Source organism: Schistocerca gregaria, chromosome 4 (genome assembly GCF_023897955.1).
Source record: "Schistocerca gregaria isolate iqSchGreg1 chromosome 4, iqSchGreg1.2, whole genome shotgun sequence".
Lineage (NCBI taxonomy): Eukaryota > Metazoa > Arthropoda > Insecta > Orthoptera > Acrididae > Schistocerca > Schistocerca gregaria.
Genome location: NC_064923.1, coordinates 3,856,874 through 3,928,962, shown reverse-complemented (window position 1 = coordinate 3,928,962; position 72,089 = coordinate 3,856,874).

Sequence of the window (72,089 nt, the reverse complement as noted above, 5' to 3'; positions counted from 1 at the left end):
TAGTCCATAGATTGCAGAATGCCACCAGATGTGTATCGGAAACTACTACTGGTCTTCCAGGGAATGATCAAAGCGTAGACTGTTAGAGACAATACTCCCATGGAGGAAAGTGCGCATGATGACTGTTGTATTTAATCCCGATGCAATTTATATGATTCACCAACACTCTGATAGTACACAGATTACAGAATGCCTCGAGATGTGCATCGGTAACTACTACTGGTCTTCCAGGGAACGATCAAAGCGTACACTGTTACAGAAATTACTGCCATGGAGGAAAGTGCGCATGATGACTGTTGAATTTTATCCCGATGCAATTTCTGTGTTTCATCAATAATCTGATAGTCCACAGATTACAGAATGCCTCCAGATGTGCATCGGAAAATACTACTGGTATTCCAGGGAACGATCAAAGCGTAGACTGTTAGAGACATTTCTCCCATGGTGGAAAGTGCGTGTGGTGACTGTTGTATTCAATCCCGATGCAATTTCTGTGTTTCATCAGCACTATGATAGTCCACAGATTACAGAATGCCTCCAGATGTGCATCTGAAACTACTACTGGTCTTCCAGGGAACGATCAAAGCGTAGACTGTTAGAGACATTTCTCCCATGGTGGAAAGTGCGCGTGGGGATTGTTGTATTCAATCCCGATACAATTTCTGTGTTTCATCAACACTCTGATAGTCCACAGATTACAGATTGTCTCCAGATGTGCATCGGAAACTACTAATGGTCTTCCTGGGAGCGATCAAAGCGTAGACTGTTAGAGACATTACTTCCATGGAGGAAAGTGCGCATGGTGACGGCTGTATTCAATCCCGATGCAATTTCTGTGTTTCATCAATACTCTGATAGTCCACAGATTACAGAATGCCTCCAGATGTGCATCGGAAACTACTACTGGTCTTGCAGGGAACGATCAAAGCGTAGACTGTTAGAGACATTTCTCCCATGGTGGAAAGTGCGCGTGGTGACTGTTGTATTCAATCCCGATGCAATTTCTGTATTTCATCAGCACTATGATAGTCCACAGATTACAGAATGCCTCCAGATGTGCATCTGAAACTACTACTGGTCTTCCAGGGAACGATCAAAGCGTAGACTGTTAGAGACATTTCTCCCATGGTGGAAAGTGCGCGTGGGGACTGTTGTATTCAATCCTGATGCAATTTCTGTGTTTCATCAGAACTCTGATACTCCACAGATTACAGAATGCCTCCAGATGTGCATCGGAAACTACTACTGGTCTTCCAGGGAACGATCAAAAAATAGACTGTTTGAGACAATACTCCCACGGAGGAAGGTGCGCATGGTGACAGTTGTATTCAATCCCGATGCAATTTCTGTGTATCATAAACACTCTGATACTCCACAGATTGCAGAATGCCACCAGATGGGTATCGGAAACTACTACTGGTCTTCCAGGGAATGATCAAAGCGTAGACTGTTACAGACATTACTGCCATGGAGGAAAGTGCGCATGATGACTGTTGAATTTAATCCCGATGCAATTTCTGTGTTTCATCAATACTCTGATAGTCCACAGATTACAGAATGCCTCCTGATGTGCATCGGAAAATACTACTGGTCTTCCAGGGAACGATCAAAGCGTAGACTGTTAGAGACATTTCTCCCATGGTGGAAAGTGCGTGTGGTGACTGTTGTATTCAATCCCGATGCAATTTCTGTGTTTCATCAGCACTATGATAGTCCACAGATTACAGAATGCCTCCAGATGTGCATCTGAAACTACTACTGGTCTTCCAGGGAACGATCAAAGCGTAGACTGTTAGAGACATTTCTCCCATGGTGGAAAGTGCGCGTGGGGATTGTTGTATTCAATCCCGATACAATTTCTGTGTTTCATCAACACTCTGATAGTCCACAGATTACAGATTGTCTCCAGATGTGCATCGGAAACTACTACTGGTCTTCCTGGGAGCGATCAAAGCGTAGACTGTTTCAGACATTACTCTCATGGAGGAAAGTGCGCGTGGTGATTCTTGTATTCAATCCCGATGCAATATCTGTGATTCATCAACACTTTAAAGGTCCACAGATTACAGAATACCACCAGATGTGCATCGGAAACTACTACTGGTCTTCCAAGGAACGATCAAAGCGTAGCCTCTTTGAGAATTACTCCCATGGAGGAGAGTGCGGATTTTGACGGTTGTATTCAATCCCGATGCAATTTCTCAGTTTCATCAACATTCTGATAGTCCACAGATAGCAGAATGCCTCCAGATGTGCATCGGAAACTACTACTGGTCTTCCTGGGAACGATCAAAGCGTACTGTCTGAGACAATACTCCCTAGGAAGAAAGTGCGCATGGTGACTGTTGTATTCAATCCCGATGCAATTTCTGTGTTTCATCAACACTCTGATAGTCCACAGATTACGGAATGCCTCCAGATGTGCATCGGAAACTACCTCTCGTCTTCCAGGGTACGATCAAAGAATAGACTGCTTGAGACATTACTCCCATGGAAGAATATGAGCATGGTGCTGTTGTATTCAATCCCGATGTAATTTCTGTGTTTCATCAACAGTCTGATAGTCCACAGATTACAGAATGCCGCCAGATGTGCATCGTAAACTACTACTGCTCTTCCAGGGAACGATCAAAACGTAGACTGTATGAGACATTTCTCCCATGGAGGAAAGTGCGCATGGTGACTGTTGTATTCAATCCCGATGAAATTTCTGTGTTTCATCGACACTCTGATAGTCCACAGATTACAGACTGTCTCCAGATGTGGATCGGAAACTACTACTCGTCTTCCAGGGAACGATCAAAACATAGACTGTTTGAGTCATTACCCCCATAAAGGAAAGTGCGAATGGTGACTGTTGTATTCAGTCCCGATGCAATTTCTGTGTTTCATCAGCACTCTGATAGTCCACAGGTTACAGAATGCCTGCAAATGTGCATAGGAAACTACTACTGGTCTTCCAGGGAACGATCAAATCGTAGACTGTTAGAGACATTACTTCCATGGAGGAAAGTGCGCATGGTGACTGTTGTATTCAATCCCGATGCAATTTCTGTGTTTCATCAACGGTCTGATAGACCACAGATTACAGAATGCCTCCAGATGTGCATCGGAAACTACTGCTAGTCTTTCAGGGAACGATCAAAGCGTACACTGTTTGAGACATTACTCCCATGGAGGAAAGTGCGCATGGTGACCGTTGTATTCAATCCCGATGCAATTTCTGTGTTTCATCAACACTCTGATAGTCCACAGATTGCAGAATGCCACCAGATGGGCATCGGAAACTACTACTGGTCTTCGAGGGAACGATCAAGGCGTAGACTGTTTGAGACATTACTTCCATGGAGGAAAGTGCGCATGGTGACTGTTGTATTAAATCCCGACGCAATTTCTGTGTTTCATCAACACTCAGATAGTCCACAGATTACAGAATGCCTCCAGATTTGCATCGGAAACTACTACTGGTCTTCCAGGGAACGATCAAAGCGTAGAAAGTTTGAGACATTACTCCCATGAGAGGAAAGTGCGCATGGTGACTGTTGTATTCAATCCCGTTGCCATTTCTGTGTTTCATCAACAATCTGATAGTCCACAGATTACAGAATGCCACGAGACGTGCATCGGAACTACTACTGGTCTCCCAGGGAACGATCAAAGCGTAGACTGTTTGAGACATTACTCCCGTGGAGGAAAGTGCGCATGGTGACTGGGTATTCAATCCAGATGCAATTATTGTGTTTCATCAACACTTTGAAGGTCCACAGATTACAGAATGCCTCCATATGTGCATCGGAAACTACTACTGGTCTTCCAGGGAACGATCAAAGCGTAGACTGTTTGAGACACTGCTCCCTTGGAGGAAAGTGCGCATGGTGACTGTTATATTCAATTCCGATGCAATTTCTGTGGTTCATCAACACTCAGATAGACCACAGATTACAGAATGCTTCCAGATGTGCATCGGAAAGTACTACTGGTCTTCCAGCGGAATAATCAAATCGTAGACTGTTAGAGACATTACTACAATGGGGGAAAGTGCGAATGCTGACTGCTATATTCAATCCCGATGCAATTTCTGTGTTTCGTCAACAGTCTGATAGACCACAGATTACAGAATGCCTCCAGATGTGCATCGGAAACTACTGCTGGTCTTCCAGGGAACGATCAAAACGTAGACTGTTTGAGACATTACTCCCGTGGAGGAAAGTACGCATGGTGACTGTTGTATTCAATCCCGGTGCAATATCTGTGTTTCATCAACACTCTGATAGTCCACAGATTACAGAATGCCACCAGATGTGCATCGGAAACTACTACTGGTCTTCCAGGGAACGCTCAAAGCGTAGACTGTTTTAGACATTACTTTTATGGAGGAAAGTGTGCATGTTGACATTAATATTCAATCCCGATGCAATTTCTGTGTTTCACCAACACTCTGATAGTCCACAGATCACAGAATGCCTCCAGATGAGCATCGGAAACTACTACTGGTCTTCCAGGGAACGATCAAAGCGTAGACTGTTTGAGACATTACTTCCATGGAGGAAACTGCTCATGGAGACTGTTGTATTCAATCCCGATGCAATTTCTGTGTTTCATCAACACTCTGATAGTCCACAGATTACAGAGAGCATACAGATGTGCATCAGAAACTGCTACTGGTCTTCCAGGGAACGATCAAATCGTAGGCTGTCAGAGACATTACTCCCATGGAGGAAAGTGCTCATGGTGACTGTTGTATTCAATCCCGATGCAATTTCTGTGTTTCATCAACACTCTGATAGTCCACATATGACAGAATGCCACCAGATATGCATCGGGAACTACTACTGGTCTTCCAGGGAACGATCAATGAGTAGACTGTTTGAGACCTTACTCCCATGGAGGAAAGTGCGCATGGTGACTGTTGTATTCAATCCCGATGCTATTTCTGTGTTTCATCAACACTCTGATAGTCCACAGATTACAGAATGCCTCCAGATGTGCATCAGAAACTTCTACTGGTCTTCCAGGGAACGATCAAAGCGTAAACTCTTTGAGACATGACACCCATGGAGGTAAGTGCGCATTGTGACTGTTGTATTCAATCCCGAGGCAATTTCTGTGTTTCATCAACACTCTGATAGTCCACAGATTACAGAATGCCACCAGATGTGCATCGGAAACTACTACTGGTCTTCCAGGGAACGATCAAATCGTAGACTGTTTGAGACATTACTCCCTTGGAGGAAAGTGCGCATGGTGACTGTTGTATTCAATTCCCATTCAATTTCTGTGTTTCATCAACACTCTGATTGTCCACAGATTACAGAATGCCACCAGATGTGCATCGGAAACTACTACTGGTCTTCCCGGGACCGATCAAAGCGTAGACTATTTGAGACATTACTCCCGTGGAGGAAAGTGCGCATGGTGACTGTTGTATTCAATCCCGATGCAATTTTGTGTTTCATCAACACTCTGATAGTCCACAGATTACCGAATGCCTCCAGATGCTCATGGGAAACTACTACTGGTCTTCCAGGGAACGATCAAAGCGTAGATTGTGTGAGACATTACTCCCGTGGAGGAAAGTGCGCATGGTGACTGTTATATTCAATCCCGATGCAATTTCTCTGTTTCATCAACACTCTGATAGTCCACAGACAACAGAATGCCTCCAGATGTTCATCAGAAACTACTACTGGTCTTCCAGGGAACGATCAAAGCATAGACTGTTTGAGACATTACTCCCATGAAGGAAAGTGCGCATGGTGACTGTTGTATTCAATCCCGATGCAATTTCTGTGTTTCATCAACACTCTGATAGTCCACAGATTACAGAATGCCTCCAGATGTGGATCGGAAACCACTACTGGTCTTACAGGGAACGATCAAAGCGTATACTGTTTGAGACATTACTCCTATGGAGGAAAGTGCGCATGGTGACTGTTGTATTCAATCCCGATGCAATTTCTGTGTTTCATCAACACTCTGATAGTCCACAGATTACAGAATGCCACCAGATGTGCAACGAAAACTACTACTGGTCTTCCGGTGAACGATCAAAGCGTAGACTGTTTGAGACATTAGTCCCGTGGAGGAAAGTGCGCATGGTGACTCTTGTATTCAATCCCGATGCAATTTCTGTGTTTCATCAACACTCTGATAGTCCACAGATTACAGAATGCCTCCAGATGTGCATCAGAAACTTCTACTGGTCTTCCAGGGAACGATCAAAGCGTAAACTCTTTGAGACATGACACCCATGGAGGTAAATGCGCATTGTGACTGTTGTATTCAATCCCGAGGCAATATCTGTGTTTCATCAACACTCTGATAGTCCACAGATTACAGAATGCCACCAGATTTGCATCGGAAACTACTACTGGTCTTCCAGGGAACGATCAAAGCGTAGATTGTGTGAGACATTACTCCCGTGGAGGAAAGTGCCCATGGTGACTGTTGTATTCAATCCCGATTCAATTTCTCTGTTTCATCAACACTCTGATAGCCCACAGACAACAGAATCCCTCCAGATGTTCATCAGAAACTACTACTTGTCTTCCAGGGAAGGACCAAAGCGTAGACAGTTTGAGACATTACTCCCATGAAGGAAAGTGCGCATGGTGACTGTTGTATTCAATCCCGATGCAATTTCTGTGTTTCATTAACACTCTGATAGTCCACAGATTACAGAATGACTCCAGATGTGCATCGGAAACTACTACTGGTCTTCCAGGGAACGATCAAATCGTAGACTGTTTGAGACATTACTCCCTTGGAGGAAAGTGCGCATGGTGACTGTTGTATTCAATTCCCATTCAATTTCTGTGTTTCATCAACACTCTGATTGTCCACAGATTACAGAATGCCACCAGATGTGCATCGGAAACTACTACAGGTCTTCCCGGGACCGATCAAAGCGTAGACTATTTGAGACATTACTCCCAAGGAGGAAAGTGCGCATGGTGACTGTTGTATTCAATCCCGATGCAATTTTGTGTTTCATCAACACTCTGATAGTCCACAGATTACCGAATGCCTCCAGATGCTCATGGGAAACTACTACTGGTCTTCCAGGGAACGATCAAAGCGTAGACTGTGTGAGACATTACTCCCGTGGAGGAAAGTGCGCATGGTGACTGTTATATTCAATCCCGATGCAATTTCTCTGTTTCATCAACACTCTGATAGTCCACAGACAACAGAATGCCTCCAGATGTTCATCAGAAACTACTACTGGTCTTCCAGAGAACGATCAAAGCATAGACTGTTTGAGACATTACTCCCATGAAGGAAAGTGCGCATGGTGACTGTTGTATTCAATCCCGATGCAATTTCTGTGTTTCATCAACACTCTGATAGTCCGCAGATTACAGAATGCCTCCAGATGTGGATCGGAAACCACTACTGGTCTTACAGGGAACGATCAAAGCGTATACTGTTTGAGACATTACTCCTATGGAGGAAAGTGCGCATGGTGACTGTTGTATTCAATCCCGATGCAATTTCTGTGTTTCATCAACACTCTGATAGTCCACAGATTACAGAATGCCACCAGATGTGCAACGAAAACTACTACTGGTCTTCCGGTGAACGATCAAAGCGTAGACTGTTTGAGACATTAGTCCCATGGAGGAAAGTGCGCATGGTGACTCTTGTATTCAATCCCGATGCAATTTCTGTGTTTCATCAACACTCTGATAGTCCACAGATTACAGAATGCCTCCAGATGTGCATCAGAAACTTCTACTGGTCTTCCAGGGAACGATCAAAGCGTAAACTCTTTGAGACATGACACCCATGGAGGTAAGTGCGCATTGTGACAGTTGTATTCAATCCCGAGGCAATTTCTGTGTTTCATCAACACTCTGATAGTCCACAGATTACAGAATGCCACCAGATGTGCATCGGAAACTACTACTGGTCTTCCAGGGAACGATCAAATCGTAGACTGTTTGAGACCTTACTCCCATGGAGGAAAGTGCGCATGGTGACTGTTGTATTCTATCCCCATGCAATTTCTGTGCTTCATCAACATTCTGATAGTCCACAGTTTACGGAAAGCCTCCAGAGGAGCATCGGAAAGTGCTACTGGTCTTCCAGGGAACGATCAAAGCGTAAACTGTTAGAGACATTACTCCCATGGAGGAAAGTGCGCATGATGACTGTTGTATTCAATCCCGATGCTATTTCTGTGTTTCATCAACACTCTGATAGTCCACAGATTACAGAATGAATCCAGATGTGCATCAGAAACTTCTACTGGTCTTCCAGGGAACGATCAAAGCGTAAACTCTTTGAGACATGACACCCATGGAGGTAAATGCGCATTGTGACTGTTGTATTCAATCCCGAGGCAATTTCTGTGTTTCATCAACACTCTGATAGTCCACAGATTACAGAATGCCACCAGATTTGCATCGGAAACTACTACTGGTCTTCCAGGGAACGATCAAAGCGTAGATTGTGTGAGACATTACTCCCGTGGAGGAAAGTGCCCATGGTGACTGTTGTATTCAATCCCGATTCAATTTCTCTGTTTCATCAACACTCTGATAGCCCACAGACAACAGAATCCCTCCAGATGTTCATCAGAAACTACTACTTGTCTTCCAGGGAAGGACCAAAGCGTAGACAGTTTGAGACATTACTCCCATGAAGGAAAGTGCGCATGGTGACTGTTGTATTCAATCCCGATGCAATTTCTGTGTTTCATTAACACTCTGATAGTCCACAGATTACAGAATGACTCCAGATGTGCATAGGAAACCACTACTGGTCTTCCAGGGAACGATCAAAGCGTAAACTCTTTGCGACATGACTCCCATGGAGGGAAGTGCGCATGGTGACTGTTGTATTCAATCCCGATGCAATTTCTGTGATTCATCAACACTCTGATAGTCCACAGATTACAGAATGCCTCCAGATGTTCATCAGAAACTACCACTGGTCTTCCTGGGAACGATCAAAGCGTAGACTGTTTGAGGCATTATTCCCTTGAAGGAATGTGCGCATTGTGACTGTTGTATTCAATCCCGATGCAATTTCTGTGTTTCATCAACACTCTGATAGTCCACACATTACAGAATGCCACGAGATGTGCATCGGAAACTACTACTGGTCTTCCAGGGAACGATCAAAGCGTAGACTGTTTCAGACATCACTCCCATGGAGAAAAGTGCGCATGGTGACTGTTGTATTCAATCCCGATGCAATATCTGTGTTTCATCTACACACTGATAGTCCACAGATTACAGAATGCCACCAGACGTGCATCGGAAACTACTACTGGTCTACCAGGGAACGATCAAAGAGTAGACTGTTTCAGACATTACTCCCATGGAGGAAAGTGCGGATAGTGACTGTTGTATTCAATCCCGATGCAATTTCTGTATTTCATCAACACTCTGATAGTCCACAGATTACAGAATGCCACCAGATGTGTATCAGAAACTACTACTGGTCTTCCAGGGAACGATCAAAGCGTAGACTGTTTGAGTCATTAGTCCCATGGAGGAAAGTGCGCATTGTGACTGTTGTATTCAATCCCGATGCAATTTCTGTGTTTCATCAACACTCAGATAGTCCACAGATTACAGAAAGCCTCCAGATGTGCATCGGAAACTACTACTGGTCTTCAAGGGAACGATCAAAGAGTAGACTGTTTGAGACATTACTTCCATGGAGAAAAGGGCGCATGGTGACTGTTGTATTCAATCCCGACGCAATTTCTGTGTTTCATCAACACTCAGATAGTTCACAGATTACAGAATGCCTCCAGATGTGCATCGGCAACTACTACTGGTCTTCCATCGAACGATCAAAGCATAGACTGTTTGCGACATTACTCCCGTGGAGGAAAGTGCGCATGGTGACTGGGTATTCAATCCAGATGCAATTATTGTGATTCATCAACACTTTGGAAGTCCACAGATTACTGAATGTCTCCATATGTGCATCGGAAACTACTACTGGTCTTCCAGGGAACGATTAAAGCGTAGACTGTTTGAGACACTGCTCCCTTGGAGGAAAGTGCGCATGGTGACTGTTATATTCAATTCCGATGCAATTTCTGTGGTTCATCAACACTCAGATAGTCCACAGATTACAGAATGCCTCCAGATGTGCATCGGAAACTACTACTGGTCTTCCAGGGAATAATCAAATCGTAGACTGTTAGAGACATTACTACAATGGAGGAAAGTGCGAATGCTGACCGTTATATTAAATCCCGATGCAATTTCTGTGTTTCATCAACAGTCTGATAGACCACAGATTACAGAATGCCTCCAGATGTGCATCGGAAACTACTGCTGGTCTTCCAGGGAACGATCAAAGCGTAGACTGTTTGAGACAATACTCCCATGGAGGAAAGTGCGCATGGTGACCGTTGTATTCAATCCCGATGCAATTTCTGTGTTTCATCAACACTCTGACAGTCCACACATTGCAGAATGCCACCAGATGGTCATCGGAAGCTACTACTGGTCTTCGAAGGAACGATCAAAGCGTAGACTGTTTGAGGCATTACTTCCATGGAGGAAAGTGCGCATGGTGACTGTTCTATTAAATCCCGACGCAATTTCTGTGTTTCATCAACACTCAGATAGTCCACAGATTACAGAAAGCCTCCAGATGTGCATCGGAAACTACTACTGGCCTTCCAGGGAACGATCAAAGCGTAGACTGTTTGAGTATTATCCCCATGGAGGAAAGTGCGCATGGTGACTGTTGTATTCAATCCCGATGCAATTTCTCTGTTTCAATCCACACTTTGAAGGTCCAGAGATTACAGAATGCCTCCAGATGTGCGTCGGAAACTACTACAGGTCTTCCAGGGAACGATCAAAGGGTAGACTGTTTGAGAATTACCCCATGGAGGAAAGAGGGAATGGTGTCTGTTGTATTCAATCCCGCTGCAATATCTGTGTTTCATCATCACTCTGATAGTCCACAGATTTCAGATTGCCTCCAGATGTGCTTCGGAAACTACTACTGGCCTTCCAGGGAACGATCAATGCGTAGACTGTTTGAGACATTATTTTTATGGAGGAAAGTGCGCATGGTGACTGTTGTATTCAATCCTGATGCAACTTCTGTGTTTCATCAACACTATGGTAGTCCACAGATTACAGAATGCCTCCAGATATGCATCAGAAACTACTACTGGCTTCAAGCTAACGATCAAAGTGTAGACTGTTTGAGACATTATTCCCATGGAGGAAAGTGGGCATGGTGACTGCTGTACTCAATCCCGATGCAATTTCTGTGTTTCATCAACAGTCTGATAGTCCACAGATTACAGAATGCCTCCAGATGTGCATCGTAAACTACTACTGCTCTTCCAGGGAACGATCAAAACGTAGACTGTATGAGACATTACTCCCATGGAGGAAAGTGCGCATGGTGACTGTTGTATTCAATCCCGATGCAATTTCTGTGTTTCATGAACACTCTGACAGTCCACTGATTACAGAATGCCTCCAGATGTGCATCGGAACTACTACTGGTCTTCCAGGGAACGATCAAAGCGTAGACTGTTTGAGACATTACTCAGACAGAGGAAAGTGCACTTGGGGACTGTAGTCAATCCCGATGCAATTTCTGTGTTTTATCAACAGTCTGATAGACCACAGATTACAGAATGCCTCCAGATGTGCATCGGAAACTACTGCTGGTCTTCCAGGGAAAGATCAAAGCGTAGACTGTTTGAGACATTACTCCCATGTAGGAAAGTGCGCATGGTGACCGTTGTATTCAATCCCGATGCAATTTCTGTGTTTCATCAACACTCTGATAGTCCACAGATTGCAGAATATCTCCAGATGTGCATCGTAAACTACTACTGCTCTTCCAGGGAACGATCAAATCGTAGACTGTATGAGACATTACTCCCATGGAGGAAAGTGCGCATGGTGACTCTTGTATTCAATCCCGATGCAATTTCTGTGTTACATCAACACTCTGATAGTCCACAGATTACAGATTGTCTTCAGATGTGCATCGGAAACTACTACTGGTCTTCCAGGGAACGATCAAAACGTAGACTGTTTGAGTCATTACTCCCATAAAGGGAAGTGCGAATGGTGACTGTTGTATTCAGTCCCGATGCAATTTCTGTGTTTCATTAACACTCTGATAGTCCACAGATTACAGAATGCCTCAAGATGAGCATCGGAAACTACTACTGGTCTTCCAGGGAACGATCGAAGCATAGACTGTTTGAGACATTACTCCCATGGAGGAACGTTCTCATGGTGACTGTTGTATTCAATCCCGATGCAATTTCTGGGTTTCATCAGCACTCCGATAGTCCACAGATTACAGAACGCCTGCAGATGTGCATAGGAAACTACTACTGGTCTTCCAGGGAACGATCTAATCGTAGACTGTTAGAGACATTACTTCCATGGAGGAAAGTGCGCATGGTGCATGTTGTATTCAATTCCGATGCAATTCTTGTGTTTCATCAACACTCTGATAGTCCACTGATTACAGAATGCCTCCAGATGTGCATCGGAAACTACTGCTGGTCTTCCAGGGAACGATCAAAGCGTAGACTGTTTGAGACATTACTCCCATGGAGGAAAGTGCGCATGGTGACCGTTGTATTCAATCCCGATGCAATTTCAGTGTTTCATCAACACTCTGATAGTCCACAGATTGCAGAATGCCACCAGATGGGCATCGGAAACTACTACTGGTCTTCGAGGGAACGATCAAAGCGTAGACTGTTTGAGACATTACTTCCATGGAGGAAAGTGCGCATGGTGACTGTTGTATTACATCCCGACGCAATTTCTGTGTTTCATCAACACTCAGATAGTCCACAGATAACAGAATGCCACCAGATGTGCATCGGAAACTACTACTGGTCTTCCAGGGAACGATCAAATCGTAGACTGTTTGAGACATTACTCCCGTGGAGGAAAGTGCGCATGGTGACTGTTGTATTCAATTCCCATTCAATTTCTGTGTTTCATCAACACTCTGATTGTCCACAGATTACAGAATGCCACCAGATGTGCATCGGAAACTACTACTGGTCTTTCAGGGACCGATCAAAGCGTAGACTATTTGAGACATTACTCCCGTGGAGGAAAGTGCGCATGGTGACTGTTGTATTCAATCCCGATGCAATTACTGTGTTTCATCAACACTCTGATAGTCCACAGATTACAGAATGCCACCAGATGTGCATCAGAAACTATTACTGGTCTTCCAGGGAACGATCAAAACGTAGATTGTGTGAGACATTACTCCCGTGGAGGAAAGTGCCCATGGTGACTGTTGTATTCAATCCCGATTCAATTTCTCTGTTTCATCAACACTCTGATAGCCCACAGACAACAGAATCCCTCCAGATGTTCATCAGAAACTACTACTTGTCTTCCAGGGAAGGACCAAAGCGTAGACAGTTTGAGACATTACTCCCATGAAGGAAAGTGCGCATGGTGACTGTTGTATTCAATCCCGATGCAATTTCTGTGTTTCATCAACACTCTGATAGTCCACAGATTACAGAATGACTCCAGATGTGCATAGGAAACCACTACTGGTCTTCCAGGGAACGATCAAAGCGTAAACTCTTTGCGACATGACTCCCATGGAGGGAAGTGCGCATGGTGACTGTTGTATTCAATCCCGATGCAATTTCTGTGATTCATCAACACTCTGATAGTCCACAGATTACAGAATGCCTCCAGATGTTCATCAGAAACTACCACTGGTCTTCCTGGGAACGATGAAAGCGTAGACTGTTTGAGGCATTATTCCCTTGAAGGAATGTGCGCATTGTGACTGTTGTATTCAATCCCGATGCAATTTCTGTGTTTCATCAACACTCTGATAGTCCACACATTACAGAATGCCACGAGATGTGCATCGGAAACTACTACTGGTCTTCCAGGGAACGATCAAAGCGTAGACTGTTTCAGACATCACTCCCATGGAGAAAAGTGCGCATGGTGACTGTTGTATTCAATCCCGATGCAATATCTGTGTTTCATCTACACACTGATAGTCCACAGATTACAGAATGCCACCAGACGTGCATCGGAAACTACTACTGGTCTACCAGGGAACGATCAAAGAGTAGACTGTTTCAGACATTACTCCCATGGAGGAAAGTGCGGATAGTGACTGTTGTATTCAATCCCGATGCAATTTCTGTATTTCATCAACACTCTGATAGTCCACAGATTACAGAATGCCACCAGATGTGTATCAGAAACTACTACTGGTCTTCCAGGGAACGATCAAAGCGTAGACTGTTTGAGTCATTAGTCCCATGGAGGAAAATGCGCATTGTGACTGTTGTATTCTATCCCGATGCAATTTCTGTGTTTCATCAACACTCAGATAGTCCACAGATTACAGAAAGCCTCCAGATGTGCATCGGAAACTACTACTGGTCTTCAAGGGAACGATCAAAGAGTAGACTGTTTGAGACATTACTTCCATGGAGAATAGGGCGCATGGTGACTGTTGTATTCAATCCCGACGCAATTTCTGTGTTTCATCAACACTCAGATAGTTCACAGATTACAGAATGCCTCCAGATGTGCATCGGCAACTACTACTGGTCTTCCATCGAACGATCAAAGCATAGACTGTTTGCGACATTACTCCCGTGGAGGAAAGTGCGCATGGTGACTGGGTATTCAATCCAGATGCAATTATTGTGATTCATCAACACTTTGGAAGTCCACAGATTACTGAATGTCTCCATATGTGCATCGGAAACTACTACTGGTCTTCCAGGGAACGATTAAAGCGTAGACTGTTTGAGACACTGCTCCCTTGGAGGAAAGTGCGCATGGTGACTGTTATATTCAATTCCGATGCAATTTCTGTGGTTCATCAACACTCAGATAGTCCACAGATTACAGAATGCCTCCAGATGTGCATCGGAAACTACTACTGGTCTTCCAGGGAATAATCAAATCGTAGACTGTTAGAGACATTACTACAATGGAGGAAAGTGCGAATGCTGACCGTTATATTAAATCCCGATGCAATTTCTGTGTTTCATCAACAGTCTGATAGACCACAGATTACAGAATGCCTCCAGATGTGCATCGGAAACTACTGCTGGTCTTCCACGGAACGATCAAAGCGTAGACTGTTTGAGACAATACTCCCATGGAGGAAAGTGCGCATGGTGACCGTTGTATTCAATCCCGATGCAATTTCTGTGTTTCACCAACACTCTGACAGTCCACACATTGCAGAATGCCACCAGATGGTCATCGGAAGCTACTACTGGTCTTCGAGGGAACGATCAAAGCGTAGACTGTTTGAGGCATTACTTCCATGGAGGAAAGTGCGCATGGTGACTGTTCTATTAAATCCCGACGCAATTTCTGTGTTTCATCAACACTCAGATAGTCCACAGATTACAGAAAGCCTCCAGATGTGCATCGGAAACTACTACTGGCCTTCCAGGGAACGATCAAAGCGTAGACTGTTTGAGTATTATCCCCATGGAGGAAAGTGCGCATGGTGACTGTTGTATTCAATCCCGATGCAATTTCTCTGTTTCATCAACACTCTGATAGTCCACAGATAACAGATTGCCTCCAAATGTGCATCGGAAACTACTACTGGTCTTCCAGGGAACGATCAAAGCGTAGACTGTTGGAGACATTACTCCCATGGAGGAAAGTGCGCATGGTGACTGTTGTATTCAATCCCGAGGCAATTTCTCTGTTTCAATCCACACTTTGAAGGTCCAGAGATTACAGAATGCCTCCAGATGTGCGTCGGAAACTACTACAGGTCTTCCAGGGAACGATCAAAGGGTAGACTGTTTGAGAATTACCCCATGGAGGAAAGAGGGAATGGTGTCTGTTGTATTCAATCCCGCTGCAATATCTGTGTTTCATCATCACTCTGATAGTCCACAGATTTCAGATTGCCTCCAGATGTGCTTCGGAAACTACTACTGGTCTTCCAGGGAACGATCAATGCGTAGACTGTTTGAGACATTATTTTTATGGAGGAACGTGCGCATGGTGACTGTTGTATTCAATCCTGATGCAACTTCTGTGTTTCATCAACACTATGGTAGTCCACAGATTACAGAATGCCTCCAGATATGCATCAGAAACTACTACTGGCTTCCAGCTAACGATCAAAGTGTAGACTGTTTGAGACATTATTCCCATGGAGGAAAGTGGGCATGGTGACTGCTGTACTCAATCCCGATGCAATTTCTGTGTTTCATCAACAGTCTGATAGTCCACAGATTACAGAATGCCTCCAGATGTGCATCGTAAACTACTACTGCTCTTCCAGGGAACGATCAAAACGTAGACTGTATGAGACATTACTCCCATGGAGGAAAGTGCGCATGGTGACTGTTGTATTCAATCCCGATGCAATTTCTGTGTTTCATGAACACTCTGACAGTCCACTGATTACAGAATGCCTCCAGATGTGCATCGGAACTACTACTGGTCTTCCAGGGAACGATCAAAGCGTAGACTGTTTGAGACATTACTCAGACAGAGGAAAGTGCACTTGGGGACTGTAGTCAATCCCGATGCCATTTCTGTGTTTTATCAACAGTCTGATAGACCACAGATTACAGAATGCCTCCAGATGTGCATGGGAAACTACTGCTGGTCTTCCAGGGAAAGATCAAAGCGTAGACTGTTTGAGACATTACTCCCATGTAGGAAAGTGCGCATGGTGACCGTTGTATTCAATCCCGATGCAATTTCTGTGTTTCATCAACACTCTGATAGTCCACAGATTGCAGAATATCTCCAGATGTGCATCGTAAACTACTACTGCTCTTCCAGGGAACGATCAAATCATAGACTGTATGAGACATTACTCCCATGGAGGAAAGTGCGCATGGTGACTCTTGTATTCAATCCCGATGCAATTTCTGTGTTACATCAACACTCTGATAGTCCACAGATTACAGATTGTCTTCAGATGTGCATCGGAAACTACTACTGGTCTTCCAGGGAACGATCAAAACGTAGACTGTTTGAGTCATTACTCCCATAAAGGGAAGTGCGAATGGTGACTGTTGTATTCAGTCCCGATGCAATTTCTGTGTTTCATTAACACTCTGATAGTCCACAGATTACAGAGTGCCTCAAGATGAGCATCGGAAACTACTACTGGTCTTCCAGGGAACGATCGAAGCATAGACTGTTTGAGACATTACTCCCATGGAGGAACGTTCTCATGGTGACTGTTGTATTCAATCCCGATGCAATTTCTGGGTTTCATCAGCACTCCGATAGTCCACAGATTACAGAACGCCTGCAGATGTGCATAGGAAACTACTACTGGTCTTCCAGGGAACGATCTAATCGTAGACTGTTAGAGACATTACTTCCATGGAGGAAAGTGCGCATGGTGCATGTTGTATTCAATTCCGATGCAATTCTTGTGTTTCATCAACACTCTGATAGTCCACTGATTACAGAATGCCTCCAGATGTGCATCGGAAACTACTGCTGGTCTTCCAGGGAACGATCAAAGCGTAGACTGTTTGAGACATTACTCCCATGGAGGAAAGTGCGCATGGTGACCGTTGTATTCAATCCCGATGCAATTTCAGTGTTTCATCAACACTCTGATAGTCCACAGATTGCAGAATGCCACCAGATGGGCATCGGAAACTACTACTGGTCTTCGAGGGAACGATCAAAACGTAGACTGTTTGAGACATTACATCCATGGAGGAAAGTGCGCATGGTGACTGTTGTATTTAATCCCGATGCAATTTATGTGATTCATCAACACTCTGATAGTCCACAGATTACAGAAAGCCTCGAGATGTGCATCGGAAACTACTACTGGTCTTCCAGGGAACGATCAAAGCGTAGACTGTTAGAGACATTACTCCCATGGAGAAAAGTGCGCATGGTGACTTTTGTATTCAATCCCGAAGCAATTTCTGTGTTTCAATACACAGTTTGAATGTCCAAAGTTTACAGAATGCCTCCAGATGTGCATCGGAAACTACTACTGGCCTTCCAGGGAACGATCAAAGCGTAGACTGTTTGAGAATTACCCCCATGGAGGAAAGTGCGCATGGTGACTGTTGTATTCAATCCCGATTCAATTTCTGTGTCTCATCAACACTCTGATAGTCCACAGATTACAGAATGCCACCAGATGTGCATCGGAAACTACTACTGGTCTTCCAGGGAACGATCAAAGCGTAGACTGTTTGAGACACTGTTCGCATGGAGGAAAGTGCGCATGGTTACTGTTGTATTGAATCCCGATGCCATTTCTGTGTTTCATCAACACTCTGATAGTCCACAGATTACAGATTGCCTCCAGATGAGCATCGGAAACTACTACTGGTCCTCAAGGGAACGATCAAAGCGTAGACTGTTTGAGACATTACTTCCATGGAGAAAAGGGCGCATAGTGATTGTTGTATTCAATCCCAACGCAATTTCTGTGTTTCATCAACACTCAGATAGTTCACAGATTACAGAATGCCTCCATATGTGCATCGGAAACTACTACTGGTCTTCCAGGGAATGAACAAAGCGTAGACTGTTACAGACATTACTGCCATGGAGGAAACTGCGCATGATGACTGTTCTATTTAATCCCGATGCAATTTATGTGTTTCATCAACACTCTGATAGTCCACAGATTACAGAATGCCCCGAGATGAGCATCGGTAACTGCTACTGGTCTTCCAGGGAACGATCAAAGCGTAGACTGTTTGAGACATTACTCCCATGGTGGAAAGTGCGCATGGTGACTTTTGTATTCAATCCCGAGGCAATTTCTGTGTTTCAATACACACTTTGAAGGTACACAGATTACAGAATGCCTCCAGATGTGCATCGGAAACTGCTACTGGCCTTCCAGGGAACGATCAAAGCATAGACTGTTTGAGAATTACCCCCATGGAGGAAAGTGCGCATGGTGGCTGTTGTATTCAATACCGATTCAATTTCTGTGTTTCATCAAGACTCTGATAGTCCACAGATTACAGAATGCCTCCAGATGTGCTGCGGAAACTACTACTGGTCTTCCAGGGAACGATCAAATCGTAGACAGGTTGAGACATTACTCCCATGGAGGAAAGTGCGCATGGTGACTGTTGTATTCAATCCCGATGCAATTTCTGTGTTTCATCAACACTCTGATTCTCCACAGATTACAGAATTCCTCCAGATGTGCTTCGGAAACTACTACTGGTCATCCAGGGAACGATCAAAGCGTAGACTGTTTGAGACAATACTCCCATTGTGAAAGGGGCGCATGGTGACTGTTGTATTCAATCCCGATGCAATTTCTGTGTTTCATCAACACTCTGATAGTCTACAGATTACAGAATGCCACCAGATGTGCATCGGAAACTACTACTGGTCCTCCAGGGAACGATCAAAGCGTATACTGTTTGAGACATTACTCCCGTGGAGGAAAGTGCGCATGGTGACTGGGTATTCATTCCAGATGCAATTATTGTGTTTCATCAACACTTTGAAGGTCCACAGATTACAGAATGCCTCCATATGTGCATCGGAAACTACTACTGGTCTTCCAGGGAACGATCAAAGCGTAGACTGTTTGAGACACTGCTCCCTTGGTGGAAAGTGCGCATGGTGACTGTTATATTCAATTCCGATGCAATTTCTGTGGTTCATCAACACTCAGATAGTAGACAGATTACAGAATGCTTCCAGATGTGCATCGGAAACTACTACTGGTCTTCCAGGGAACGATCAAAGCGTAGACTGTTTGAGACATTACTTTTATGGAGGAAAGTGCGCATGGTGACTGTTGTATTCAATCCCGATGCAATTTCTGTGTTTCATCAACACTATGATAGTCCAGAGATTACAGAATGCCTCCAGATATGCTTCAGAAACTACTACTGGCTTCCAGATAACGGTCAAAGCGTAGACTGTTTGAGACATTATTCCCATGGAGGAAAGTGCGCATGGTGAATGTTGTACTCAATCCCGATGCAATTTCTGTGTTTCATCAACACACTGATAGTCCACAGATTACAGAAAGCTTCGAGATGTGCATCGGAAACAACTACTGGTCTTCCAGGGAGCGATCAAAGCGTAGACTGTTAGAGACATTACTCCCATATAGGAAAGTGCGCATGGTGACTGTTGTATTCAATCCCGATGCAATTTCTGTGTTTCATCAACACTCAAATAGTCGACAGATTACAGAATGCCACCAGATGTGCATCGGAAACTACTACTGGTCTTCCAGGGACGATCAAAGCGTAAAGACTTTGAGACATTACTCCCATTGTGAAAGGTGCGGTTGGTGACTGTTGTATTCAATCCCGATGCAATTTCTGTGTTTCAACAACAGTCTGATTCTCCACAGATTACAGAATTCCTCCAGATGTGCTTCGGAAACTACTTCTGGTCTTCCAGGGAACGATCAAAGCGTAGACTGTTTGAGACATTACTCCCACGGAGGAAAGTTCAATTGGTGACTGTTGTATTCAATCCCGATGCAATTTCTGTGTTTCATCAACACTCTGATAGTCTACAGATTACAGAATGCCACCAGATGTGCATCGGAAACTACTACTGGTCTTCCAGGGAAGGATCAAAGCGTAGACTCTTTGAGAGTTACCCCATGGAGGAAAGAGGGCATGGTGTCTGTTGTATTCAATCCCGATGCAATTTCTGTGTTTCATTAACACTCTGATAGTCCACTGATTACAGAATGCCTCAAGATGAGCATCGGAAACTACTACTGGTCTTCCAGGGAACGATCAAAGCATAGACTGTTTGAGAAATTACTCCCATGGAGGAACGTTCTCATGGTGACTGTTGTATTCAATCCCGATGCAATTTCTGTGTTTCATCAGCACTCTGATAGTCCACAGATTACAGAACGCCTGCAGATGTGCATAGGAAACTACTACTGGTCTTCCAGGGAACGATCAAAGCGTAGACTGTTTGAGACATTACTCAGACGGAGGAAAGTGCACTTGGGGACTGTAGTCAATCCCGATGCAATTTCTGTGTTTTATCAACAGTCTGATAGACCACAGATTACAGAATGCCTCCAGATGTGCATCGGAAACTACTGCTGGTCTTCCAGGGAACGATCAAAGCGTAGACTGTTTGAGACATTACTCCCATGGTGGAAAGTGCGCATGGTGACCGTTGTATTCAATCCCGATGCAATTTCTGTGTTTCAACAACAGTCTGATTCTCCACAGATTACAGAATTCCTCCAGATGTGCTTCGGAAACTACTACTGGTCTTCCAGGGAACGATCAAAGCGTAGACTGTTTGATACATTACTCCCACGGATGAAAGTTCACTTGGTGACTGTTGTATTCAATCCCGATGCAATTTCTGTGTTTCATCAACACTCTGATAGTCTACAGATTACAGAATGCCACCAGATGTGCATCGGAAACTACTACTGGTCTTCCAGAGAACGATCAAAGCGTAGACTGTTTGAGACATTACTCCCGTGGAGGAAAGTGCTCATGGTGACTGGGTATTCAATCCAGATGCAATTATTGTGTTTCATCAACACTTTTGAAGGTCCACAGATTACAGAATGCCTCCATATGTGCATCGGAAACTACTACTTGTCTTCCAGGGAACGATCAAAGCGTAGACTGTTTAAGACACTGTTAATTTGGAGGAAAGTGCGCATGGTGTCTGTTATATTCAATTCCGATGCAATTTCTGCGGTTCATCAACACTCAGATAGACCACGGATTACAGAATGCTTCCATATGTGCATCGGAAACTACTACTTGTCTTCCAGGGAACGATCAAAGCGTAGACTGTTTAAGACACTGTTAATTTGGAGGAAAGTGCGCATGGTGACTGTTGTATTCAATCCCGATGCAATTTCTGTGTTTCATCAACACTCTGATAGTCCACAGATAACAGATTGCCTCCAGATGTGCATCGGAAACTACTACTGGTCTTCCAGGGAACGATCAAAGCGTAGACTGTTGGAGACATTACTCCCATGGAGGAAAGTGCGCATGGTGACTGTTGTATTCAATCCCGATGCAATTTCTGTGTTTCATTAACACTCTGATAGTCCACAGATTACAGAATGCCTTAAGATGAGCATCGGAAACTACTACTGGTCTTCCAGGGAACGATCAAAGCGTAGACTGTTTGAGACATTACTCCCATGGATGAAAGTGCGCATGGTGACCGTTGTATTCAATCCCGATGCAAATTTCTGTGTTTCATCAACACTCTGATAGTCCACAGATTGCAGAATGCCACCGGATGGGCATCGGAAACTGCTACTGGTCTTCGCGGGAACGATCAAAGCGTAGACTGTTTGAGACATTACTTCCATGGAGGAAAGTGCGCGTGGTGACTGTTGTATTAAATCCCGACGCAATTTCTGTGTTTCATCAACACTCAGATAGTCCACAGATTACAGAATGCCTCCAGATGTGCATCGCAAACTACTACTGGTCTTCCAGGGAACGATCAAAGCGTAGACTGTTTGAGACATTACTCCCATGGTGGAAAGTGCACATGGTGACTTTTGTATTCAGTCCCGAGGCAATTTCTGTGTTTCAATACACACTTTGAAGGTCCAAAGATTGCAGAATGCCTCCAGATGTGCATCGGAAACTACTACTGGCCTTCCAGGGAACGATCAAAGCGTAGACTGTTTGAGAATTACCCCCATGGAGGAAAATGCGCATGGTGACTGTTGTATTCAATCCCGATGCAACTTCTGTGTTTCATCAACACTCTGATAGTCCACAGATTTCACATTGCCACCAGATGTGCATCGGAAACTACTACTGGTCTTCCAGGGAACGATCAAAGCGTAGACTGTTTGAGACACTGTTCCCTTGGAGGAAAGTGCGCATGGTGACTGTTGTATTGAATTCCGATGCCATTTCTGTGTTTCATCAACACTCTGATAGCCCACAGATTACAGATTGCCTCCAGATGAGCATCGGAAACTACTACTGGTCTTCAAGGGAACGATTAAAGCGTAGACTGAGACATTACTTCCATGGAGAAAAGGGCGCATGGTGACTGTTGTATTCAATCCCGACGCAATTTCTGTGTTTCATCAACACTCAGATAGTTCACAGATTACAGAATGCCTCCAGATGTGCATCGGAAACTACTACTGGTCTTCCAGGGAACGATCAAAGCGTAGACTGTTTGAGACACTGCTCCCTTGGAGGAAAGTGCGCATGGTGACTGTTATATTCAATTCCGATGCAATTTCTGTGGTTCATCAACACTCAGATAGTCCACAGATTACAGAATGCCTCAAGATGTGCTGCGGAAACTACTACTGGTCTTCCAGGGAACGATCAAAGCGTAGACAGTTTGAGACATTACTCCCATGGAGGAAAGTGCGCATGGTGACTGTTGTATTTAATCCCGATGCAATTTCTGTGTTTTATCAACACTCTGATAGTCCACAGATAACAGATTGCCTCCAGATGTGCATCGGAAACTACTACTGGTCTTCCAGGGAACGATCAAAGCGTAGACTGTTGGAGACATTACTCCCATGGAGGAAAGTGCGCATGGTGACTGTTGTATTCAATCCCGATGCTATTTCTGTGTTTCATTAACACTCTGATAGTGCACAGATTACAGAATGCCTCAAGATGAGCATCGGAAACTACTACTGGTCTTCCAGGGAACGATCAAAGCGTAGACTGTTTGAGACATTAATCCCATGGAGGAGAGTGCGCATGGTGACCGTTGTATTCAAACCCGATGCAATTTCTGTGTTTCATCAACACTCTGATAGTCCACAGATTGCAGAATGCCACCAGATGGGCATCGGAAACTACTACTGGTCTTCGAGGGAACGATCAAAGAGTAGACTGTTTGAGACATTACTTCCATGGAGGAAAGTGCGCATGGTGACTGTTGTATTAAATCCCGACGCAATTTCTGTGTTTCATCAACACTCTGATAGTCCACAGGTAACAGATTGCTTTCAGATGTGCTTCGGAAACTACTACTGGTCTTCCAGGGAACGATCAAAGCGTAGACTGTTTGAGACATTACTCCCATGGTGGAAAGTGCGCATGGTGACTTTGGATTCAGTCCCGAAGCAATTTCTGTGTTTCAATACACACTTTGAAGGTCCAAAAATTGCAGAATGCCTCCAGATGTGCATCGGAAACTACTAATGGCCTTCCAGGGAACGATCAAAGCGTAGACTGTTTGAGAATTACCCCCATGGAGGAAATTGCGCATGGTGACTGTTGTATTCAATCCCGATGCAACTTCTGTGTTTCATCAACACTCTGATAGTCCACAGATTTCAGATTGCCACCAGATGTGCATCGGAAACTACTACTGGTCTTCCAGGGAACGATCAAAGCGTAGACTGTTTGAGACACTGTTCCCTTCTAGGAAAGTGCGCATGGCGACTGTTGTATTGAATTCCGATGCCATTTCTGTGTTTCATCAACACTCTGATAGTCCACAGATTACAGATTGCCTCCAGATGAGCATCGGAAACTACTACTGGTCTTCAAGGGAACGATCAGAGCGTAGACTGTATGAGACATTACTTCCATGGAGAAAAGTGCGCATGGTGACTGTTGTATTCAATCCCGACGCAATTTCTGTGTTTCATCAACACTCAGATAGTTCACAGATTACAGAATGCCTCCAGATGTTCATCGGAAACTACTACTGGTCTTCCAGGGAACGATCAAAGCGTAGACTGTTTGAGACACTGTTCCCTTGGAGGAAAGTGCGCATGGTGACTGTTGTATTGAATTCCGATGCCATTTCTGTGTTTCATCAACACTCTGATAGTCCACAGATTACAGATTGCCTCCAGATGAGCATCGGAAACCACGACTGGTCTTCAAGGGAACGATCAAAGCGTAGACTGTTTGAGACATTACTTCCATGGAGAAAAGTGCGCATGGTGACCGTTGTATTCAATCCCGATGCAATTTCTGTGTTTCATCAACACTCTGATAGTCCACAGATTGCAGAATGCCACCAGATGTGCATCGGAAACTCTTACTGGTCCTCCAGGGAACGATCAAAGCGTAGACTGTTTGAGACATTACTCCCGTGGAGGAAAGTGCGCATGGTGACTGGGTATTCATTCCAGATGCAATTATTGTGTTTCATCAACACTTTGAACGTGAACAAATTACAGAATGCCTCCATATGTGCATCGGAAACTACTACTGGTCTTCCAGGGAAGGATCAAAGCGTAGACTGTTTGAGACACTGCTCCATTGGAGGAAAGTGCGCATGGTGACTGTTATATTCAATTCCGATGCAATTTCTGTGGTTCATCAACACTCAGATAGTCCACAGATTACAGAATGCTTCCAGATGTGCATCGGAAACTACTACTGGTCTTCAAGGGAACGATCAAAGCGTAGACTGTTTGAGAATTACCCCATGGAGGAAAGAGGGCATGGTGTCTGTTGTATTCAATCCCGCTGCAATATCTGTGTTTCATCAACACTCTGATAGTCCACAGATTACAGATTGCCTCCAGATGTGCTTCGGACACTACTACTGGTCTTCCAGGGAACGATCAAAGCGTAGACTGTTTGAGACATTACTTTTATGGAGGAAAGTGCGCATCGTGACTGTTGTATTCAATCCCGATGCAATTTCTGTGTTTCATCAACACTATGATAGTCCACAGATTACAGAATGCCTCCAGATATGCATCAGAAACTACTACTGGCTTCCAGCTAACGATCAAAGCGTAGACTGTTTGAGACATTACTCCCATGGAGAAAGTGCGCATGGTGAATGTTGTACTCAATCCCGATGCAATTTCTGTGTTTCATCAACACTCTGATAGTCCACAGTTTACAGAAAGCCTCGAGATGTGCATCGGAAACTACTACTGGTCTTCCAGGGAACGATCAAAGCGTAGACTGTTAGAGACATTACTCCCATGGAGGAAAGTGCGCATGGTGACTGTTGTATTCAATCCCGATGCAATTTCTGTGTTTGATCAACACTCAAATAGTCGACAGATTACAGAATGCCACCAGATGTACATTGGAAACTACTACTGGTCTTCCAGGGGACGATCAAAGCGTAAAGACTTTGAGACATTACTCCCATTGTGAAAGGTGCGCATGGTGACTGTTGTATTCAATCCCGATGCAATATCTGTGTTTCAACAACAGTCTGATTCTCCACAGATTACAGAATTCCTCCAGATGTGCTTCGGAAACTACTACTGGTCTTCCACGGAACGATCATAGCGTAGACTGTTTGAGACATTACTCCCACGGAGTAAAGTTCACTTGGTGACTGTTGTATTCAATCCCGATGCAATTTCTGTGTTTCATCAACACTCTGATAGTCTACAGATTACAGAATGCCACCAGATGTGCATCGGAAACTACTACTGGTCTTCCAGGGAACGATCAAAGCGTAGACTGTTTAAGACATTACTCCCGTGGAGGAAAGTGCTCATTGTGACTGGGTATTCAATCCAGATGCAATTATTGTGTTTCATCAACACTTTTGAAGGTCCACAGATTACAGAATGCCTCCATATGTGCATCGGAAACTACTACTGGTCTTCCAGGGGACCATCAAAGCGTAGACTGTTGGAGACATTACTCCCATGGAGGAAAGTGCGCATGGTGACTGTTGTATTCAATCCCGAGGCAATTTCTGTGTTTCAATCCACACTTTGAAGGTCCAGAGATTACAGAACGCCTCCAGATGTGCATCGGAAACTACTACAGGTCTTCCAGGGAACGATCAAAGCGTAGACTGTTTGTGAATTACCCCATGGAGGAAAGAGGGCATGGTGTCTGTTGTATTCAATCCCGCTGCAATATCTGTGTTTCATCAACACTCAGATAGTCCACAGATTACAGATTGCCTCCAGATGTGCTTCGGAAACTACTACTGGTCTTCCAGGGAACGATCAAAGCGTAGACTGTTTCAGACATTACTTTTATGGAGGAAAGTGCGCATGGTGACTGTTGTATTCAATCCCGATGAAATTTCTGTGTTTCATCAACACTATGATAGTCCACAGATTACAGAATGCCTCCAGATATGCATCAGAAACTACTACTGGCTTCCAGCTAACGATCAAAGCGTAGATTGTTTGAGACATTATTCCCATGGAGGAAAGTGCGCATGGTGAATGTTGTACTCAATCCCGATGCAATTTCTGTGTTTCATCAACACTCTGATAGTCCACAGATTACAGAAAGCCTCGAGATGTGCATCGGAAAATACTACTGGTCTTCCAGGGAACGATCAAAGTGTAGACTGTTAGAGACATTACTCCAATGGAGGAAAGTGCGCATGGTGACGGTTGTATTCAATCCAGATGCAATTTCCGTGTTTCATCAACACTCAAATAGTCGACAGATTGCAGAATTTCACCAGATGTGCATCGGAAACTACTACTGGTCTTCCAGGGGACGATCAAATCGTAAAGACTTTGAGACATTACTCCCATTGTGAAAGGTGCGCATGGTGACTGTTGTATTCTATCCCGATGCAATTTCTGCGTTTCAACAACAGTCTGATTCTCCACAGATTACAGAATTCCTCCAGATGTGCTTTGGAAACTACTACTGGTCTTCCAGGGAACGATCAAAGCGTAGACTGTTTGAGACATTACTCCCTAGGAGGAAAGTTCATTTGGTGACTGTTGTATTCAATCCCGATGCAATTTCTATGTTTCATCAACACTCTGATAGTCTACAGATTACAGAATGCCACCAGATGTGCATCGGAAACTACTACTGGTCTTCCAGGGAACGATCAAAGCGTAGACTGTTTGAGACATTACTCCCGTGGAGGAAAGTGCTCATGGTGACTGGGTATTCAATCCAGATGCAATTATTGTGTTTCATCAACACTTTTGAAGGTCCACAGATTACAGAATGCCTCCATATGTGCATCGGACACTACTACTGGTCTTCCAGGGAACGATCAAAGCGTAGACTGTTTGAGACACTGCTAATTTGGAGGAAAGTGCGCATGGTGACTGTTATATTCAATTCCGATGCAATTTCTGTGGTTCATCAACACTCAGATAGTCCACAGATTACAGAATGCTTCCAGATGTGCATCGGAAACTACTACTGGTCTTTTAGGGAATAATCAAATCGTAGACTGTTAGAGACATTACTACAATGGAGGAAAGTGCGAATGCTGACTGTTATATTCAATTCCGATGCCATTTCTGTGTTTCATCAACACTCAGATAGTCCACAGATTACAGAATGATCCCAGATGTGCATCGGAAACTACTACTGGTCTTCAAGGGAACGATCAAAGCGTAGACTGTTTGAGAATTATCCCCATGGAGGTAAGTGCGCATGGTGACTGTTGTATTCAATCCCGATGCAATTTCTGTGTTTCATCAACACTCTGATAGTCCACAGATAACAGATTGCCTCCAGATGTACATCGGAAACTACTACTGGTCTTCCAGGGAACGATCAGAGCGTAGACTGTTGGAGACATTACTCCCATGGAGGAAAGTGCGCATGGTGACAGTTGTATTCAATCCCTATGCAATTTCTGTGTTTCAATCCACACTTTGAAGGTCCAGAGATTACAGAATGCCTCCAGATGTGCATCGGAAACTACCACAGGTCTTCCAGGGAACGATCAAAGCGTAGACTGTTTGAGAATTACCCCATGGAGGAAAGAGAGCATGGTGTCTGTTGTATTCAATCCCGCTGCAATAACTGTGTTTCATCAACCCTCTGATAGTCCACAGATTACATATTGCCTCCAGATGTGCTTCGGAAACTACTACTGGTCTTCCAGGGAACGATCAAAGCGTAGACTGTTTGAGACATTACTTTTATGGAGGAAAGTGCGCATGGTGACTGTTGTATTCAATCCTGTCGCAATTTCTGTGTTTCATTAACACTCAGATAGTCCACAGATTACAAAATGCCTCCAGATGTGCATCGGAGACTACTACTGGTCTTCCAGGGAATGATCAAAGTGTAGACTGTTTGAGACATTACGTTTATGGGGGAAAGTGTGCATGGTAACTGTTGTATTAAATCCCGATGCAATTTCTGTGTTTCATCAACACTCTGATAGTCCACAGATTACAGAATGCTTGAAGATGTGCATCGGAAACAAACACTGGTCTTCCAGGGAACGATCAAAGCGTAGACTGTTTGAGACATTACTACCATGGAGGAAAGTGCGCATGGTGACTGTTGTATTCAATCCCGATGCAATTATTGTGTTTCATCAAAACTTTGAAGGTCCACAGATTACAGAATGCCTCCAGATGTGCATCGGAAACTACTACTGGTCTTCCAGGGAAGGATCAAATCGTAGACTGTTTGAGACACTGCTCCCTAGGAGGACAGTGTTCATGGTGACTGTTGTATTGAATCCCGATGTAATATCTGTCTTTCATCAACACTCTGATAGTCCACAGATTACAGAATGCCTCCAGATGTGCATCTGAAACTACTACTGGTCTTCTAGGGAACGATCAAAGCGTAGACTGTATCAGGGTTACTCCCTTGGAGGAAAGTGCGCATGGTGACAGTTATATTCAATTCCGATGCAATTTCTGTGTTTCATCAACACTCAGATAGTCCACAGATTACAGAATGCTTCCAGATGTGCATCGGAAACTACTACTGGTCTTCCAGGGAATGATCAAAGCGTAGACTGTTTGAGACTTTACTCCCGTGGAGGAAAGTGCGCATGGTGACTGGGTATTCAATCCCGATGCAATTTCTGTGTTTCATCAACACTCTGATACTCCACAGATTACAGAATTCCTCCAGATGTGCTTCGGAAACTACTACTGGTCTTCCAGGGAACGATCAAATCGTAGACTGTTTGAGACATTACTCCCGCGGAGGAAAGTGCACTTGGTGACTGTAGTCTATCCCGATGCAATTTCTGTGTTTCATCAACAGTCTGATAGTCCACAGATTACAGAATGCCTCCAGATGTGCATCGGAACCTACTGCTGGTCTTCCAGGGTACGATCAAAGCGTAGACTGTTTGAGACATTACTCTCATGGAGGTAAGTGCGCATGGTGACTGTTGTATTCAATCCCGATGCAATTTCTGTGTTTCATCAACAGTCTGATAGTCCACAGATTACAGAAAGCCTCGAGATGTGCATCGGAAACTACTACTGGTCTTCCAGGGAACGATCAAAGCGTAGACTGTTAGAGACATTTTTCCCATGGAGGAAAGTGCGCATGGTGACTGTTGTATTCAATCCCGATGCAATTTCTGTGTTTCATCAACACTCAAATAGTCGACAGATTACAGAATGCCAAAAGATGTGCATCGGAAACTACTACTGGTCTTCCAGGGGACGATCAAAGCGTAAAGACTTTGAGACATTACTCCCATTGTGAAAGGTTCGCATGGTGACTGTTGTATTCAATCCCGATGTAATATCTGTGTTTCAACAACAGTCTGATAGTCCACCGATTACAGAATGCCTCCAGATGTGCATCGGAAACTACTACTGGTCTTACAGGGAACTATCAAAGCGTAGACTCTTTGAGACATTACGCCCATGGAGGAAAGTGCGCATGGTGACTGTTGTATTCAATCCTGTCGCAATTTCTGTGTTTCATTAACACTCAGATAGTCCACAGATTACAAAATGCCTCCAGATGTGCATCGGAGACTACTACTGGTCTTCCAGGGAATGATCAAAGTGTAGACTGTTTCAGACATTACGTTTATGGGGGAAAGTGTGCATGGTAACTGTTGCATTAAATCCCGATGCAATTTCTGTGTTTCATCAACACTCTGATAGTCCACAGATTACAGAATGCCTGAAGATGTGCATCGGAAACAAACACTGGTCTTCCAGGGAACGATCAAAGCGTAGACTGTTTGAGACATTACTACCATGGAGGAAAGTGCGCATGGTGACTGTTGTATTCAATCCCGATGCAATTATTGTGTTTCATCAAAACTTTGAAGGTCCACAGATTACAGAATGCCTCCAGATGTGCATCGGAAACTACTACTGGTCTTCCAGGGAAGGATCAAATCGTAGACTGTTTGAGACACTGCTCCCTAGGAGGACAGTGTTCATGGTGACTGTTGTATTGAATCCCGATGTAATATCTGTCTTTCATCAACACTCTGATAGTCCACAGATTACAGAATGCCTCCAGATGTGCATCTGAAACTACTACTGGTCTTCTAGGGAACGATCAAAGCGTAGACTGTATCAGGGTTACTCCCATGGAGGAAAGTGCGCATGGTGACAGTTATATTCAATTCCGATGCAATTTCTGTGTTTCATCAACACTCAGATAGTCCACAGATTACAGAATTCTTCCAGATGTGCATCGGAAACTACTACTGGTCTTCCAGGGAATGATCAAAGCGTAGACTGTTTGAGACTTTACTCCCGTGGAGGAAAGTGCGCATGGTGACTGGGTATTCAATCCCGATGCAATTTCTGTGTTTCATCAACACTCTGATACTCCACAGATTACAGAATTCCTCCAGATGTGCTTCGAAAACTACTACTGGTCTTCCAGGGAACGATCAAATCGTAGACTGTTTGAGACATTACTCCCGCGGAGGAAAGTGCACTTGGTGACTGTAGTCTATCCCGATGCAATTTCTGTGTTTCATCAACAGTCTGATAGTCCACAGATTACAGAATGCCTCCAGATGTGCATCGGAACCTACTGCTGGTCTTCCAGGGTACGATCAAAGCGTAGACTGTTTGAGACATTACTCTCATGGAGGTAAGTGCGCATGGTGACTGTTGTATTCAATCCCGATGCAATTTCTGTGTTTCATCAACAGTCTGATAGTCCACAGATTACAATATGCCTCCAGATGTGCATCGGAAACTACTGCTGGTCTTCCAGGGAACGATCAAAGCGTAGACTGTTTGAGACATTACTCCCATGGAGGAAAGTGCGCATGATGACTGTTGTATTCAATCCCGATGCAATTTCTGTGTTTCATCAACACTCTGATAGTCCACAGATAACAGAATGCCACCAGATGTGCATCGGAAGCTACTACGGGTCTTCCGGGGAATGATCAAAGCGTAGACTGTTTGAGACACTGTTCGCATGGAGGAAAGTGCGCATGGTGACTTTTGTATTACATCCGATGCCATTTCTGTGTTCCATCAACACTCTGATAGTCCACAGATTACAGAATGCCTCCAGATGTGCATCGGTAAGTACTACTGTTCTTCCAGGGAACGATCAAAGCGTAGACTGTTTGAGACATTACTCCCATGGTGGAAAGTGCGCATGGTGACTTTTGTATTCAATCCCGAGGCAATTTTTGTGTTTCAATACACACTTTGAAGGTCCACAGATTACAGAATGCCTCCAGATGTGCATCGGAAACTACTACTGGTCTTCCAGGGAACGATCAAAGCGTAGACTGTTTGAGAATTACCCCCATGGAGGAAAGTGCGCATGGTGACTGTTGTATTCAATCCCGATGCAATCTCTGTGTTTCATCAACACTCTGATAGTACACAGATTACAGAATGCCTCCAGATGTGCTTCGGAAACTACTACTGGTCTTCCAGGGAGCGATCAAAGCGTAGACTGTTTGAGACATTACTCCCATGGAGGAATGTACGCATGGTGACTGTTGTATTAAATCCCGATGCAATTTCTGTGTTTCATCAACACTCTGATAGTCCACAGATTACAGAATGCCACAAGACCTGCATCGGAAACTACTACTGGTCTTCCAGTGAACGATCAAACCGTAGACTGTTAGAGACATTACTCCCATGGAGGAAAGTGCGCTTGGTGAATGTTGTATTCAATCCCGATGCAATTTCTGTGTTTCATCAACAGTCTGATAGTCCACAGATTATAGAATGCCTCCAGATGTGCATCGGAAACTACTTCTGGTCTTCCAGGGAGCGATCAAAGCGTAGACTGTTTGAGATATTACTCCCATGGAGGAAATGCGCATGGTGACTGTTGTATTCAATCCCGATGCAATTTCTGTGTTTCATCAACACTCTGATAGTCTACAGATTACAGAATGCATCCAGATGTGTATCGGAAACTACTACTGGTCTTCCAGGAAACGATCAAAGCGTAGACTGTTTGAGACATTACTCCCGTGGAGGAAAGTGCGCATGGTAACTGGGTATTCAATCCAGGTGCAATTATTGTGTTTCATCAACACTTTGAAAGTCCACAGATAACAGAATGCCTCCATATGTGCATCGGAAACTACTACTGGTCTTCCAGGGAACGATCAAAGCGTAGACTGTTTGAGACACTGCTCCCTTGGAGGAAAGTGCGCATGGTGACTTTTGTATTGAATCCGATGCCATTTCTGTGTTCCATCAACACTCTGATAGTCCACAGATTACAGAATGCCTCCAGATGTGCATCGGAAACTAATACTGGTCTTCAAGGGAACGATCAAAGCGTAGACTGTTTGAGACATTACTTCCATGGAGGAAAGTGCACATGGTGACTGTTATATTCAATTCCGATGCAATTTCTGGGTTTCATCAACACTCAGATAGTCCACAGATTACAGAATGCATCCAGATATGCATCGGTAACTACTACTGGTCTTCCAGGGAATAATCAAAGCGTAGACTCTTAGAGACATTACTACAATGGAGGAAAGTGCGAATGCTGACTGTTATATTCAATTCTGATGCAATTTCTGTGTTTCATCAACACTCAGATAGTCCACAGATTACAGAATGCTTCCAGATGTGCATCGGAAACTACTACTGGTCTTCCAGGGAATGATCAAAGCGTAGACTGTTTGAGACATTACTTTTATGGAAGAAAGTGTGCATGGTGACTGTTGTATTCAATCCCGATGCAATTTCTGTGTTTCATCACCACTCTGATAGTCCACAGATAACAGATTGCCTCCAGATGTGCATCGGAAACTATTACTGGTCTTCCAGGGAACGATCAAAGCGTAGACTATTGGAGACATTACTCCCATGGAGGAAAGTGCGCATGGTGATGTTGTATTCAATCCCGAGGCAATATCTGTGTTTCAATCCACACTTTGAAGGACCAGAGATTACAGAATGCCTCCAGATGTGCATCGGTAAGTACTACTGTTCTTCCAGGGAACGATCAAAGCGTAGACTGTTTGAGACATTACTCCCATGGTGGAAAGTGCGCATGGTGACTTTTGTATTCAATCCCGAGGCAATTTTTGTGTTTCAATACACACTTTGAAGGTCCACAGATTACAGAATGCCTCCAGATGTGCATCGGAAACTACTACTGGTCTTCCAGGGAACGATCAAAGCGTAGACTGTTTGAGAATTACCCCCATGGAGGAAAGTGCGCATGGTGACTGTTGTATTCAATCCCGATGCAATCTCTGTGTTTCATCAACACTCTGATAGTACACAGATTACAGAATGCCTCCAGATGTGCTTCGGAAACTACTACTGGTCTTCCAGGGAGCGATCAAAGCGTAGACTGTTTGAGACATTACTCCCATGGAGGAATGTACGCATGGTGACTGTTGTATTAAATCCCGATGCAATTTCTGTGTTTCATCAACACTGTGATAGTCCACAGATTACAGAATGCCACAAGACCTGCATCGGAAACTACTACTGGTCTTCCAGTGAACGATCAAACCGTAGACTGTTAGAGACATTACTCCCATGGAGGAAAGTGCGCTTGGTGAATGTTGTATTCAATCCCGATGCAATTTCTGTGTTTCATCAACAGTCTGATAGTCCACAGTTTATAGAATGCCTCCAGATGTGCATCGGAAACTACTTCTGGTCTTCCAGGGAGCGATCAAAGCGTAGACTGTTTGAGATATTACTCCCATGGAGGAAATGCGCATGGTGACTGTTGTATTCAATCCCGATGCAATTTCTGTGTTTCATCAACACTCTGATAGTCTACAGATTACAGAATGCATCCAGATGTGTATCGGAAACTACTACTGGTCTTCCAGGAAACGATCAAAGCGTAGACTGTTTGAGAATTACCCCCATGGAGGAAAGTGCGCATGGTGACTGTTGTATTCAATCCCGATGCAATCTCTGTGTTTCATCAACACTCTGATAGTACACAGATTACAGAATGCCTCCAGATGTGCTTCGGAAACTACTACTGGTCTTCAAGGGAACGATCAAAGCGTAGACTGTTTGAGACATTACTTCCATGGAGGAAAGTGCACATGGTGACTGTTATATTCAATTCCGATGCAATTTCTGGGTTTCATCAACACTCAGATAGTCCACAGATTACAGAATGCATCCAGATATGCATCGGTAACTACTACTGGTCTTCCAGGGAATAATCAAAGCGTAGACTCTTAGAGACATTACTACAATGGAGGAAAGTGCGAATGCTGACTGTTATATTCAATTCTGATGCAATTTCTGTGTTTCATCAACACTCAGATAGTCCACAGATTACAGAATGCTTCCAGATGTGCATCGGAAACTACTACTGGTCTTCCAGGGAATGATCAAAGCGTAGACTGTTGGAGACATTACTTTTATGGAAGAAAGTGTGCATGGTGACTGTTGTATTCAATCCCGATGCAATTTCTGTGTTTCATCACCACTCTGATAGTCCACAGATAACAGATTGCCTCCAGATGTGCATCGGAAACTACTACTGGTCTTCCAGGGAACGATCAAAGCGTAGACTATTGGAGACATTACTCCCATGGAGGAAAGTGCGCATGGTGATGTTGTATTCAATCCCGAGGCAATATCTGTGTTTCAATCCACACTTTGAAGGACCAGAGATTACAGAATGCCTCCAGATGTGCAGCAGAAACTACTACTGGTCTTCCTGGGAACGATCAAAGCGTAGACTGTTTGAGACGTTACTCCCATGGAGGAAAGTGCGCATGGTGCCTGTTGCATTCATTTCCGATGCAATGTCTGTGTTTAATCAACACTCTGATAGTCTACAGTTTACAGAATGCCACTAGATGTGCATCGGAAACTACTACTGGTCTCCCAGGGAACTATCAAAGCGTAGACTGTTTGAGACATTATTCCCATGGAGGAAAGTGCGCATGGTGACAGTTGTATTAAATCCCGATGCAATTTCTGTGTTTCATCAACACTCTGATAGTCCACAGATTACAGAATGCTACGAGACCTGCATCGGAAACTACTACTGGTCTTCCAGTGAACGATCAAACCGTAGACTGTTTGAGACATTACTCCCATGGAGGAAAGTGCGCTTGGTGAATGTTGTATTCAATCCCGATGCAATTTCTCTGTTTCATCAACAGTCTGATAGTCCAAAGATTATAGAATGCCTCCAGATGTGCATCGGAAACTACTTCTGGTCTTCCATGGAGCGATCAAAGCGTATAGACTTTGAGACATTACTACCATTGTGAAAGGTGCGCATGGTGACTGTTGTATTCAATCCCGATGCAATTGCTGTGTTTCAACAACAGTCTGATAGTCCACCGATTACAGAATGCCTCCAGATGTGCATCGGAAACTACTACTGGTCTTCCAGGGAACGATCAAAGCGTAGACTGTTTGAGACACTGCTCCCTTGGAGGAAAGTGCGCATGGTGACTGTTGTATTGAATCCCGATGCAATATCTGTCTTTCATCAACATTCTGATAATCCACAGATTACAGAATGCCTCCAGATGTGCATCGGAAACTACTACTGGTCTTCTAGGGAACGATCAAAGCATAGACTGTTTTGGGGTTACTCCCATGGAGGAAAGTGCGCATGGTGGCAGTTATATTCAATAGCGATGCAATATCTGTGTTTCATCAACACTCAGATAGTCCACAGATTACAGAATGCTTCCTGATGTGCATCGGAAACTACTACTGGTCTTCCAGGGAATGATCAAAGCGTAGACTGTTTGAGACATTACTCCTGTGGAGGAAAGTGCGCATGGTGACTGGGTATTCAATCCGGATGCAATTTCTGTGTTTCATCAACAGTCTGATATTCCACAGATTACAGAATGCCTCCAGATGTGCATCGGAAACTAACACTGGTCTTCCAGGGTAGGATCAAAGCGTAGACTGTTTGAGACATTACTCCCATCTAGGAAAGTGCGCATGGTGACTGTTGTATTAAATCCCGATGCAATTTCTGTGTTTCATCAACACTCTGATAGTCCACAGATTACAGAATGCTACGAGACCTGCATCGGAAACTACTACTGGTCTTCCAGTGAACGATCAAACCGTAGACTGTTTGAGACATTAGTCCCATGGAGGAAAGTGCGCTTGGTTAATGTTGTATTCAATCCCGATGCAATTTCTGTGTTTCATCAACAGTCTGATAGTCCACAGATTATAGAATGCCTCCAGATGTGCATCGGAAACTACTTCTGGTCTTCCAGGGAGCGATCAAAGCGTAGACTGTTTGAGACATTACTCCCATGGAGGAAATGCGCATGGTGACTGTTGTATTCAATCCCGAAGCAATTTCTGTGTTTCATTAACACTCTGATAGTCTACAGATTACGGAATGCATCCAGATGTGCATCGGAAACTACTACTGGTCTTCCAGGAAACGATCAAAGCCTAGACTGTTTGAGACATTACTCCCTTGGAGGAAAGTGCGCATGGTGACTGGGTATTCAATCCAGATGCAATTATTGTGTTTCATCAACACTTTGAAGGTCCACAGATAACAGAATGCCTCAATATGTGCATCGGAAACTACTACTGGTCTTCCAGGGAACAATCAAAGCGTAGACTGTTTGAGACACTGCTCCCTTGGAGGAGAGTGCGCATGGTGCCTGTTGTATTGAATCCCGATGCAATATCTGTGTTTCGTCAACACTCTGATAGTCCACAGATTACAGAATGCCTCCAGATATGCATCGTTAACTACTACTGGTCTTCTAGGGAATAATCAAAGCGTAGACTGTTAGAGACATTACTACAATGGAGCAAAAGTGCGAATGCTGACTGTTATATTCAATTCCGATGCAATTTCTGTGTTTCATCAACACTCAGATAGTCCACAGATTACAGAATGCATCCAGATATGCATCGGAAACTACTACTGGTCTTCCAGGGAATAATCAAAGCGTAGACTGTTAGAGACGATACTACAATGGAGGAAAGTGCGAATGCTGACTGTTATATTCAATTCCGATTCAATTTCTGAGTTTCATCAACACTCAGATAGTCCACAGATTACAGAATGCTTCCAGATGTGCATCGGAAACTACTACTGGTCTTCCAGGGAATGATCAAAGCGCAGACTGTTTGAGACATTGCTTTTATGGAAGAAAGTGTGCATGGTGGCTGTTGTATTCAATCCCACTGCAATTTCTGTGTTTCATTAACACTCTGATAGTCCACTGATTACAGAATGCCTCCAGATGTGCATCGGTAACTACTACTGGTCTTCCAGGGAACGATCAAAGCGTAGACTGTTTGAGACATTACTCCCATGGAGGAAAGTGCGCATGGTGCCTGTTGTATTCAATCCTGAGGAGATTTCTGTGTTTCAATCCACACTTTGAAGGTCCACAGATTACAGAATGATTCCAGATGTGCATCGGAAACTACTACTGGTCTTCAAGGGAACGATCAATGCGTAGACTGTTTGAGAATTATCCCCATGGAGGAAAGTGCGCAAGGTGACTGTTGTATTCAATCCCGATGCAATTTCTGTGTTTCATCAACACTCTGATAGTCCACAGATAACACATTGCCTCCTGATGTGCATCGGAAACTACTACTGGTCTTCTAGGGAACGATCAAAGCGTAAACTGTTGGAGACATTACTCCCATGGAGGAAAGTGCGCATGGTGACTGTTGTATTCAATCCCGAGGCAATTTCTGTGTTTCAATCCACATTTTGAAGGACCAGAGATTACAGAATGCCTCCAGATGTGCATCGGAAACTACTACTGGTCTTCCAGGGAACGATTAAAGCGTAGACTGTTTGAGAATTACCCCATGGAGGAAAGAGGGCATGGTGTCTGTTGTATTCAATCCCGCTGCAATATCTGTGTTTCATCAACACTCTGATAGTCCACAGATTACAGATTGCCTCCAGATGTGCTTCGGAAACTACTACTGGTCTTCCAGGGAACGATCAAAGCGTAGACTGTTTGAGACATAACTTTTATGGAGGAAAGTGCGCATGGTGACTGTTGTATTCAATCCCGATGCAATTTCTGTGTTTCATCAACACTATGATAGTCCACAGATTACAGAATGCCTCCAGATATGCATCGGAAACTAGTACTGGTCTTCCAGGAAACGATCAAATCGTAGACTGTTTGAGACGTTACTCCCATGGAGGAAAGTGCGCATGGCGACTGTTGCATTCATTTCCGATGCAATGTCTGTGTTTCATCAACACTCTGATAGTCTACAGATTACAGAATACCACGAGACCTGCATCGGAAACTACTACTGGTCTTCCAGTGAACGATCAAACCGTAGACTGTTTGAGACATTACTCCCATGGAGGATAGTGCGCTTGGTGAATGTTGTATTCAATCCCGATGCAATTTCTGTGTTTCATCAACAGTCTGATAGTCCACAGATTATAGAATGCCTCCAGATGTGCATCGGAAACTACTTCTGGTCTTCCAGGGAGCGATCAAAGCGTAGACTGTTTGAGACATTACTCCCATGGAGGAAATGCGCATGGTGACTGTTGTATTCAATCCCGATGCAATTTCTGTGTTTCATCAACACTCTGATAGTCTACAGATTACAGAATGCATCCAGATGTGCATCGGAAACTACTACTGGTCTTCCAGGAAACGATCAAAGCGTAGACTGTTTGAGACATTACTCCCGTGGAGGAAAGTGCGCATTGTGACTGGTTATTCAATCCAGATGCAATTATTGTGTTTCATCAACACTTTGAAGGTCCACAGGTAACAGACTGCCTCCATATGTGCATCGGAAACTACTACTGGTCTTCCAGGGAACGATCAAAGCGTAGACTGTTTGAGACACTGCTCCCTTGGAGGAGAGTGCGCATGGTGACTGTTGTATTGCAACCCGATGCAATATCTGTGTTTCGTCAACACTCTGATAGTCCACAGATTACAGAATGCCTCCAGATATGCATCGGAAACTACTACTGGTCTTCTAGGGAATAATCAAAGCGTAGACTGTTAGAGACATTACTACAATGGAGGAATGTGCGAATGCTGACTGTTATATTAAATTCCGATGCAATTTCTGTGTTTCATCAACACTCTGATAGTCTACAGATTACAGAATGCATCCAGATGTGCATCGGAAACTACTACTGGTCTTCCAGGAAACGATCAAAGCGTAGACTGTTTGAGACATTACTCCCGTGGAGGAAAGTGCGCATGGTGACTGGGTATTCAATCCAGATGCAATTATTGTGTTTCATCAACACTTTGAAGGTCCACAGGTAACAGAATGCCTCCATATGTGCATCGGAAACTACTTCTGGTCTTCCAGGGAACGATCAAAGCGTAGACTGTTTGAGACACTGCTCCCTTGGAGGAGAGTGCGCATGGTGACTGTTGTATTGAAACCCGATGCAATATCTGTGTTTCGTCAACACTCTGATAGTCCACAGATTACAGAATGCCACGAGATGTGCATCGGAAACTACTACTGGTCTTCCCGGGAACGATCAAAGCGTAGACTGTTTGAGACATTACTCCCATGGAGGAAAGTGCGCATGGTGACTGTCGTATTCAATCCCGATGCAATTTCTGTGTTTCATCAACACTCTGATAGTCCACAGATTACAGGAAGCCTCCAGAAGTTCATCGGAAACTACTACTGGTCTTCCAGGGAACGATCAAAGCGTAGACTGTTAGAGACATTACTCCCATGGAGGAAAGTGAGCATGGTGAGTGTTTTATTCAATCCGGATGCAATTACTGTGTTTCATCAACACTCTGATAGTCTACAGATTACAGAATGCCACCAGAGGTGCATTGGAAACTACTACTGGTCTTCCAGGGAACGATCAAAGCGTAGATTGTTTGAGACATTACTCCCGTTGAGGAAAGTGCGCATGGTGACTGTTGTATTCAATCCCGATGCATTTTCTGTGTTTCATCAACACTCTGATAGTCCGCAGATTACAGAATGCCACGAGAAGTGCATCGGAAACTACTACTGGACTTCCCGGGAACGATCAAAGCGTAGACTCTTTGAGACATTACTCCCATGGAGGAAAGTGCGCATGGTGACAGTTGTATTCAATCCCGATGCATTTACAGTGTTTAATCAACACTCTGATAGACCACAGATTACAGAATGCCACGAGATGTGCATCTGAAAATACTATTGGTCTCCAGGGAACGATGAAAGCGTAGACTGTTTGAGACATTACTCTTATGCAAGAAACAGCGCATGGTGACTGTTGTATTGAATCCCGATGCAATTTCTGTGTTTCATCAACACCCTGATAGTCCACAGATTACAGAATGCCGCCACATGTGAATCGGAAACTACTACTGGTCTTCCAGGAAACCATCAAAGCGTAAACTGTTTAAGACATTACTTTTATGGAGGAATGTACGCATGGTGACTGTTGTATTCAATCCCGATGCAATTTCTGTGTTTCATCAACACTCTGATAATCCACAGATTACAGAATGCCTCCAAATGTGCATCGGAAACTACTACTGGTCTTCCAGGTAACGATCAAAGCGTAGATTGTTTGAGACATTACTCCCGTGGAGGGAAGTGCGCATGGTGACTGTTGTATTCAATCCCGATGCATTTTCTGTGTTTCATCAACACTCTGATAGTCCACAGATTAAAGAATGCCTCCAGATGTGCATCGGAAACTACTACTGCTCTTCCAGGGAACGATCAAAGCGTACTCTGTTTGAGACATTACTCCCATGGAGGAATGTGCGCATAGTGACTGTTGTATTCAATCCCGATGCAATTTCTGTGTTTTATCAACACTCTGATACTCCACAGATTACAGAATGCCTCCAAATGTGCATCGGAAACTACTACTGGTCTTCCAGGGAACGATCAAAGCGTAAACTCTTTGAGACATTACTCCCATGGAGGAAAGTGCGCATGGTGACTGTTGTATTCAATCCCGATGCATTTTCTGTGTTTCATCAACACTCTGATAGTCCACAGATTACAGAATGCCACGAGAAGTGCATCGGAAACTACTACTGGTCTTCCTGGGAACGATCAAAGCGTAGACCCTTTGAGACATAACTCCCATGGAGGAAAGTGCGCATGGTGACTGTTGTATTCAATCCCGATGCAATTTCTGTGTTTCATCAACACTCTGATACTCAACAGATTACAGAATGCCTCCAGATGTGCAGTTGAAACTACTACTGGCCTTCCACTGAACGATCAAAGCGTAGACTGTTTGAGACATTACTCCTATGGAGGGAACTGCGCATGGAGAATGTTGTATTCAATCCCGATGCAATTTCTGTGTTTCATCAACACTCTGATAGTCCACAGATTACAGAATGCCTCCAGATGTTAATCGGAAACTACTACTGGTCTTCCAGGGAACGATCAAAGCGTAGACTGTTTGAGACATTACTCCCATGGAGGAAAGTGCGCATGGTGACTGTTGTATTCAATCCCGATGCATTTTCTGTGTTTCATCAACACTCTGATAGTCCATAGATTACAGAATGCCACGAGAAGTGCATCGGAAACTACTACTGGTCTTCCTGGGAACGATCAAAGCGTAGAACCTTTGAGACATTACTCCCATGGAGGAAAGTGCGCATGGTGACTGTTGTATTCAATCCCGATGCAATTTGTGTGTTTCATCAACACTCTGATACTCCACAGATTACAGAATGCCTCCAAATGTGCATCGGAAACTACTACTAGTCTTCCAGGGAACGATCAAAGCGTAGACTATTTGAGACATTACTCCCATGGAGGAAAGTGCGCATGGTGACTGTTGTATCCAATCCCGATGCATTTTCTGTGTTTCATCAACACTCTGAAAGTCCACAGATTACAGAATGCCACGAGATGTGTATCGGAAACTACTACTGGTCTTCCCGGCAACGATCAAAGCGTAGACTGTTTGAGACATTACTCCCATGGAGGAAAGTGCCCATGGTGACTGTCGTATTCAATCCCGATGCAATTTCTGTGTTTCATCAACACTCTGATAGCCCACAGATTACAGAAAGCCTCCAGAAGTTCAGCGGAAACTACAACTGGTCTTCCAGGGAACAATCAAAGCGTAGACTGTTAGAGACATTACTTTTATGGAGGAATGTGCGCATGGTGACTGTTGTATTCAATCCCGATGCAATTTCTGTGTTTCATCAACACTCTAATAGTCCACAGATTACAGAATGCCTCCAGATGTGCATCGGAAACTACTACTGGTCTTACAGAGAACGATCAAATCGTAGACTGTTTGAGACATTACTCCCATGGAGGAAAGTGCGCATGGTGACTGTTGTATTCAATCCCGATGCATTTTCTGTGTTTCATCAACACTCTGATAGTCCACAGATTACAGAATGCCTCCAGATGTGCATCGGAAACTACTACTGCTCTTCCAGGGACCGATCAAAGCGTAGACTGTTTGAGACATTACTCCCATGGAGGAAAGTGCGCATGGTGACTGTTGTATTCAATACCGATGCAATTTCTGTGTTTCATCAACACTCTGATAGTCCACAGATTACAGAATGCCTCCAGATGTGCATCGGAAACTACTACTGGTCTTCCAGGGAACGATCAAAGCGTAGACTGTTTGAGACATTACTTTTATGGAGGAATGTGCGCATGGTGACTGTTGTATTCAATCCCGATGCAATTTCTGCGTTTCATCAACAAACTAATAGTCCACAGATTACAGAATGCCTCCAGATGTGCATCGGAAACTACTACTGGTCTTACAGAGAACGATCAAATCGTAGACTGTTTGAGACATTACTCCCATGGAGGAAAGTGCGCATGGTGACTGTCGTATTCAATCCCGATGCAATTTCTGTGTTTCATAAACACTCTGATAGTCCACAGATTACAGAAAGCCTCCAGAAGTTCATCGGAAACTACTACTGGTCTTCCAGGGAACGATCAAAGCGTAGACTGTTAGAGACATTACTTTTATGGAGGAATGTGCGCATGGTGACTGTTGTATTCAATCCCGATGCAATTTCTGTGTTTCATCAACACTCTAATAGTCCACAGATTACAGAATGCCTCCAGATGTGCATCGGAAACTACTACTGGTCTTCCAGGGAACGATCAAAGCGTAGACTGTTTGAGACATTACTTTTATGGAGGAATGTGCGCATGGTGACTGTTGTATTCAATCCCGATGCAATTTCTGTGTTTCATCAACACTCTGATAGTCCACGGATTACAGAATGATTCCAGATGTTAATCGGAAACTACTACTGGTCTTCCAGGGAACGATCAAAGCGTAGACTGTTTGAGAAATTACTCCCATGGAGGAAACTGCACATGGAGAATGTTGTATTCAATCCCGATGCAATTTCTGTGTTTCATCAACACTCTAATAGTCCACAGATTACAGAATGCCTCCAGATGTGCATCGGAAACTACTACTGGTCTTACAGAGAACGATCAAGTCGTAGACTGTTTGAGACATTACTCCCATGGAGGAAAGTGCGCATGGTGACTGTTGTTTTCAATCCCGATGCATTTTCTGTGTTTCATCAACACTCTGATAGTCCACAGATTACAGAATGCCTCCAGATGTGCATCGGAAACTACTACTGCTCTTCCAGGGACCGATCAAAGCGTAGACTGTTTGAGACATTACTCCCATGGAGGAAAGTGCGCATGGTGACTGTTGTATTCAATACCGATGCAATTTCTGTGTTTCATCAACACTCTGATAGTCCACAGATTACAGAATGCCTCCAGATGTGCATCGGAAACTACTACTGGTCTTCCAGGGAACGATCAAAGCGTAGACTGTTTGAGACATTACTTTTATGGAGGAATGTGCGCATGGTGACTGTTGTATTCAATCCCGATGCAATTTCTGTGTTTCATCAACACTCTAATAGTCCACAGATTACAGAATGCCTCCAGATGTGCATCGGAAACTACTACTGGTCTTACAGAGAACGATCAAATCGTAGACTGTTTGAGACATTACTCCCATGGAGGAAAGTGCGCATGGTGACTGTCGTATTCAATCCCGATGCAATTTCTGTGTTTCATAAACACTCTGATAGTCCACAGATTACAGAAAGCCTCCAGAAGTTCATCGGAAACTACTACTGGTCTTCCAGGGAACGATCAAAGCGTAGACTGTTTGAGACATTACTTTTATGGAGGAATGTGCGCATGGTGACTGTTGTATTCAATCCCGATGCAATTTCTGTGTTTCATCAACACTCTGATAGTCCACAGATTACAGAATGCCTCCAGATGTGCATCGGAAACTACTACTGGTCTTCCAGGGAACGATCAAAGCGTAGACTGTTTGAGACATTACTTTTATGGAGGAATGTGCGCATGGTGACTGTTGTATTCAATCCCGATGCAATTTCTGTGTTTCATCAACACTCTAATAGTCCACAGATTACAGAATGCCTCCAGATGTGCATCGGAAACTACTACTGGTCTTCCAGGGAACGATCAAAGCGTAGACTGTTTGAGACATTACTTTTATGGAGGAATGTGCGCATGGTGACTGTTGTATTCAATCCCGATGCAATTTCTGTGTTTCATCAACACTCTGATAGTCCACGGATTACAGAATGATTCCAGATGTTAATCGGAAACTACTACTGGTCTTCCAGGGAACGATCAAAGCGTAGACTGTTTGAGAAATTACTCCCATGGAGGAAACTGCACATGGAGAATGTTGTATTCAATCCCGATGCAATTTCTGTGTTTCATCAACACTCTAATAGTCCACAGATTACAGAATGCCTCCAGATGTGCATCGGAAACTACTACTGGTCTTACAGAGAACGATCAAGTCGTAGACTGTTTGAGACATTACTCCCATGGAGGAAAGTGCGCATGGTGACTGTTGTTTTCAATCCCGATGCATTTTCTGTGTTTCATCAACACTCTGATAGTCCACAGATTACAGAATGCCTCCAGATGTGCATCGGAAACTACTACTGCTCTTCCAGGGACCGATCAAAGCGTAGACTGTTTGAGACATTACTCCCATGGAGGAAAGTGCGCATGGTGACTGTTGTATTCAATACCGATGCAATTTCTGTGTTTCATCAACACTCTGATAGTCCACAGATTACAGAATGCCTCCAGATGTGCATCGGAAACTACTACTGGTCTTCCAGGGAACGATCAAAGCGTAGACTGTTTGAGACATTACTTTTATGGAGGAATGTGCGCATGGTGACTGTTGTATTCAATCCCGATGCAATTTCTGTGTTTCATCAACACTCTAATAGTCCACAGATTACAGAATGCCTCCAGATGTGCATCGGAAACTACTACTGGTCTTACAGAGAACGATCAAATCGTAGACTGTTTGAGACATTACTCCCATGGAGGAAAGTGCGCATGGTGACTGTCGTATTCAATCCCGATGCAATTTCTGTGTTTCATAAACACTCTGATAGTCCACAGATTACAGAAAGCCTCCAGAAGTTCATCGGAAACTACTACTGGTCTTCCAGGGAACGATCAAAGCGTAGACTGTTAGAGACATTACTCCCATGGAGGAAAGTGAGCATGGTGAGTGTTTTATTCAATCCGGATGCAATTACTGTGTTTCATCAACACTCTGATAGTCTACAGATTACAGAATGCCACGAGAGGTGCATCGGAAACTGCTACTGGTCTTCCAGGGAACGATCAAAGCGTGGATTGTTTGAGACATTACTCCCATGGAGGAATGTGCGCATAGTGACTGTTGTATTCAATCCCGATGCAATTTCTGTGTTTTATCAACACTCTGATACTCCACAGATTACGGAATGCCTCCAAATGTGCATCAGAAACTACTACTAGTCTTCCAGGGAACGATCAAAGCGTAGACTGTTTGAGACATTACTTTTATGGAGGAATGTGCGCATGGTGACTGTTGTATTCAATCCCGATGCAATTTCTGTGTTTCATCAACACTCTGATAGTCCACAGATTAGAGATTGCCTCCAGATGTGCATCGGAAACTACTACTGCTCTTCCAGGGACCGATCAAAGCGTAGACTGTTTGAGACATTACTCCCATGGAGGAAAGTGCGCATGGTGACTGTTGTATTCAATACCGATGCAATTTCTGTGTTTCATCAACACTCTGATAGTCCACAGATTACAGAATGCCTCCAGATGTGCATCGGAAACTACTACTGGTCTTCCAGGGAACGATCAAAGCGTAGACTGTTTGAGACATTACTTTTATGGAGGGATGTGCGCATGGTGACTGTTGTATTCAATCCCGATGCAACTTCTGTGTTTCATCAACACTCTAATAGTCCACAGATTACAGAATGCCTCCAGATGTGCATCGGAAACTACTACTGGTCTTACAGAGAACGATCAAATCGTAGACTGCTTAAGACATTACTTTTATGGAGGAATGTACTCATGGTGACTGTTGTATTCAATCCCGATGCAATTTCTGTGTTTCATCAACACTCTGATAGTCCACGGATTACAGAATGATTCCAGATGTTAATCGGAAACTACTACTGGTCTTCCAGGGAACGATCAAAGCGTAGACTGTTTGAGAAATTACTCCCATGGAGGAAACTGCACATGGAGAATGTTGTATTCAATCCCGATGCAATTTCTGTGTTTCATCAACACTCTGATAGTCCACAGTTTACAAAATGCCTCCAGATGTTAATCGGAAACTACTACTGGTCCTCCAGGGAACGATCAAAGCGTAGACTGTTTGGGACATTACTCCCATGAAGGAAAGTGCGCATGGTGAATGTTGTATTCAATCCCGATGCAATTTCTGTGTGTCATCAACACTCTGATACTCCACAGATTACACAATGCCTCCAAATGTGCATCGGAAACTACTACTGGTCTTCCAGGGAACGATCAAAGCGTAGACTGTTTGAGACATTACTCCCATTGAGGAAAGTGCGCATGGTGACTGTTGTATCCAATCCCGATGCATTTTCTGTGTTTCATCAACACTCTGATAGTCCACAGATTACAGAATGCCACGAGATGTGCATCGGAAACTACTACTGGTCTTCCCGGGAACGATCAAAGCGTAGACTGTTTGAGACATTACTCCCATGGAGGAAAGTGCGCATGGTGACTGTCGTATTCAATCCCGATGCAATTTCTGTGTTTCATCAACACTCTGATAGTCCACAGATTACAGAAAGCCTCCAGAAGTTCATCGGAAACTACTACTGGTCTTCCAGGGAACGATCAAAGCGTAGACTGTTAGAGACATTACTCCCATGGAGGAAAGTGAGCATTTTGAGTGTTTTATTCAATCCGGATGCAATTACTGTGTTTCATCAACAGTCTGATAGTCTACAGATTACAGAATGCCACCAGAGGTGCATTGGAAACTACTACTGGTCTTCCAGGGAACGATCAAAGCGTAGATTGTTTGAGACATTACTCCCGTTGAGGAAAGTGCGCATGGTGACTGTTGTATTCAATCCCGATGCATTTTCTGTGTTTCATCAACACTCTGATAGTCCGCAGATTACAGAATGCCACGAGAAGTGCATCGGAAACTACTACTGGACTTCCCGGGAACGATCAAAGCGTAGACTCTTTGAGACATTACTCCCATGGAGGAAAGTGCGCATGGTGACAGTTGTATTCAATCCCGATGCATTTACAGTGTTTAATCAACACTCTGATAGACCACAGATTACAGAACGCCACGAGATGTGCATCTGAAAATACTATTGGTCTCCAGGGAACGATGAAAGCGTAGACTGTTTGAGACATTACTCTTATGCGAGAAACAGCGCATGGTGACTGTTGTATTGAATCCCGATGCAATTTCTGTGTTTCATCAACACTCTGATAGTCCACAGATTACAGAATGCCGCCACATGTGAATCGGAAACTACTACTGGTCTTCCAGGAAACCATCAAAGCGTAGACTGTTTAAGACATTACTTTTATGGAGGAATGTACGCATGGTGACTGTTGTATTCAATCCCGATGCAATTTCTGTGTTTCATCAACACTCTGATAATCCACAGATTACAGAATGCCTCCAAATGTGCATCGGAAACTACTACTGGTCTTCCAGGTAACGATCAAAGCGTAGATTGTTTGAGACATTACTCCCGTGGAGGAAAGTGCGCATGGGGACTGTTGTATTCAATCCCGATGCATTTTCTGTGTTTCATCAACACTCTGATAGTCCACAGATTAAAGAATGCCTCCAGATGTGCATCGGAAACTACTACTGCTCTTCCAGGGAACGATCAAAGCGTACTCTGTTTGAGACATTACTCCCATGGAGGAATGTGCGCATAGTGACTGTTGTATTCAATCCCGATGCAATTTCTGTGTTTTATCAACACTCTGATACTCCACAGATTACAGAATGCCTCCAAATGTGCATCGGAAACTACTACTGGTCTTCCAGGGAACGATCAAAGCGTAAACTCTTTGAGACATTACTCCCATGGAGGAAAGTGCGCATGGTGACTGTTGTATTCAATCCCGATGCATTTTCTGTGTTTCATCAACACTCTGATAGTCCACAGATTACAGAATGCCACGAGAAGTGCATCGGAAACTACTACTGGTCTTCCTGGGAACGATCAAAGCGTAGACCCTTTGAGACATTACTCCCATGGAGGAAAGTGCGCATGGTGACTGTTGTATTCAATCCCGATGCAATTTCTGTGTTTCATCAACACTCTGATACTCAACAGGTTACAGAATGCCTCCAGATGTGCAGTTGAAACTACTACTGGCGTTCCACTGAACGATCAAAGCGTAGACTGTTTGAGACATTACTCCTACGGAGGGAACTGCGCATGGAGAATGTTGTATTCAATCCCGATGCAATTTCTGTGTTTCATCAACACTCTGATAGTCCACAGATTACAGAATGCCTCCAGATGTTAATCGGAAACTACTACTGGTCTTCCAGGGAACGATCAAAGCGTAGACTGTTTGAGACATTACTCCCATGGAAGAAAGTGCGCATGGTGACTGTTGTATTCAATCCCGATGCATTTTCTGTGTTTCATCAACACTCTGATAGTCCACAGATTACAGAATGCCACGAGAAGTGCATCGGAAACTACTACTGGTCTTCCTGGGAACGATCAAAGCGTAGATCCTTTGAGACATTACTCCCATGGAGGAAAGTGCGCATGGTGACTGTTGTATTCAATCCCGATGCAATTTGTGTGTTTCATCAACACTCTGATACTCCACAGATTACAGAATGCCTCCAAATGTGCATCGGAAACTACTACTAGTCTTCCAGGGAACGATCAAAGCGTAGACTATTTGAGACATTACTCCCATGGAGGAAAGTGCGCATGGTGACTGTTGTATCCAATCCCGATGCATTTTCTGTGTTTCATCAACACTCTGATAGTCCACAGATTACAGAATGCCACGAGATGTGTATCGGAAACTACTACTGGTCTTCCCGGCAACGATCAAAGCGTAGACTGTTTGAGACATTACTCCCATGGAGGAAAGTGCCCATGGTGACTGTCGTATTCAATCCCGATGCAATTTCTGTGTTTCATCAACACTCTGATAGTCCACAGATTACAGAAAGCCTCCAGAAGTTCAGCGGAAACTACAACTGGTCTTCCAGGGAACAATCAAAGCGTAGACTGTTAGAGACATTACTTTTATGGAGGAATGTGCGCATGGTGACTGTTGTATTCAATCCCGATGCAATTTCTGTGTTTCATCAACACTCTAATAGTCCACAGATTACAGAATGCCTCCAGATGTGCATCGGAAACTACTACTGGTCTTACAGAGAACGATCAAATCGTAGACTGTTTGAGACATTACTCCCATGGAGGAAAGTGCGCATGGTGACTGTTATATTCAATCCCGATGCATTTTCTGTGTTTCATCAACACTCTGATAGTCCACAGATTACAGAATGCCTCCAGATGTGCATCGGAAACTACTACTGCTCTTCCAGGGACCGATCAAAGCGTAGACTGTTTGAGACATTACTACCATGGAGGAAAGTGCGCATGGTGACTGTTGTATTCAATACCGATGCAATTTCTGTGTTTCATCAACACTCTGATAGTCCACAGATTACAGAATGCCTCCAGATGTGCATCGGAAACTACTACTGGTCTTCCAGGGAACGATCAAAGCGTAGACTGTTTGAGACATTACTTTTATGGAGGAATGTGCGCATGGTGACTGTTGTATTCAATCCCGATGCAATTTCTGTGTTTCATCAACACTCTAATAGTCCACAGATTACAGAATGCCTCCAGATGTGCATCGGAAACTACTACTGGTCTTACAGAGAACGATCAAATCGTAGACTGTTTGAGACATTACTCCCATGGAGGAAAGTGCGCATGGTGACTGTCGTATTCAATCCCGATGCAATTTCTGTGTTTCATAAACACTCTGATAGTCCACAGATTACAGAAAGCCTCCAGAAGTTCATCGGAAACTACTACTGGTCTTCCAGGGAACGATCAAAGCGTAGACTGTTAGAGACATTACTCCCATGGAGGAAAGTGAGCATGGTGAGTGTTTTATTCAATCCGGATGCAATTACTGTGTTTCATCAACACTCTGATAGGCTACAGATTACAGAATGCCACGAGAGGTGCATCGGAAACTGCTACTGGTCTTCCAGGGAACGATCAAAGCGTGGATTGTTTGAGACATTACTCCCATGGAGGAATGTGCGCATAGTGACAGTTGTATTCAATCCCGATGCAATTTCTGTGTTTTATCAACACTCTGATACTCCACAGATTACGGAATGCCTCCAAATGTGCATCAGAAACTGCTACTAGTCTTCCAGGGAACGATCAAAGCGTAAACTCTTTGAGACATTACTCCCATGGAGGAAAGTGCGCATGGTGACTGTTGTATTCAATCCCGAGGCATTTTCTGTGTTTCAACAACACTCTGATAGTCCACAGATTACAGAATGCCTCCACATGTGAATCGGAAACTACTACTGGTCTTCCAGGAAACCATCAAAGCGTAGACTGTTTGAGACATTACTTTTATGGCGGAATGTACGCATGGTGACTGTTGTATTCAATCCCGATGCAATTTCTGAGTTTCATCAACACTCTGATAGTCCACAGACTACAGAATGCCTCCAGATGTTAAACGGAAACTACTACTGGTCCTCCAGGGAACGATCAAAGCGTAGACTGTTTGGGACATTACTCCCATGAAGGAAAGTGCGCATGGTGACTGTTGTATTCAATCCCGATGCATTTTCTGTGTTTCATCAACACTCTGATAGTCCACAGATTACAGAATGCCTGCAGATGTGCATCGGAGGCTACTACTGCTCTTCCAGGGACCGATCAAAGCGCAGACTGTTTGAGACATTACATTTATGGAGGAATGTGAGCATGGTGACTGTTGTATTCAATCCTGATGCAATTTATGTGTTTCATCAACACTCTAATAGTCCACAGATTACAGAATGCCTCCAATTGTGCATCGGAAACTACTACTGGTCTTCCAGGGAACAATCAAAGCTTAAACTCTTTGAGACATTACTCCCATGGGGGAAAGTAAGCATGGTGACTGTTTTATTCAATCCCGATGCAATTACTGTGTTTCATCAGTACTCTGATGGTCTACACATTACAGAATGCCACCAGAAGTGCATCGGAAACTACTACTGGTCTTCCAGGGAACGATCAAAACGTAGACTGTTTTTGACATTACTCCCATGGAGGAAATTGCGCATGGTGACTGTTGTATTCAATCCCGATGCAGTTTCTGTGTTTCATCAACACTCTGATAGTCCACAGATTACAGAATGCCTGCAGATGTGCATCGGAGGCTACTACTGCTCTTCCAGGGACCGATCAAAGCGCAGACTGTTTGAGACATTACTTTTATGGAGGAATGTGCGCATGGTGACTGTTGTATTCAATCCCGATGCAATTTCTGTGTTTCATTAACACTCTAATAGTCCACAGATTACAGAATGCCTCCAGATGTGCATCGGAAACTACTACTGGTCTTCCAGTGAACGATCAAAGCATAGACTGTTTGAGACATTACATTTATGGAGGAATGTGAGCATGGTGACTGTTGTATTCAATCCTGATGCAATTTATGTGTTTCATCAACACTCTAATAGTCCACAGATTACAGAATGCCTCCAATTGTGCATCGGAAACTACTACTGGTCTTCCAGGGAACAATCAAAGCTTAAACTCTTTGAGACATTACTCCCATGGGGGAAAGTAAGCATGGTGACTGTTTTATTCAATCCCGATGCAATTACTGTGTTTCATCAGTACTCTGATGGTCTACACATTACAGAATGCCACCAGAAGTGCATCGGAAACTACTACTGGTCTTCCAGGGAACGATCAAAACGTAGACTGTTTTTGACATTACTCCCATGGAGGAAATTGCGCATGGTGACTGTTGTATTCAATCCCGATGCAGTTTCTGTGTTTCATCAACACTCTGATAGTCCACAGATTACAGAATGCCTCCAGATGTTAATCGGAAACTACTACTGGTCTTCCCGGGAACGATCAAAGCGTAGACTGTTTCAGACATTACTCCCATGGAGGAAAGTGCGGATGGTGACTGTTTTATTCAATCCCGATACAATTTCTGTGTTTCATCAACTCTCTAATACTCCACAGATTACAGAATGCCTCCAGTTGTGGATCGGAAACTTCTACTGGTCTTCCAGGGAACGATCAAATTGTAGGCTGTTTCAGACATTACTCCCATGGAGGAAAGTGCGGATGATGACTGTTTTATTCAATCCCGATACAATTTCTGTGTTTCATCAACTCTCTAATACTCCACAGATTACAGAATGCCTCCAGATGTGCATCGGAAACTTCTACTGGTCTTCCAGGGAACGATCAAATTGTAGACTGTTTGAGACATTACTCCCATGGAGGAATGTGCGCATGGTGACTGTTGTATTCAATCCCGATGCAATTTCTGTGTCTCATCAACACTCTGATAGTCCACAGATTACAGAATGCCAAGAGTTGTGCATCGGAAACTACTACTGGTCTTCCAGGGAACGATCAAATCGTAGGCTGTTAGTTACATTACTCCCATGGAGGAAAGGGCGCATGGTGACTGTTGTATTCAATCCCGATGCATTTACAGTGTTTCATCAACACTCTGATAGACCACAGATTACATAATGCCACGAGATGTGCATCGGAAACTACTACTGGTCTCCAGGGAACGATGAAAGCGTAGACTGTTTGAGACATTACTTTTATGTAAGAAACAGGGCATGGTGACTGTTGTATTGAATCCCGATGCAATTTCTGAGTTTCATTAACACTCTGATAGTCCACAGATTACAGAATGCCTCCACATGTGAATCGGAAACTACTATTGGTCTTCCAGGTAACCATCAAAGCGTAGACTGTTTGAGACATTACTTTTATGGTGGAATGTACGCACGGTGACTGTTGTATTCAATCCCCATGCAATTTCTGTGTTTCATCAACACTCTGATAGTCCACAGATTACAGAATGCCTCCAGATGTTAATCGGAAACTACTGCTGGTCTTCCAGGGAACGATCAAAGCGTAAACTGTTTGAGACATTACTCCCATGGAGGAAACTGCGCATGGAGAATGTTGTATTCAATCCCGATGCAATTTCTGTGTTTCATCAACACTCTGATAGTCCACAGATTACAGAATGCCACGAGACATGCATCGGAAACTACTACTGGTCTTCCCGGGAACGATCAAAGCGTAGACTGTTTGAGACATTACTCCCATGGAGGAAAGTGCGCATGGTGACTGTCGTATTCAATCCCGATGCAATATCTGTGTTTCATCAACACTCTGATAGTCCACAGATTACAGAATGCCTCCAGATGTGCATCGGAAACTACTACTGCTCTTCCAGGGAACGATCAAAGCGTAGACTGTTTGAGACATTACTCCCATGGAGGAAACTAAGCATAGTGACTGTTGTATTCAATCCCGATGCAATTTCTGTGTTTTATCAACACTCTGATACTCCACAGATTACAGAATGCCTCCAAATGTGCATCGGAAACTACTACTGGTCTTCCAGGGAACGATCAAAGCGTAAACTCTTTGAGACATTACTCCCTTGGAGGAAAGTTCGCATGGTGACTGTTGTATTCAATCCCGATGCATTTTCTGTGTTTCATCAACACTCTGATATTCCACAGATTACAGAAAGCCACGAGAAGTGCATCAGAAACTACTACTGGACTTCCCGGGAACGATCAAAGCGTAGACTCTTTGAGACATTACTTCCATGGAGGAAAGTGCGCATGGTGACTGTTGTATTCAATCCCGATGCAATTTCTGTGTTTCATCAACACTCTGATATTCAACAGATTACAGAATGCCTCCAGATGTGCAGTTGAAACTACTACTGGCCTTCCACTGAACGATCAAAGCGTAGACTGTTTGAGACATTAATCCTATGGAGGGAACTGCGCATGGAGAATGTTGTATTCAATCCCGATGCAATTTCTGTGTTTCATCAACACTCTGATAGTCCACAGATTACAGAATGCCTCCAGATGTTAATCGGAAACTACTACTGGTCTTCCAGTTAACGATCAAAGTGTAGGCTGTTTGTTACATTACTCCCATGGAGGAAAGGGCGCATGGTGACAGTTGTATTCAATCCCGATGCATTTACAGTGTTTCATCAACACTCTGATAGACCACAGATTACAGAATGCCACGAGATGTGCATCGGAAACTACTACTGGTCTTCCAGGGAACGATCAAAGCGTAGACTGTTAGAGACATTACTCCCATGGAGGAAAGTGAGCATGGTGACTGTTTTATTCAATCCGGATGCAATAACTGTGTTTCATCAACACTCTGATAGTCTACACATTACAGAATGCCACCAGAGGTGCATCGGAAACCACTACTGGTCTTTCAGGGAACGATCAAAGCGTAGATTGTTTGAGACATTACTCTCGTGGAGGAAAGTGCGAGTGGTGACTGTTGTATTCAATCCCGATGCATTTTCTGTGTTTCATCAACACACTGATAGTCCACAGATTACAGAATGCTTCCAGATGTGCATCGGAAACTACTACTGCTCTTCCAGGGAACGATCAAAGCGTAGACAGTTTGAGACATTACTCCCATGGAGGAAAGTGCGCATGGTGACTGTTGTATTCAATACCGATGCAATTTCTGTGTTTCATCAACACTCTGATACTCCACAGATTACAGAATGCCTCCAGATGTGCAATTGAAACTACTACTTGTCTTCCAGGGAACGATCAAAGCGTAGACTGTTTGAGACATTACTCCCATGGAGGAAAGTGCGCATGGTGACTGTTGTATCCAATCCCGATGCATTTTCTGTGTTTCATCAACACTCTGATAGTCCACAGATTACAGAATGCCACGAGACGTGCATCGGAAACTACTACTGGTCTTCCCGGGAACGATCAAAGCGTAGACTCTTTGAGACATTACTCCAATGGAGGAAAGTGCGCATAGTGACTGTCGTATTCAATCCCGATGCAATTTCTGTGTTTCATCAACACTCTGATAGTCCACAGATTACAGAAAGCCTCCAGAAGTTCATAGGAAACTACTACTGGTCTTCTAGGGAACGATCAAAACGTAGACTGTTAGAGACATTACTCCCATGGAGGAAAGTGAGCATGGTGACTGTTTTATTCAATCCGGATGCAATTACTGTGTTTCATCATCACTCTGATAGTCTACACATTACAGAATGCCACCAGAGGTGCATCGGAAACTACTACTGGTCTTCCAGGGAACGATCAAAACGTAGATTGTTTGAGACATTACTCCCGTGGAGGAAAGTGCGCATGGTGACTGTTGTATTCAATCCCGATGCATTTTCTGTGTTTCATCAACACACTGATAGTCCACAGATTACAGAATGCCTCCAGATGTGCATCGGAAAGTACTACTGCTCTTCCAGGGAACGATCAAAGCGTAGACTGTTTGAGACATTACTTTTATGGAGGAATGTGCGCATGGTGACTGTTGTATTCAATCCCGATGCAATTTCTGTGTTTCATCAACAATCTAATAGTCCATAGATTACAGAATGCCTCCAGATGTGCATCGGAAACTACTACTGGTCTTCCAGGGAACAATCAAAGCGTAAACTCATTGAGACATTACTCCCATGGAGGAAAGTGAGCATGGTGACTGTTTTATTCAATCCCGATGCAATTACTGTGTTTCATCAGTACTCTGATAGTCTACACATTACAGAATGCCACCAGAAGTGCGACGGAAACTTCTACTGGTCTTCCAGGGAGCGATCAAAACGTAGACTGTTTGAGACATTACTCCCATGGAGGAAAGTGCGCATGGTGACTGTTGAATTCAATTCCGATGCAATTTCTGTGTTTCATCAACACTCTGATACTCCACAGATTACAGAATGCCTCCAGATGTGCAGTTGAAACTACTATTGGTCTTCCACTGAACGATCAAAGCGTAGACTATTTGAGACATTACTCCCATGGAGGAAACTGCGCATGGAGAATGTTGTATTCAATCCCGATGCAATTTCTGTGTTTCATCAACACTCTGATAGTCCACAGATTACAGAAAGCCTCCAGATGTTCATCGGAAACTGCTACTGGTCTTCCAGTGAACGATCAAAGCGTAGACTGTTAGAGACATTACTCCCACGGAGGAAAGTGAGCATTATGACTGTTTTATTCAATCCCGATGCAATTACTGTGTTTCATCAACACTCTGATAGTCTACACATTACAGAATGCCACCAGAGGTGCATCGGAAACTACTACTGGTCTTCGAGGGAACGATCAAAACATAGATTGTTTGACACATTACTTTTATATAAGAAACAGCGCATGGTGACTCTTGTATTCAATCCCGATGCAATTTCTGTGTTTCATCAACACTCTGATAGTCCACAGATTACAGAATGCCCCAAATGTGCATCGGAAACTACTACTGGTCTTCCAGGGAACGATCAAAGCGTAAACTCTTTGAGACATTACTCCCATGGAGAAAAGTGCCCATGGTGACTATTGTATTCAATCCCGATGCATTCTCTGTGTTTCATCAACACTCCGATAGTCCACAGATTACAGAAGGCCACGAGATGTGCATCGGAAACTACTACTGGTCTTCCAGGGAACGATCAAAGCGTAGTCTGTTTGAGACATTACTCTTATGAAGGAATGTGCGCATGGTGACTGTTGTTTTCAATCCCGATGCAATTTCTGTGTTTCATCAACACTCTGATACTCCACAGATTACAGAATGATTCCAAATTTGCATCGGAAACTACTACTGGTCTTCAAGGGAACGATCAATGCGTAGACTGTTTGAGACATTACTCCCATGGAGGAAACTGCGCATAGAGAATGTTGTATTCAATCCCGATCCAATTTCTGTGTTTCATCAACACTCTGATAGTCTACACATTACAGAATGCCACCAGAGGTGCATCGGAAACTACTACTGGTCTTCCAGGGAACGATCAAAGCGTAGATTGTTTGTGAAAATTCTCCCGTGGAGGAAAGTGCGCATGGTGACTGTTGTATTCAATCCCGAGGCATTTTCTGTGTTTCATCAACACTCTGATAGTCCACAGATAACAGAATGCCTGCAGATATGCATCGGAAACTACTACTGGTCTTCCAGGGAACGATCAAAGGGTAGACTGTTTGAGACATTACTCACATGGAGGAAAGTGCGCATGGTGACTGTTGTATTCAATACCGATGCAATTTCTGTGTTTCATCAACACTCTGATACTCCACAGATTACAGAATGCCTCCAGATGTGCATCGGAAACTACTACTGGTCTTCCAGGGAACGATCAAAGCGTAGACTGTTTGAGACATTACTTTTATGGAGGAATGTGCGCATGGTGACTGTTGTATTCAATCCCGATGCAATTTCTGTGTTTCATCAACACTCTAATAGTCCACAGATTACAGAGTGCCTCCAGATGTGCATCGGAAACTACTACTGGTCTTCCACTGAAGAATCAAAGCTTAAACTCTTTGAGACATTACTCCCATGGAGGAAAGTGCGCATGGTGACTGTTGTATTCAATCCCGATGCAATTTACTGTGTTTCATCAACACTCTGATAGTCCACAGATTACAGAATGCCTCCAGATGTTAATCGGAAACTACTACTGGTCTTCCAGTTAACGATCAAAGCGTAGGCTGTTTGTTACATTACTCCCATGGAGGAAAGGGCGCATGGTGACAGTTGTATTCAATCCCGATGCATTTACAGTGTTTCATCAACACTCTGATAGACCACAGATTACAGAATGCCACGAGATGTGCATCGGAAACTACTACTGGTCTTCCAGGGAACGATCAAAGCGTAGACTGTTAGAGACATTACTCCCATGGAGGAAAGTGAGCATGGTGACTGTTTTATTCAATCCGGATGCAATAACTGTGTTTCATCAACACTCTGATAGTCTACACATTACAGAATGCCACCAGAGGTGCATCGGAAACTACTACTGGTCTTTCAGGGAACGATCAAAGCGTAGATTGATTGAGACATTACTCTCGTGGAGGAAAGTGCGAGTGGTGACTGTTGTATTCAATCCCGATGCATTTTCTGTGTTTCATCAACACACTGATAGTCCACAGATTACAGAATGCCTCCAGATGTGCATCGGAAACTACTACTGCTCCTCCAGGGAACGATCAAAGCGTAGACAGTTTGAGACATTACTCCCATGGAGGAAAGTGCGCATGGTGACTGTTGTATTCAATACCGATGCAATTTCTGTGTTTCATCAACACTCTGATACTCCACAGATTACAGAATGCCTCCAGATGTGCAATTGAAACTACTACTGGTCTTCCAGGGAACGATCAAAGCGTAGACTGTTTGAGACATTACTCCCATGGAGGAAAGTGCGCATGGTGACTGTTGTATCCAATCCCGATGCATTTTCTGTGTTTCATCAACACTCTGATAGTCCACAGATTACAGAATGCCACGAGATGTGCATCGGAAACTACTACTGGTCTTCCCGGGAACGATCAAAGCGTAGACTCTTTGAGACATTACTCCCATGGAGGAAAGTGCGCATAGTGACTGTCGTATTCAATCCCGATGCAATTTCTGTGTTTATCAACACTCTGATAGTCCACAGATTACAGAAAGCCTCCAGAAGTTCATAGGAAACTACTACTGGTCTTCCAGGGAACGATCAAAGCGTAGACTGTTAGAGACATTACTCCCATGGAGAAAAGTGAGCATGGTGACTGTTTTATTCAATCCCGATGCAATTACTGTGTTTCATCAGTACTCTGATAGCCTACACATTACAGAATGCCACCAGAAGTGCGACGGAAACTTCTACTGGTCTTCCAGGGAGCGATCAAAACGTAGACTGTTTGAGACATTACTCCCATGGAGGAAAGTGCGCATGGTGACTGTTGAATTCAATTCCGATGCAATTTCTGTGTTTCATCAACACTCTGATACTCCACAGATTACAGAATGCCTCCAGATGAGCAGTTGAAACTACTATTGGTCTTCCACTGAACGATCAAAGCGTAGACTATTTGAGACATTACTCCCATGGAGGAAACTGCGCATGGAGAATGTTGTATTCAATCCCGATGCAATTTCTGTGTTTCATCAACACTCTGATAGTCCACAGATTACAGAAAGCCTCCAGATGTTCATCGGAAACTGCTACTGGTCTTCCAGTGAACGATCAAAGCGTAGACTGTTAGAGACATTACTCCCACGGAGGAAAGTGAGCATTATGACTGTTTTATTCAATCCCGATGCAATTACTGTGTTTCATCAACACTCTGATAGTCTACACATTACAGAATGCCACCAGAGGTGCATCGGAAACTACTACTGGTCTTCGAGGGAACGATCGAAGCATAGATTGTTTGACACATTACTTTTATATAAGAAACAGCGCATGGTGACTGTTGTATTCAATCCCGATACAATTTCTGTGTTTCATCAACACTCTGATAGTCCACAGATTACAGAATGCCCCAAATGTGCATCGGAAACTACTACTGGTCTTCCAGGGAACGATCAAAGCGTAAACTCTTTGAGACATTACTCCCATGGAGGAAAGTGCGCATGGTGACTATTGTATTCAAGCCCGATGCATTCTCTGTGTTTCATCAACACTCCGATAGTCCACAGATTACAGAACGCCACGAGATGTGCATCGGAAACTACTACTGGTCTTCCAGGGAACGATCAAAGCGTAGACTGTTTGAGACATTACTTTTATGAAGGAATGTGCGCATGGTGACTGTTGTTTTCAATCCCGATGCAATTTCTGTGTTTCATCAACACTCTGATACTCCACAGATTACAGAATGCCTCCAAATTTGCATCGGAAACTACTACTGGTCTTCCAGGGAACGATCAATGCGTAGACTGTTTGAGACATTACTCCCATAGAGGAAACTGCGCATGGAGAATGTTGTATTCAATCCCGATCCAATTTTTGTGTTTCATCAACACTCTGATAGTCTACACATTACAGAATGACACCAGAGGTGCATCGGAAACTACTACTGGTCTTCCAGGGAACGATCAAAGCGTAGATTGTTTGTGACAATACTCCCGTGGAGGAAAGTGCGCATGGTGACTGTTGTATTCAATCCCGAGGCATTTTCTGTGTTTCATCAACACTCTGATAGTCCACAGATAACAGAATGCCTGCAGATATGCATCGGAAACTACTACTGGTCTTCCAGGGAACGATCAGAGGGTAGACTGTTTGAGACATTACTCACATGGAGGAAAGTGCGCATGGTGACTGTTGTATTCAATACCGATGCAATTTCTGTGTTTCATCAACACTCTGATACTCCACAGATTACAGAATGCCTCCAGATGTGCATCGGAAACTACTACTGGTCTTCCAGGGAACGATCAAAGCGTAGACTGTTTGAGACATTACTTTTATGGAGGAATGTGCGCATGGTGACTGTTGTATTCAATCCCAATGCAATTTCTGTGTTTCATCAACACTCTAATAGTCCACAGATTACAGAGTGCCTCCAGATGTGCATCGGAAACTACTACTGGTCTTCCACTGAAGAATCAAAGCGTAAACTCTTTGAGACATTACTCCCATGGAGGAAAGTGCGCATGGTGACTGTTGTATTCAATCCCGATGCAATTTACTGTGTTTCATCAACACTCTGATAGACCACAGATTACAGAATGCCACGAGATGTGCATCGGAAACCACTACTGGTCTTCCAGGGAACGATGAAAGCGTAGACTGTTTGAGACATTACTTTTATGTAAGAAACAGCGCATGGTGACTGTTGTATTCAATCCCGATGCAATTGCTGTGTTTCATCAACACTCTGATAGTCCACAGATTACAGAATGCCTCCACATGTGAATCGGAAACTACTACTGGTCTTCCAGGGAACGATCAAAGCGTAGACTGTTAGAGACATTACTCCCACGGAGGAAAGTGAGCATTATGACTGTTTTATTCAATCCCGATGCAATTACTGTGTTTCATCAACACTCTGATAGTTTACACATTACAGAATGCCACCAGAGGTGCATCGGAAACTACTACTGGTCTTCGAGGGAACGATCAAAGCATAGATTGTTTGACACATTACTTTTATATAAGAAACAGCGCATGGTGACTGTTGTATTCAATCCCGATGCAATATCTGTGTTTCATCAACACTCTGATAGTCCACAGATTACAGAATGCCCCAAATGTGCATCGGAAACTACTACTGGTCTTGCACTTCAGAATCAAAGCGTAAACTCTTTGAGACAATACACCCATAGAGGAAAGTGCGCATGGTGACTGTTGTATTCAATCCCAATGCATTTACTGTGTTTCATCAACACTCTGATAGACCACAGATTACAGAATGCCACGAGATGTGCATCGGAAACCACTACTGGTCTTCCAGGGAACGTAGTTGCGTAGACTGTTTGAGACATTACTTTTATGTAAGAAACAGCGCATGGTGACTGTATTATTCAATCCCGATGCAATTTCTGTGTTTCATCAACACTCTGATAGTCCACAGATTACAGAATGCCTCCACATGTGAATCGGAAACTACTACTGGTCTTCCAGGAAACGATCAAAGCGTAGACTGATTGAGACGTTACTTTTATGGAGGAATGTACGCATGGTTACTGTTGTATTCAATCCCGATGCAATTTCTGTGTTTCAACAACACTCTAATAGTCCACAGATTACAGAATTCCTCCAGATGTGCATCGGAAACTACTACTGGTCTTCCAGGGAACGATCAAAGCGTAAACTCTTTGAGACATTACTCCCATGGAGGAAAGTGCGCATGGTGACTATTGTATTCAAGCCCGATGCATTCTCTGTGTTTCATCAACACTCCGATAGTCCACAGATTACAGAACGCCACGAGATGTGCATCGGAAACTACTACTGGTCTTCCAGGGAACGATCAAAGCGTAGACTGTTTGAGACATTACTTTTATGAAGGAATGTGCGCATGGTGACTGTTGTTTTCAATCCCGATGCAATTTCTGTGTTTCATCAACACTCTGATACTCCACAGATTACAGAATGCCTCCAAATTTGCATCGGAAACTACTACTGGTCTTCCAGGGAACGATCAATGCGTAGACTGTTTGAGACATTACTCCCATGGAGGAAACTGCGCATGGAGAATGTTGTATTCAATCCCGATCCAATTTTTGTGTTTCATCAACACTCTGATAGTCTACACATTACAGAATGACACCAGAGGTGCATCGGAAACTACTACTGGTCTTCCAGGGAACGATCAAAGCGTAGATTGTTTGTGACAATACTCCCGTGGAGGAAAGTGCGCATGGTGACTGTTGTATTCAATCCCGAGGCATTTTCTGTGTTTCATCAACACTCTGATAGTCCACAGATAACAGAATGCCTGCAGATATGCATCGGAAACTACTACTGGTCTTCCAGGGAACGATCAGAGGGTAGACTGTTTGAGACATTACTCACATGGAGGAAAGTGCGCATGGTGACTGTTGTATTCAATACCGATGCAATTTCTGTGTTTCATCAACACTCTGATACTCCACAGATTACAGAATGCCTCCAGATGTGCATCGGAAACTACCACTGGTCTTCCAGGGAACGATCAAAGCGTAGACTGTTTGAGACATTACTTTTATGGAGGAATGTGCGCATGGTGACTGTTGTATTCAATCCCAATGCAATTTCTGTGTTTCATCAACACTCTAATAGTCCACAGATTACAGAGTGCCTCCAGATGTGCATCGGAAACTACTACTGGTCTTCCACTGAAGAATCAAAGCGTAAACTCTTTGAGACATTACTCCCATGGAGGAAAGTGCGCATGGTGACTGTTGTATTCAATCCCGATGCAATTTACTGTGTTTCATCAACACTCTGATAGACCACAGATTACAGAATGCCACGAGATGTGCATCGGAAACCACTACTGGTCTTCCAGGGAACGATGAAAGCGTAGACTGTTTGAGACATTACTTTTATGTAAGAAACAGCGCATGGTGACTGTTGTATTCAATCCCGATGCAATTGCTGTGTTTCATCAACACTCTGATAGTCCACAGATTACAGAATGCCTCCACATGTGAATCGGAAACTACTACTGGTCTTCCAGGGAACGATCAAAGCGTAGACTGTTAGAGACATTACTCCCACGGAGGAAAGTGAGCATTATGACTGTTTTATTCAATCCCGATGCAATTACTGTGTTTCATCAACACTCTGATAGTTTACACATTACAGAATGCCACCAGAGGTGCATCGGAAACTACTACTGGTCTTCGAGGGAACGATCAAAGCATAGATTGTTTGACACATTACTTTTATATAAGAAACAGCGCATGGTGACTGTTGTATTCAATCCCGATGCAATATCTGTGTTTCATCAACACTCTGATAGTCCACAGATTACAGAATGCCCCAAATGTGCATCGGAAACTACTACTGGTCTTGCACTTCAGAATCAAAGCGTAAACTCTTTGAGACAATACTCCCATAGAGGAAAGTGCGCATGGTGACTGTTGTATTCAATCCCAATGCATTTACTGTGTTTCATCAACACTCTGATAGACCACAGATTACAGAATGCCACGAGATGTGCATCGGAAACCACTACTGGTCTTCCAGGGAACGTAGTTGCGTAGACTGTTTGAGACATTACTTTTATGTAAGAAACAGCGCATGGTGACTGTATTATTCAATCCCGATGCAATTTCTGTGTTTCATCAACACTCTGATAGTCCACAGATTACAGAATGCCTCCACATGTGAATCGGAAACTACTACTGGTCTTCCAGGAAACGATCAAAGCGTAGACTGATTGAGACGTTACTTTTATGGAGGAATGTACGCATGGTTACTGTTGTATTCAATCCCGATGCAATTTCTGTGTTTCAACAACACTCTAATAGTCCACAGATTACAGAATGCCTCCAGATGTGCATCGGAAACTACTACTGGTCTTCCAGGGAACGATCAAAGCGTAAACTCTTTGAGACATTACTCCCATGGAGGAAAGTGCGCATGGTGACTATTGTATTCAAGCCCGATGCATTCTCTGTGTTTCATCAACACTCCGATAGTCCACAGATTACAGAACGCCACGAGATGTGCATCGGAAACTACTACTGGTCTTCCAGGGAACGATCAAAGCGTAGACTGTTTGAGACATTACTTTTATGAAGGAATGTGCGCATGGTGACTGTTGTTTTCAATCCCGATGCAATTTCTGTGTTTCATCAACACTCTGATACTCCACAGATTACAGAATGCCTCCAAATTTGCATCGGAAACTACTACTGGTCTTCCAGGGAACGATCAATGCGTAGACTGTTTGAGACATTACTCCCATGGAGGAAACTGCGCATGGAGAATGTTGTATTCAATCCCGATCCAATTTTTGTGTTTCATCAACACTCTGATAGTCTACACATTACAGAATGACACCAGAGGTGCATCGGAAACTACTACTGGTCTTCCAGGGAACGATCAAAGCGTAGATTGTTTGTGACAATACTCCCGTGGAGGAAAGTGCGCATGGTGACTGTTGTATTCAATCCCGAGGCATTTTCTGTGTTTCATCAACACTCTGATAGTCCACAGATAACAGAATGCCTGCAGATATGCATCGGAAACTACTACTGGTCTTCCAGGGAACGATCAGAGGGTAGACTGTTTGAGACATTACTCACATGGAGGAAAGTGCGCATGGTGACTGTTGTATTCAATACCGATGCAATTTCTGTGTTTCATCAACACTCTGATACTCCACAGATTACAGAATGCCTCCAGATGTGCATCGGAAACTACCACTGGTCTTCCAGGGAACGATCAAAGCGTAGACTGTTTGAGACATTACTTTTATGGAGGAATGTGCGCATGGTGACTGTTGTATTCAATCCCAATGCAATTTCTGTGTTTCATCAACACTCTAATAGTCCACAGATTACAGAGTGCCTCCAGATGTGCATCGGAAACTACTACTGGTCTTCCACTGAAGAATCAAAGCGTAAACTCTTTGAGACATTACTCCCATGGAGGAAAGTGCGCATGGTGACTGTTGTATTCAATCCCGATGCAATTTACTGTGTTTCATCAACACTCTGATAGACCACAGATTACAGAATGCCACGAGATGTGCATCGGAAACCACTACTGGTCTTCCAGGGAACGATGAAAGCGTAGACTGTTTGAGACATTACTTTTATGTAAGAAACAGCGCATGGTGACTGTTGTATTCAATCCCGATGCAATTGCTGTGTTTCATCAACACTCTGATAGTCCACAGATTACAGAATGCCTCCACATGTGAATCGGAAACTACTACTGGTCTTCCAGGGAACGATCAAAGCGTAGACTGTTAGAGACATTACTCCCACGGAGGAAAGTGAGCATTATGACTGTTTTATTCAATCCCGATGCAATTACTGTGTTTCATCAACACTCTGATAGTTTACACATTACAGAATGCCACCAGAGGTGCATCGGAAACTACTACTGGTCTTCACGGGAACGATCAAAGCATAGATTGTTTGACACATTACTTTTATATAAGAAACAGCGCATGGTGACTGTTGTATTCAATCCCGATGCAATATCTGTGTTTCATCAACACTCTGATAGTCCACAGATTACAGAATGCCCCAAATGTGCATCGGAAACTACTACTGGTCTTGCACTTCAGAATCAAAGCGTAAACTCTTTGAGACAATACTCCCATAGAGGAAAGTGCGCATGGTGACTGTTGTATTCAATCCCAATGCATTTACTGTGTTTCATCAACACTCTGATAGACCACAGATTACAGAATGCCACGAGATGTGCATCGGAAACCACTACTGGTCTTCCAGGGAACGTAGTTGCGTAGACTGTTTGAGACATTACTTTTATGTAAGAAACAGCGCATGGTGACTGTATTATTCAATCCCGATGCAATTTCTGTGTTTCATCAACACTCTGATAGTCCACAGATTACAGAATGCCTCCACATGTGAATCGGAAACTACTACTGGTCTTCCAGGAAACGATCAAAGCGTAGACTGATTGAGACGTTACTTTTATGGAGGAATGTACGCATGGTTACTGTTGTATTCAATCCCGATGCAATTTCTGTGTTTCAACAACACTCTAATAGTCCACAGATTACAGAATGCCTCCAGATGTGCATCGGAAACTACTACTGGTCTTCCAGGGAACGATCAAAGCGTAAACTCTTTGAGACATTACTCCCATGGAGGAAAGTGCGCATGGTGACTATTGTATTCAAGCCCGATGCATTCTCTGTGTTTCATCAACACTCCGATAGTCCACAGATTACAGAACGCCACGAGATGTGCATCGGAAACTACTACTGGTCTTCCAGGGAACGATCAAAGCGTAGACTGTTTGAGACATTACTTTTATGAAGGAATGTGCGCATGGTGACTGTTGTTTTCAATCCCGATGCAATTTCTGTGTTTCATCAACACTCTGATACTCCACAGATTACAGAATGCCTCCAAATTTGCATCGGAAACTACTACTGGTCTTCCAGGGAACGATCAATGCGTAGACTGTTTGAGACATTACTCCCATGGAGGAAACTGCGCATGGAGAATGTTGTATTCAATCCCGATCCAATTTTTGTGTTTCATCAACACTCTGATAGTCCACACATTACAGAATGACACCAGAGGTGCATCGGAAACTACTACTGGTCTTCCAGGGAACGATCAAAGCGTAGATTGTTTGTGACAATACTCCCGTGGAGGAAAGTGCGCATGGTGACTGTTGTATTCAATCCCGAGGCATTTTCTGTGTTTCATCAACACTCTGATAGTCCACAGATAACAGAATGCCTGCAGATATGCATCGGAAACTACTACTGGTCTTCCAGGGAACGATCAAAGGGTAGACTGTTTGAGACATTACTCACATGGAGGAAAGTGCGCATGGTGACTGTTGTGTTCAATACCGATGCAATTTCTGTGTTTCATCAACACTCTGATACTCCACAGATTACAGAATGCCTCCAGATGTGCATCGGAAACTACTACTGGTCTTCCAGGGAACGATCAAAGCGTAGACTGTTTGAGACATTACTTTTATGGAGGAATGTGCGCATGGTGACTGTTGTATTCAATCCCGATGCAATTTCTGTGTTTCATCAACACTCTAATAGTCCACAGATTACAGAGTGCCTCCAGATGTGCATCGGAAACTACTACTGGTCTTCCACTGAAGAATCAAAGCGTAAACTCTTTGAGACATTACTCCCATGGAGGAAAGTGCGCATGGTGACTGTTGTATTCAATCCCGATGCAATTTACTGTGTTTCATCAACACTCTGATAGACCACAGATTACAGAATGCCACGAGATGTGCATCGGAAACCACTACTGTTCTTCCAGGGAACGATGAAAGCGTAGACTGTTTGAGACATTACTTTTATGTAAGAAACAGCGCATGGTGACTGTTGTATTCAATCCCGATGCAATTTCTGTGTTTCATCAACACTCTGATAGTCCACAGATTACAGAATGCCTCCACATGTGAATCGGAAACTACTACTGGTCTTCCAGGGAACGATCAAAGCGTAGACTGTTAGAGACATTACTCCCACGGAGGAAAGTGAGCATTATGACTGTTTTATTCAATCCCGATGCAATTACTGTGTTTCATCAACACTCTGATAGTTTACACATTACAGAATGCCACCAGAGGTGCATCGGAAACTACTACTGGTCTTCGAGGGAACGATCACAGCATAGATTGTTTGACACATTACTTTTATATAAGAAACAGCGCATGGTGACTGTTGTATTCAATCCCGATGCAATATCTGTGTTTCATCAACACTCTGATAGTCCACAGATTACAGAATGCCCCAAATGTGCATCGGAAACTACTACTGGTCTTCCACATCAGAATCAAAGCGTAAACTCTTTGAGACAATACTCCCATAGAGGAAAGTGCGCATGGTGACTGTTGTATTCAATCCCGATGCATTTACTGTGTTTCATCAACACTCTGATAGACCACAGATTACAGAATGCCACGAGATGTGCATCGGAAACCACTACTGGTCTTCCAGGGAACGTAGTTGCGTAGACTGTTTGAGACATTACTTTTATGTAAGAAACAGCGCATGGTGACTGTATTATTCAATCCCGATGCAATTTCTGTGTTTCATCAACACTCTGATAGTCCACAGATTACAGAATGCCTCCACATGTGAATCGGAAACTACTACTGGTCTTCCAGGAAACGATCAAAGCGTAGACTGATTGAGACGTTACTTTTATGGAGGAATGTACGCATGGTTACTGTTGTATTCAATCCCGATGCAATTTCTGTGTTTCAACAACACTCTGATAGTCCACAGATTACAGAATGCCTCCAGATGTGAATCGAAACTACTACTGGTCTTCCGGGGAACGATGAAAGCGTAGACTGCATGAGACATTACCCCCATGGAGGAAAGTGCGCATGGTGAGTGTTGTATTCAATCCCGATGCAATGTCTGCGTTTCATCAACACTCTGATAGTCCACAGATTACAGAATGCCTCCAGATGTGCAATTGAAACTACTACTGGTCTTCCAGGGAACGATCAAAGCGTAGACTGTTTGAGACATTACTCCCATGGAGGAAACTGCTCATGGAGAATGTTGTATTCAATCCCGATGCAATTTTTGTGTTTCATCAACACTCTGATGGTCCACAGATTACAGAAAGCCACCAGATGTTCATCGGAAACTACTACTGGTCATCCAGGGAACGATCTAAGCGTAGACTGTTAGAGACATTACTCCCATGGTGGAAAGTGAGCATGGTGACTGTTTTATTCAATCCCGATGCAATTACTGTGCTTCATCAACACTCTGATAGTCGACACATTACAGAATGCCACCAGAAGTGCATGGGAAACTACTACTGGTCTTCCAGGGAACGATCAAAGCGTAGATTGTTTGAGACATTACTCCCGTGTAGGAAAGTGCGCATCGTGACTGTTGTATTCTATCCCGATGCATTTTCTGAGTTTCATCAACACTCTGATAGGCCACAGATTACAGAATGCCTCCAGATGTACTTCGGAAACTACTACTGGTCTTGCAGGGAACAATCAAAGCCTAGACTGCTTCAGACAATACTCCCATGGAGGAAAGTGCGGATAGTGACTGTTGTATTCAAACCCAATGCAATTTCTGTGCCTCATCAACACTCTGATAGTCATGAGATTACAGAATGCCACCAGATGTGAATCGGAAACTACTACTGGTCTTCCAGGGAACGATCAAAGCGTAGACTGTTTCAGACATACCACCCGTGGAGCAAAGTGCGCATGGTGACTGTTGTATTCATTCCCGATGCAATTTCTGTGTTTCATCAACACTCTGATAGGCCACAGATTTCAGAATGCCACCAGATGTGCATCGGGAAATACTGCTGGTCTTCCAGGGAACGATAAAAGCATAGACTGTTTGAGAATTACTCCCATGGAGGAAAGTGCGCATGGTGAATGTTGTTTTCAATTCCGAGGCAATTTCTGTGTTTCATCAACACTCTAATGGTCCACAGATTACAGAAAGCCGCCAGATGTGCATCGGAAACTACTACTGGTCTCCCAGGGAACGATCAAAGCGAAGACTGTTAGAGACATTACTCCCATGAAGGAAAGTGCGCATGGTGACTGTTGTATTCAATCCCGATGCAATTTCTGTGTTTCATCAACACGCTAATAGTCCACAGATTACAGAATGCCTCCAGATGTGCATCGGAAACTACTACTGGTCTTCCAGGAAACGATCAAAGCGTAGACTGTTTCAGACATTACTCCCATGGAGGAAAGTGCGCATGGTGACTGTTGTATTCAATCCCGAAGCAATTTCTGTGTTTCATCAACACTCTGATAGCCTACAGATTACAGAATGCCACCAGATGTTCATCGGAAACTACTACCGGTCTTCCAGGGAACGATCAAAGCGTAGACTGTTTGAGACATTACTTTTATGGAGGAATGTGCGCATGGTGACTGTTGTATTCAATCCCGATGCAATTTCTGTGTTTCATCAACACTCTGATAGCCCACAGATTACAGAATGCCTCCAGATGTGCATCGGAAACTACTACTGGTCTTCCAGGGAACGATCAAGGCGTAGACTGTTTGAGACATACCTCCCGAGGAGGAAAGTGCGCATGGTGAGTGTTGTATCCAATCCCGTTGCAAGTTCTGTGTTTCATCAACACTCTGATAGTCCACAGATTACAGAATGCCACCAGATGGTCTTCCAGGGAACGATCAAGGCAAAGACTGTTAGACACATTACTCCCATGGGGGAAAGTGCGCATGGTGACTGTTGTATTCAATCCCAATGCAATTTCAGTGTGTCATCAACATTCTGATAGTCCACAGATTACAGAATGCCTCCAGATTTGCAATTGAAACTACAACTGGTCTTCAGGGAACGCTCAAAGCATATACTGTTTGAGCATTACTCCCATGGAGGAAAGTGCGCATGGTGAATGTTGTTTTCTATCCCGAGGCAATTTCTGTGTTTCATCAACACTCTGATTGTCCAAAGATTACAGAAAGCCTCC